Source organism: Papaver somniferum, unplaced genomic scaffold, assembly GCF_003573695.1.
Source record: "Papaver somniferum cultivar HN1 unplaced genomic scaffold, ASM357369v1 unplaced-scaffold_19, whole genome shotgun sequence".
In the NCBI taxonomy this organism is placed as follows: domain Eukaryota; kingdom Viridiplantae; phylum Streptophyta; class Magnoliopsida; order Ranunculales; family Papaveraceae; genus Papaver; species Papaver somniferum.
The window spans coordinates 4,773,087-4,845,175 of NW_020628818.1; the positions used below are offsets into that span (position 1 = coordinate 4,773,087).

Here is a 72,089-nt window from a genome sequence, read left to right on the forward strand (position 1 = left end):
GGCATGTCGTGCCAGCCACATCTCTGCGCCAAGGCATGCCAACAATGCCAGCCGCACCACCGTGCCAATGACAAACCATGCCATCCACGTCTCCGCGCCCAAGCATGCCAACCATGCCAATTGCGCCACCGTGCCAATGGAAAGTCGTGCCATCCACATCTTCGCGCCAAGGCATGTCAACCATGCCAGCCACGTCTCCGCGCCAAGGCATGCCAACCATGCCATCCACACCACCATGCCAATGGAAAACCATGCCAGCCACGTCTCCGTTCCAAAGCATGCCAACCATGGTAGCCACGCCACCGTGCCAATGGAAAACTATGCCAGCCACGTCTCCACGCCAAGGCATGCCAACCATGCCAACCACACCACATGTGCCAATGGCATGTCGTGCTAGCCACACCTCCGCGCCAAGGCATGCCAACCATGACAGCCGCGCCACCGTGTCAATGGAAAACTATGCCAGCCACGATTCCATGCCCAAGCGATGTCGGCCCCGCTACATGCCGCTGGCTGCCAAAACGAAGAGCTGCAACAATCAACAACCACCCTTCCATCTGAGATGCAAATCTTAGCCGTCCAAGGTTGCCATCCAACGCATGGTAACCTTTGGCCCAACGCCAAAACCCTAGTTTTGGTCACGCCCAAACCGCGCCAAGGAATGTCGTCCATGCCACATGTGTCAATGGCATGCCATCCACCTTGTCGCGCCATACCATGCCGGCCTTCCCTATGCGGTTACCAAAACAAAGGATTGCGACGATCAACGGCCATACTTCCATTTAAGATGCAAATCTTAGCCGTCCAAGGTCGCCAACCTACGCATGGTAACCTTTGGCCCAAAACCCTAGTTTTGGTCACGCCCAAACCGCTCCAAGGCATGTCGGCCATGCCACATGTGCCAATGGCATGCTAGCCACCTTGCCGCGCCATACCATGCCGGCCTTCCCTTTGCGGTTACCAAAACAAAGGATTGCGTCGATCAACGTCCATACTTTCATCTAAGATGCAAATCTTAGCCGTCCAAGGTCGCCAACCAACGCATGGTAACCTTTGGCCCAAAACCCTAGTTTTGGTCACGCCAAAACCGCTCCAAGGCATGCCGGCCATACCACATGTGCCAATGACATGCAAGCCACCTTGTCGCGCCATACCATGCCGACCTTCCCTATGCGGTTACCAAAACAAAGGCTGGCGACGATCAACGGCCATCCTTCCATATAAGATGCAAATCTTAGCCGTCCAAGGTCGCCAGCCAACGCATGGTAACCTTTGGCTTAATGCCAAAACCTTCGTTTTGGCCACACCCAAACCGTGCCAAGGCATGCCAGCCATGGCACATGTGCCAATGGCATGCCAACCACCTTGCCGCTCCATGCCGGCCTTCCCTGTGCGGATACCAAAACAAAGGCTTGCGAAGATCAACGACCACTTTTCCATCTAAGATGCAGATCTTGGCCGTCCAAGGTTACCAGCTAACGCATGGCAACCTTTGGCCCGACGCCAAGCCCTAGTTTGGTCACGCCTAAACTAGGCCATATTAAAGTAGTACCAGGCATGCTTTCATTCCACTGGCTACCAAACGAATGATTGCAATAAGTAACGGCTACCCTTCCTCTCAAGATGCAAAATCTCGACCGTCAAAGGTCACCACCGAGTCGGCAAGTCTCCCAAGCTCAACTTTCCAAACAACAACATGCTACATGTTTTCCACGAAAACACTCGAGACATCAACACATGTCACAAGCTGGGGGATGCTCATTGGGTATTGGTCTGGCGGTTTACAGCGTGCAGAGTACATTATGCCCGTTATAAGACAGTGTCATAAGGATGAGGCGGTTAGTAAATACAGAGAGTAATGGTGAAACGCTTTCTTTTATGGAACATCAATTCCAGGCGTTACCGGTTACCACCTCCTCCCATTTACTCATCCGTTTTCCATTTCTTACGAGACCAGAGTACGTTTCACTTCGACTTGTATAAATAGGTCTTACCTATTTCCACCAAACAACAAGTTCAGGTCAGGAGGATACAACACTCAGAAAATATTTGCTAGTTTTCCATCTATTAGCTTCCCACTTTCTGATACAAGTCGTGAAACAACTACTCTTCCAGAATCAACTATTCTGGTCTCAACACTCTCTTCGCTTCCCTCCCAAAACCAACCCTTCTCCTTCACTTTGTGACCGAAGCAAGTCTGGAATGGCCATTTCCTGGTTTAGGCCGGATTTGTACAGATTGATCTCTCGAATCTAAAGTACTCCCTTGCAGTACATTGTTTAGGATTTAAACTCGTTTCTCACCCACACACCCGAAATTACCAAAATCAGCAGAAATCGTTTTCACCATCAAACACCTATCTTTCATCAACGATTGACAATATAGGATTAACTTTTGTATTTGCCAAATGTCCATTCATTCTTTTATCCAACGAATTTACTTTTGACAAAGTATGGGATAAACATAGTTTATGGACGTAAACCCCAATATCCCTTAACAAATTGCAATTTAACGAATCATAAAGATTAAATACTGCAAAACATCATCCTCCAAATAGTTTTAGAATTTAAACCAATAAACCTAAAAAAGAAGATGAAATCGTTGGACATAGCTATGTGTAATCACAATAATTGCTATTCCAAACTCTAGTAATCCTTCTCAAAATTAAACAAGAATAAATTCTGATAAGAAGTTTCCTAGGCATCAAGACAAACTCGTAATGCACATATAATATGATTTTTCCTTAGAGAGTAGATCAATCTTTTTTGCCCGGATTTATACCAAGAATAGCTACCAAAGGCGTATAAAAATATTTTCAAAGAAGAACATACAAAGTCATTAACGACCATGCACCATAGTTCACATAAAATGATTGTAAACATTCAAGAATCCCACAGTAATGCGTACTACTGCCCATTATTGAACTTCCTTCTTTGTGATTCACCAACAACATTCTTGTACAAGCTAAAAATGATCTTACAAGAGTACTACTCGTTGAATCCAAGTTCCCAAGTCCAAGAGAAGTGGAACAAGTGCAACGAAACGGAGCAAAATACTCAAAAACAAGAGACGGGACAAATACCAATCTTAACTCATCCAAATTCAATAATTATCACCTCCATTTTGAGCAGAATTCAAAGAGGAAGAGAATGCAAAAAGAATGAGGTCATTCCGAGTTCGTACGAAGAAAAAGAGTTTACCGAATATCGGCGTCAAGCATGCATACGGGTTTGCAAACGAATTTTCATATCCTGGAGCAGTATGCAGACGGGGTTTGCGAACTTAAACACCTGGATTTTGGTTTTAAATGATGTTATGCATACTTGGTATGTGTACCATGAAGTCCAAAAATCCCGAACTAATGTTTTCAAACCTAAACATTTAAGAACCTTAAACACAGATCAAGTTAGGTAGAAATGAATGATAATCAAGGTACACGGATCACTATAAGTACTCAAACAAGTAATAAAAACATAAAACGGTGCTCAAGTTTATAGACATACCTTTTTAGAAAAGTCCAATTGAATTCTACAGACTTACCGAATATGATATGTGCGCCCCAGTTTTTTTGCTTCCCTCACCGTATACATAGAAGGGCATTTCTTGGTGAGGATGCACTTTCAACACAAACAAGTTGTGTTGAGTTGAACAAAGTCTTGCTCACCATGGAACCAAGAAAGAGTTTCTTTCCAACAACTCTTAAATCTTGTAGTGTTGAGAAACACCCAAGGAACTGATTTTATAAGTCTATCAAAGAACTTCAAGAGAACCCAAAAAGATTTGTGTTTTTGATTTCTTGTTTTCCAACTTATACAGAAAAGCTTTTGCAGATAGTTTTTAGTACTGCGAAGGGAAACTCATTTGATAAAAAGAGACGTCCTAGATTCTTCATAAAAGAAGACAATATTACTATCTTGATAGGAAGTATCAGGAATTTACCAACGAATCAATTCATGCTTTGAGGTGATACACTCAGATGACTGAGATTTAAACTCCTCTTGTAATTCGTTTAGTTTATCACAACTAATTGGACTACGCGGAGGATGAGCATTGCTCTCACTGATTAGTAAATCAATATCAACCTCAACATGAATATTATTCATCATAACTAGATTTAGCATGTCAAAAGATTCTAGTAGTAAAAGATTCGAACTCTAAGATTTGTGAAGACTAAATTTAAAGGTTCAACGAAAATAATAAAAAGAGCTATTGGGACTAGGATTCCACCGAATTCATATCACAAAGTTCAGTTATTCATTCTTCAGCAATTATCGCTCAACAAATAAAACAACATGGACTCTTATTTTTGCCAAGGTACATTCTCAAAATATTAGTTATAAATCGTAAGCATGGAACATCAAACATCTAAGCAAGCATGACCCATCAAATAAAATGATAACTAATTAATTCAAATCATAATTCTATTTTAATTAGTGCAAAAGTCATATAGAAAATAAAATAAAATTCACCCATGTACGAAGTTCGTCTTCCTCCATCGACCCAGTGTTGGGGTTTAGCTTCTCATAATGAAAACACACTCAAAAATATAACTCATAGCTTAAATGATGCTTTTATAGATGGAAAACTAATGAAAACAGAAGTTCGCAACGCTTTGTTGGCGTTACAGAAACTACTGTTACAATTACACTTCTGAACAATTGTTGCAAAGAAACAGTTACAATATGCGATAAAAGAATAGTGTTGTTGTTACTGTTTATATGTCGCTGCAAAGACTGTTGCAAAACCGTGAATAAACCACGGTTTATTAACGACAGGCTTTGACAGCTTATTGTTCTTCGTCTTCTTCTCTTCCTGCAGGTGCAGAAAGATCTGAAACTTCTTGTTCTTCACTCTGTTCTCGCCTCCAATCACTCCATGCCTTTATTTGACATCCCATCATCTTATTTATACTCGACAGCCTCCAAATCTCCTCGTTTAATGCAGAATATTCTCTCTTTAATTCGTTATTCTCCACTATCATCACACGAAGAAAACTTCCCTTTTTCTTCTCTATTTTTGATTCTCACGCATATTTTGCAGCTTAACACACTCCAGATTATTGAAAACATGTCTCAGAAGAGGTGGGACACGCTGTAAACACGCCAGATAGAGTTAACTCTCGAGTATTTTTCTCCGTGAACATTCTCTCCCTGTTTTGCATTAAACACCAATCATCTAGCCATGTCTGGTCGATTCTAAGGACCTTACCAGTCCTGTTTAACTCCATAAAGCCCAATCCAACTAAATCTAACGATTAAATCTCCCAAAATTTTCTCAAATTCCAAACTGAACTTTCCGGCAGGGAATAAACCCGAGAATGATATTTTCTCCAAATCTGTGATTCCAGCCAACTATGATCGAAATAAAGACCCAAACCAGACCTGTTAAGCTTAATCACGTCTTCCCAATCAATTCCAGCCATTTAGTCTCACTGAATCATGCCAAAAATCCAACCACAGTTCTGCCTGTTCAAACACATTTTTCCCGCCAATTTTTGTTATTCAAATGAAGAAGATGACCTCCCCTTATCCAATCCGGGAGTGCGAATGGCAATTAGGATGCCCCTTAGTAATTGGGTACCCCTTATCCAAAACTGAGAGTCTGAATAACATGTGTCCTCCGGGGTACAAAATCCACTTTTCGAGCAACTTTCTCCATAAGAGTTATTTTCATAAAAACACCGACAAACAAGTTTATTAGTGATAAAATGAGTCTCAGCTGATATATTTATGGGTGAAAATGCTTCGCACTTTCGTGCTCATCAAATTCCCCCACACTTACATTTTGCTAGTCCTCGAGCAAAACAGAAAACTGATGCGTTGCACAGCCGGTCATATAATAGGAGAGAGAGAGAGAGACCCGCTACACAGCTGGTCATAAAATATTTTTTTTTAGACCCGCTACACAGCTGGTCATAACATGCAACAAAAAAGAAAAGACCCGCTACACAGCTGGTCATAATCCTAACAATCATAAAAAAATTTCAGACCCGCTATACAGCTGGTCATAACATGCAAGAAAAAAGAAAAGACCCGCTACACAGCCGGTCACATTTTTTATTTTTTTTAGGACCCGCTCAACAGCTGGTCATAAACTACGTACAAACCTTCAATAGACCCGCTCAACAGCTGATCATGATTTTCAATAAAACTCCTGAAACACTAAAGTAAAAAGTTAACCACTCCCCAACACTTAAACATTACATTGTTCTCAATGTAGTTGAATCATCCAACGCAAAACTTAAGATGGAAAATTCATAATGCAAAAAGTAAATGAAAATATAAAAATAAATAAAATAAAAGTACACCTACTGGAATATACAAAAAGGATCCCCATAAACTAACAACCTGAAAATTTGGGGATCAACCCAAAATACAACATTTACAAATGACAGCTTCACACTTATGCTATGAAAACGTGGAAACGCTGAAACTATCAAAAACCAAGATTTACACCTAAACCAAGTTTTTACTGCACAATGAAGTGCGTAAAGAACAAAATATGGGGATTCTATTGAGACTGGGGAATTATCAATCGGCTCATGCACTGTATCAGGAATAGGCAAGTCCTTTGGGTATTTAGATGCAAAGTACTCCAATAAAATTTTAGAAGCACACAATTCTAACCCTAAATTAGGTAACTTTTGGAAGCCTAGGGGTCTAGAAACAACCTCTAAGTTCGGTGAATTATCTCGTGAGATAGATTCATCTATGGAATTAGGCAAATCATCTACACAGTCATCCACAGGGTCATCCACAAATTCTGTCTGGAACGGAGAGTTACTACAAGACTGATCATCATCATCATTAAATAATTTTTGGCATTCCAGAATTCTCAATCTTTGTTCCAAACTAGGTGGTGTGTATTTGTAATACTTCTCATATATCATTATAGGAGATTCTTCACTTACCTCATGTGGAGCAGAAACTCCATACCATTGCCTACGCTTATATTCAGCAAGCGTCATCTTTGATGAGGTTTCCTGATAGTTTGACTTTCTACGCTTATATTCCGCCAGCGTCATCGTAGGTGGCGTCTCCTCAAAAGAAGTCATCATCCTCATAAAGTCCCTGAAAAGAAATAAAAAAAGAAACTCATAAAAAGGAAAAAAAAAAAAAGAAAAACTAACTGTACAAAATAAAAATAAACCTAAAAATTAATCTAAAAATAAATCCGCGTCGGCGGCGCCAAAATGATGTGATTTTTAATTTGTTGTAGTAGTAAAAGATTCGAACTCTAAAATTTGTGAAGACTAAATTTAAAGGTTTAACGAAAATAATAAAAGAGAGCTACTGGGACTAGGATTCCACCGAATTCATATCACAAGGTTCAGTTATTCATTCTTCAGCAATTATCGCTCAACAAATAAAACAACATGGACTCTTATTTTTGCCAAGGTACATTCTCAAAATATTAGTTATAAATCGTAAGCATGGAACATCAAACATCTAAGCAAGCATGACCCATCAAATAAAATGATAACTAATTAATTCAAATCATAATTCTATTTTAATTAGTGCAAAAGTCATAGAGAAAATAAAATAAAATTCACCCATGTACGAAGTTCGTCTTCCTCCATCGACCCAGTGTTGGGCTTTAGCTTCTCATAATGAAAACACACTCAAAAATATAACTCATAGCTTAAATGATGCTTTTATAGATGGAAAACTAATGAAAACAGAAGTTCGCAACGCTTTGTTGACGTTACAGAAACTACTGTTACAATTGCACTTCTGAACAACTGTTGCAAGGAAACAGTTACAATATATACGATAAAAGAATAGTCTTGTTGTCACTGTTTATATGTCGCTGCAAAGACTGTAGCAAAACCGTGAATAAACCACGTTTATTAACGACATGCTTTGACAGCTTACTGTTCTTCGTCTTCTTCTCTTCCTGCTGGTGCAGAAAGCTCTGCAACTTCTTGTTCTTCACTCTGTTCTCTCCCCCAATCACTCCATGCCTTTCTTTGACATCCCATCATCTTATTTATACTCGACATCCTCCAAATATCCTCGTTTAATGCAGAATATTCTCTCTTTAATTCGTTATTCTCCACTGTCATCACACGAAGAAAACTTCCCTTTTTCTTCTCTGTTTTTGATTCTCACGCATATTTTGCATCTTAACACACTCCAGATTATTGAAAACATGTCTCAGAAGAGGTGGGACACGCTGTAAACACGCCAGATAGAGTTAACTCTCGAGTATTATTCTCTCCCTGTTTTGGATTAAACACCAATCATCTAGCCATGTCTGGTCGATTCTAAGGACCTTACCAGTCCTGTTTAACTCCATAAAGCCCAATCCAACTAAATCTAACGATTAAATCTCCCAAAATTCTCTTAAATTCCAAACTGAACTTTCCGGCAGGGAATAAACCCAAACCAGATCTGTTAAGCTTAATCACGTCTTCCCAATCAATTGCCATTTAGTCTCACTGAATCATGCCAAAAATCCAACCACAGTTCTGCCAGTTTCAAACACATTTTTCCCGCCAATTTCTGTTATTCAAATGAAGAAGATGACCTCCCCTTATCCAATCCGGAAGTGTGGATAGCAATTAGGATGCCCCTTAGTAATTGGGTACCCCTTATCCAAAACTGAGAGTCCGAATAACATGTGTCCTCCGGGGTACAAAAACCACTTTTCGAGCAACTTTCTCCATAAGAGCTTATTTCATAAAAACACCTACAAACAAGTTTATTAGTGATAAAATGAGTCCCAGCTAATGTATTTATGGGCGAAAATGCTTCGCACTTTCGTACTCATCAGGATCCTGGGAGAACCCTATATGTGATAACCATAATCGCACGGTGTCTACAATGTAGACAATGGCAAGTACGGGTCGTTCCCACGAGGAGCAGTGAAAATACTCTAATCAATATCTCTAATGAAGTAACAAGAAATGATTTTTTGGATTTTTTATAATAAGAAATGTAAAACAAAATAATAAAATTACTGAAATAAAATACAATCAATGGGAAACTCGGTAACCAGGGTTTATAGTATCCACCACTATATCTATTCAATTACTGAAATGAAACATAATCCATGAATTATTTATTGTTCGTTCTCTTGACATCGCCTATTATAAGTATTAGAGTCGTAAATATCACTGGGACGCCCTAAGCATGGCACATCAAAAGACTAAACTCAAGCATATACCATCAAATTGCATTAGCGAGAAAGTTATACAAAACTAATTATAGGTTCACAAATAATACCCGGCTATTCTAAGTATACCCCATCAAAAGATTTAACCCAGCGTGGAATATCAAATAAGTAGACGCATATATTTGCTATCTTATAAAATTATGCACAAAGGTTATAGAAAACCGACGAAGCAACAACTCATTTCATCATTAAAATCAATATATGAAATCATGGAATTAATTTATTCAATTCAAAATAGTCTTTGTCAAATAACTCAATTCAATAGACCTATACTTAGTGTGGTTTCAACATAAACGCTAGTTATGAAAATCTAGCAAGACATGATCATGGGTTTCTTCAAGCCCATCAAAAATAATAACAAAAAAGGAAAGATTAAACCAATTGCGTCGTCTTCTTCCCTTGTTCTTGAGCTCTCAAAAACGTCGTCGCCTCTTTTTCTCTTCTCCGGTTTCTGTTCGGCGTGTAGCTTCCCCAAAACTCCAGCCGCCTCCACAGCCGCCAGCCTCCCCTCTCTCTTTGTTCTCCGTCTCTGTATATATCAGTGATGTGAAAGAATTTTATTCTGACCCAGCGAAATTGCCAGGCCCAGTCCAAGTGCGCCAAACCAGTTTCTAAGTCCAGACCAGGTCCAAAATTCACTGTCCGTCTAAGCATCGGCCATAAAAATGTTTTTGACCATTTCCATTTCGTCTCCCACCTGCGTAACCACCACGTTCCTCTCCGAGTAACATCAGCAGCCATCACCAATGGTTCCCTGACCATCTAAGATTTCTCTTTGTCGTTTGCCAATTCCCCTCGAACTCATGGCCTTCACTTCCCTTTGTTGCCTGGAGTCTCAACTAAACATCTTTCTCCAACATCCATCTGCATCTCAGTCCTGGCCATTCCTTCCTAAATCAGACACGGGAAACTCCATCCTCTGACCCCTTAAGCTCATGTCTATTCTGTGCTTCTAAATCTCGATATCAAATTCCATTCTTGTAAAGTCTCATTAACTCCCAACAGCACCAACCAGCAACCATCGACTATTCACCGGCTACAGCATCACCAGCTCCTTGTCTTACTGCCAAATCTCGTCACAGTTCAGACCCAACACTACTAACACCATTTCAGTTCCATTGTCTCTTGCAGTCGCCTCTTCGTCGAAATCGAATCAATCAGCTTAACCAAATGAGTTTTCTATCGATTCCTGCCATTAACCAATAACCCAGCACTGCCATGCAGTTCCGAGCAACACCCAAACACCATCGTCGCCTGCAACACCATTTTTAGTCGAACCCATTCTCGGTTGACATCAACTTCATTCACCCCCATCTCTGCTGTGATCATCCATCTCCATTCATACCACGGTCTTAGTCCACGCTCTGCTGTGATCATCCATCTCCATTCATACCACGGTCTTAGTCCACGACCACCTGCTAACGATCGGCAACGAGCTCAACCAACAAATCAAGCTCAGTCCACAACAAACCCCATTTGGACCTCCAGGCCTCCAATCCAAAAATAACCCAAAATTCAGTACAAACAAGCGCCACTGCCTGCAAGTATTCATGTTTCTATTCCGGACAGAACTCAGACTCCATCTGCCTAGAGGCAACGACGACTACGGCAAGAATCATTCTGTTGTAGTTAAAGAACTTATTCTTTCTTCTTCTCTGTGTAGTCTTAATCTCTGAAAATGGAAGAGGCCACCAGCTTGCTCTTTTTTGTTTGGTAGAGAACATAAAATACTGATGGACACGTATCCAAGCCAACAGCATCCAAATAAGAACGCCACTTCACACACTATTGCACCAAACTTCACTTGGATCAGTACCCGACCCACTTTAGTCTATCCTCCTTACTGTTGTGCTTCCTAGCTGTGAGATGAGTGGTGTGGCAACAAGAAATGACAGCCAATTTAACTCCATTGGTGCCATGAGAAATAACTTCAGTTGCATTTTGTCGCAAACGTCATTTAGTTTCATAAATTTAGCCACTTATTTTCCTGTTGATCGAGTTTGCTTATACTTTCTACAAAAGCATTAAAATAATATTGTTAGCTTAAATATCGAACCCTAGCTAATATAAATATGGGTATAAAATGTAGCATTTACGTGCTTATCAGATTCTTTCTCTTTCTGGAGGTATAACTCAACATCAAGAGATAAACTCTCAAGCTTCTTTTCAAGTCCTGAAAACACTTCAAGGGATTTTTAACCTGGTGGAGGTTTAGATAGAATTTCTTCTACATATTTTATTAAATCAGTCATGGAAGAGAATTCTGAAATCCCTGGATCTGGTGGTGCATTTATTGAGATAGCACTACTGTCCATAGAGTCAGATCGCTACAAACACATACTTGTAAGGTCTTGAACGTGTTTGCCTGCTCTGATACCAATTGAAAAAGCGGGGGTCTAACAACACCACCCAATATTTCACTTAGCAATCTGTATGGACAAACTCGAACATACTTTTAAGAGAATCAACAAGACTCAATCAATTAAAAGTATATCAATGAGTTTATATCTCTCTCTTGATTTGATTTACTCAAGCAGGAACTGCGAGTTCTAATCAAATACAAGGAATAACTTGGATGGTACCAAAGACCAATATCCAAGGATCAATCAATGAATCAACAACCAAAGGTTGGATTATTCTAATTGATGATCTAAACGCGTGACCTGTATTATTTCAATTATAAAGATAAAGCAATATAATACGGAAATAGAATTAACACAGACACCAGAAATTTTTTTAACGAGGAAACCGCAAATGCAGAAAAACCCCGGGACCTAGTCCAGATTGAACACACATTGTATTAAGCCGCTACAGACACTAGCCTACTCCAATATAACTTCGGACTGGACTGTAGTTGAACCCCAATCAGTCTCCCACTGGTCCAAGGTACAGTTGTACTCCCTACGCCTCTGATCCGAGCAGGATACTACGCACTTGATTCCCTTATCCAATCTCACCCACAACTAAGAGTTGATACGACCTAAAGTCGAAGACTTGATAATAAACAAATCTGTCTCACACATACAAGCCTATCAAAGGATCAATCTGTCTCCCACAGATAAACCCTAAAAGATTTTGTTCCGTCTTTTGATAATAATCAAGGTGAACATGAACCAATTGATAATCCGGTCTTATATTCCCGAAGAACATCCTAGAGTTATCGATCACCTCACAACAATCTTAATCGTATGGTAAAGAAACAAGATGTTGCAGAATCGCAAACAATCAGACGAAGATGTTTGTGATTACTTTTTTTATCTTGCCTTTCGGAGATATCAATCTCAAGCCAATCAATATGATTGTACTCGTACGATAGAAGATGCAAGATCAGATCACACAACTCCGATAAAAGTACTATCGGTCTGGCTTCACAATCCCAATGAAGTCTTTAAGTCGGTAACCTGGTTTTAGAAGAAGAAAACCAAAGTTTAAAGGAGAACCGACTCTAGCACGCAAACTAGTATCACACTTAAGGTGTGGGTATTAGTTTTGCACAGATACTAGAGTTTTCCTTATATAGTCTTTCAAATCAGGGTTTGCAATTAAGTTACCTTGGTAACAAAGCAATTAATATTCACCGTTAGATGAAAACCTGATTTAGATTCAAGCTAATATTTCTCAGCCGTTAGATCGAAAACTTAGCTTGTTACACACAAATGAAATGCACGCTTCTAGGTTTGTGTAACCGTACCCAAACGTGTACATTGTTGGTTCAACAATAGTTGACCAAAAGGTTAGCCATATGAGAATTTCATATCAACCATGTTCTTCTTCACCATAACTAGTTCAAATGACTTCAAGATGAACTAGTTAGAGAGTTGTTTAATTGTAAGGAAATCTCATGTACTACACAAGACACAATTGAAGCAAATGATTTGATTCACTTGAATCGGTTCATGAACTTTTATAGCCACGGTTTGCAAACTGCATTCCTTAGTATTTTTAAGTTTAAGTTCAGAAATCATATTTAGATATATAACCTTCTCAAGTTCGCAGACTAGGTTTGCGGACTTAAGTTACCGGGCAGAGTTTACAAACTCTAGCAGAAATTCTCGGGTATGAGAACTTCGCCAATTCTTGGACTGGGTTCGCGGACTGAGTTCGCGGACTTAGATTCACGCAGATAGTTTTTCAATTCCAGCAGAAATTCTCGGGTTTGAGAACTTCGGCAGTTCGCGGACTGAGTTCACGGCTCACGCCATTCTTCCGGTTCTCTTGATCAGCAAAGTTCGCAAACTTTGGTTCAAGGAATATGAATTATACATAAATGTGTTTCCACAATAATACTTATGTCCACCGTTGGTTATGTAATCCAAACTCTCATTTCAATCATTGAAACATTCTTAGAGGACGTTATACAGTTGTTACACCATTTCTCGTCAAAGCGATTTTCAAAGTGATTGAAACATATCATGAATTTTGTCACTAGGTAAAGATAAACTTGATCGAAGCGAAAAGCTTAGGAACACATATTTCGAGATATAGATAGGTGAGGTATACTCGGCTCGAAATACCAAATGTGTATAATATATAGCATACGACTTTTTGTCTCAAAGAGTAGGAGATAGAGTAGATAGACTTTTGAGTGATAGATAAGTTTAAGTCTCCATATACCTTTTTGTCGAGAAGTTCCACAGGTTCCTTGAGTAGTTCTTCTTCTTGTATGATGAATCGCCATGAAGTCTTTGATCTCAACTACACTTTCTATCCTAGTCCGAGACTTATCTATACAAGACTAGAAATCAAGACTTATAGTTTTGATCACTAACATTGACAAACATGCTTGAGATAGCAACGCATGCGAGTTCGACCGAGCAATTCTCTAACGATATCGAAATATCATTATGTTGTCATCCTTATGAAAAATAAAAGAATAACAACAACCAACCTTTACCAGAGAAAGGTTCAAAACCGGTTTTTAACTATTGCAAGCAAAAGTTGAAAACCCCGAAACACATATGCTTTTATGTTAAACAAAACGATGCAACATATTGTGACTTTTTCACATATTGTTTCTATCAGAACCCCTCATGATCCTTTGATAAATCCTACCAACATGGGATAGAACTTAATCCTGCTAAACCAAAAAGTCACCCAAACCATAAAGGTTCACAACATTATGAGATCGAATATCAAGGTTAGGAAACCGAAATCAAACATCCCCTAAACATACATAGAAATAATATAAAGCATTCAAGCACAGGCTATGTAAATCAAAAACTATCACAAGAAAAATTATAAATCAAATAATTTTATTCATAATAATGGTTTTATTCATAATATACCTAATACAATCATTTAAAGAAATCAAAAATTGATGTCTATTTTTTCTGGGTTAAGAACCCTTCATAGTCTTGAGTTCTCTTGCACTTGATAGGGATGATTCTACGAATTCCCTGATCTTTGATTGAAGACTAATTCCTTAACCTTGTGGAAGTTAGCTTCCTCCTCGTTTACTCTTTTGGAGAGTAAATCTAGTTGCTTGAGAATTTGAGCTTGAACTAGTAAGGATTTTTCAAGGCTACGTTTTAGCATCAAAACTTCCAACTTGGTTTCGGCACAAGTTCGAGACATCTTGTAAAACTCTATTTCATAATCGATCATACACGAAGAATGATTCATATTCATATAGGAAGCGAATTCATTTCCATTGAAGTTGTGATGACCGAAAGAGTCACTAGTCGTTCTTTCAGCATACCTTTCTGAAATTTGCCTCACTTCCAAACAAGTTTAGAATTGGTTCATCTGACTTTCAAGAACTACGTGATTGATCAAGAATACTCAATCACCAAACATGGGTTTCACGGTTCTACCAAAACAAGTTTCGGTTCTACCTCCATTGAGTACTTGCATAGTCATGTTAGTTACCAAAATTCGGTTGATTAGGTACTAGGATCGGTTCCCCACATATATATGGTATCTAACTTGTACTTGATGCACATGTCCATAGGATCGGTTCCCCTTTGCCTAAAAACGTGTTGCACATGTTCGTAGGATCAGTTCCCCTTTCTACTAAAAACTTGCTGCACCTCATACAAGGATCGATTCCCCTTGGTGATAGGTTGCACCTCTTACTAGGACCGTTTCCCCTTTACCCAGAGTCGGTCATACCAATAACACTAAATTGATCATACCATCTCATGTGATTACTTAAGATCAGTTTCACTAATAAAAGTCATACCAATACAAAAGTCAGGCCTTTGTGAATAGTTTTACCAAGAACATAAACAAGTCATGAGCGGTTATACTAATCACACATATTGGTAGTTCAAAAGATATGCAATGAATAAAAATACCAATAATGCATGGCGATTTCTCTTTCGATTCACAAAACAAGTTCATGAATTTACTTCCTTAAAACAAATGTAAAACATTATTTCCTAGGATGAAATCTTCACCTTATACCCATACATAATCACAATAGCATTCAAACGATTATGTCTATGTCTTATCTACAAAGTTTAATGGTTAAACAATAAACCTCGTATTGTATTCCTTAATACTATGTCTAACTAGAGTATAATCATTCATGCTTCGCAGTTTTGTTTTCAATATGCACGACTTGAAAGATACGTAAGGGAATGAAACAGTTCAAGTCAAATATCACTAACCTCAAGTGGAAGCATGATGTTGTCGTTGTAGCTCCTTACTTCTTCACTTCTTCAAGTCTTCGCAATACTTGTTATGTCTCATATCCTAATACTTTCAAGCTAACCTATACGAAGTAGACTCTAGTACATAATCAAGTGACTCATAAATGAGTTTTGGCTCACTAAAATATGACAATCAAACTTGACATACCAAAGCTTGGTGGGTTCAACCGAGCTATGCTCTAACAATCTAGTTATCAGAGAAACACACATGAAGATAGTCCTGAACAAAATATCAATATTGCATCCTATAAAATTATATGTTATAGGTTGCCAGTTGGTGCCACCTATGAGTATAATATATGGGAAAAACAACATAATTACACAAAATTATGTTAGACTGTGGTTAATCATTATGGTGAAAACCAGTACTTAGGAGGATATTAACCATTACTCAAGAAACATAGGAGTAAAGGATATTCACAAATGTTTTGTAGTCTTGGTTGCGTCCATTAAGTGCAGATAAGATGCTATGTTGTTTGGCAAGGTCGATATAAGAGTCATTTTACAAACTGACTCATATTATATGCCTTAACTTTTATGTTGCCGGATATCACATTTTTTATAATGAACTCCCACATCACAAAAGGGTATAAATGTTTGCATAAATCATCACTGCTTAAAGATAAAAAATATAGGAATTCTCCTAATGTATGTTACATCATTAATGACAATAATAAGACACGATCGGGTATCATATGAAGGACAATGACCATGAGTAATAGGCAAATTCAGATTAAGCATACATCATGCCCAATAATATGCGTGATAGAGAGTAATATAACACGCGACAAACAAAAAAGAAAAAGGATGTTGAGAGATAATTTGGATTTTGAAGTTGAAGTTCGTCATCATTTATGGGTCGTATCTTCCTTTGTAGAAATGTGTCATTTTAATCGTTATTTCATTTTATCTATGTAATTTGAATTACGTACTAGAGAATCACTCGGTTGAACCCACAAGTAGTGGTATGTCAAGCTTCTTGTCAATGTTAGTTGGCCAAAACTATGTCTAGATTTATATTCTAGTAAGGTCAATCGCGGACTAGGATAAGACCATGGTAGTAGAGTATCAGAAATCACCGAATACCCTCCAAGACTAAAAAACAACGAACATATATGATAGAACTTCGTCAACAAAGGTATGTAAAGACCTATTTACTCATTATTTCTATCATTTGTATATTGAACCAATGTTGTATGTATTTATATTTTACGATGAATTACAAGGAAGGAGTTTAATTTCAATCCAATACTTGACTCTTGAAACATGAATCAAAGTATTGGATGTTCATAGGACTTGTCTCTTTTTAGGTTGATAATAAGTTATTTTATTCAAAAAATTATGTTTGCAAAAGAAATACCTAAATATAAATATCAAATTACACTTGTGTTCACGAAATGAAATTTTGGTTCACGAATTATGCATAAAATTGATGTTACTGAACTCCAAGGTGCACAATAGTTCAAGAATTGCTTTTTAGTTCGCCAACTATGCAATTTCATAGTGTTACAATATACGTTTGATATTTTATTTTGTGTTCACGAACTGAATTTAGTTTTGGGTTATTACTGAAATCTAATAGTGCTTGACGATTCACGGATGTTATTTGGTTATTTGTGATCTAACTTTTATGCATGGTTCTTTAAAATGCGGGTGCACATTCTTCTTTGTATTACAAGAAAAACTTCTCACATGCGTACATGGTTCCCATTCCTGGGAACCGATCTATATTGAGAAGTTAAATTTTGATTTGGATCAAAGTAATTTTTATACATGGAAACTAGTTCAAGAACTCTCTTTGGTCACAAGAAACAATTGTTTAAAATTTGAACAATCTAGCATGTTTCACCATTATAAACAAAGGACTCTCCAAAACATAGAAATTCAATAACAGCACGTTATGTCCTAGTTGAGGCTAGAGTCATCTAAAGACCTAGGTTTCCTCAAGAAACATAATTAAGTTATAACTTTGAATACTTTAATATATGAGGGATTCGTGAAGCCCGATCAACTATCTTTTACCTGCTAGATCCTTGATATCCGAAATCTTATCTAGATCATCATATTTATTATATATTATATATGATAATTCAATAGAACTATTCACTAAGGAGTATATATATTGATAGAAACTATAAAGAGTTCTTGGTTTCTGACTTTGTAGTTCCGCAATATTATCATCTAAACTTGGTTTAGATTGACCTTGTTAGGAAACTCTATCACTTTTAAGAATAACAATCTATCCTAATTGTTGAGGTTTGATTGAGTCTTTTTTACTTGGAATATCCCTCAAAGCAAAGATATTTATATTACCTTGATTGAAACATATATGAAGGTAGTCAAATTGGCTTCATGTTAAAGGTAGGGTAACCCAAGTCTTCACTGAGGCTGAAGCAACTCCTAGGACTTTAAAGGAGTCATCTAGGGGAATCAAATGTATAGGGTCCTGCGAAATCCAAGAGACGTAAGAAGCAAGTATGAAGGTGTATTACTCAGAGGATTAATTCGGTCTCAAATACAGTCCGACCGAAACTGGACAAGTTCCATGGGTTTTAAAAAAAAATTCTGGTGTCTTATGTTACTTTTTTTCTTCATTGTATTGTTTTATCTGTATAATTGAAAATCACGATAGTACGTTAATAAACCTAAGTGGTTTTAGCTCGATAATAAAGATCTAACAAGACTTTGTTAATCGAATTAGGATCATGAAGGTTCAAGTACATACTAGGTTGACCTTGTAAATTTGTATCTTAATTGATTATCTGAAGGATTCCTATTTTTATGATGCGAATTCGGTTTTCGAACGTGTAAACTGTACAAGAATTGCTCGTAGAGGTACACGAACGAAAAAGTTGGTGGTGATGCCCTCTTCTTTTTATTATGTAAAACCAAAATCTTTATACTCGATTTAAGCAAATAATTTAATCTAAATAATAAAAAAAATAAAATTTAATTGAAATTATCCATTACATTAAATCAGAGCTAACCATTACATTTAACTAAAACTACTTAAGTTTTAAAATCATGTTCTTCTTCGTCTTCATCATAATATTCAAGGATAGTGAAACCTTGGTTTTACTGTGTCATATCCCGTATTATCTTATCAATTTCCAGCTATCATAGTTTTAGTTATGATTCATTCGTTTTTGGAGTGTCAATACTGATAGAATTTGCATTATGCGCATTATTAGTTAGTTTTACGAAACTCTTTCCTGATTTTTTAAAATTGTTAAATTACATTGACATAATGTGATAATTTAACAAGTTCATTTCTTTTTTGGTACTTCATGTACTTCTTTACTTAAGTTCATTAAATGAAGTTGAATACCCAAAAAAGGTTTCAATCCTCATTGTTTTTGCTTTTCTTTGACCAGGATAAACGCATTTTCTACTGAGAAATTGGATATTGAGGAGTAAATTTGAACGCTGTGAGTAAATAATAGGTTCACTAGTCATGGTGGATCGGCCAAGATAAGGTTTCCCACTACAAAAACTGGGTCTTTCGTGCATAACATAGTAGAACAACCATGTTATAACCGCATCAAGCAAACCATCAAGTTTGATTGTTTAGACATCCTATAGCATGGTGATGATGGAAAAACTTGATGATCATTGGATTCACTTTGATATAACTAGTCATGCGCAGGTGATTAAAGTGATGTAATGCCATCTCAAATTCTAGTTTGTCACTTTTAAAATTGTTAGTGACCTAAGCAATAATCGGTGCCCGTCCTATAAATAGTTTAACCAATTGATTTCTTTGAATTTCTTAAATTATCACGTGTTGTACCTTTAGATAATTTATCATCCATGAAATGGGAAAATATAGGATACCGATAATAATTCTTTTTCAACAATTATTCGCTGCATACATAAAAACGAAAGGAATAAAAATAGATACAGAGAAAACTAGTAGCTAAGACTCCGCTAAGGTAATTGATTTCGGATATCAAACTTATATCGGTTGCGTCCCCAACACGCTAACATCAATATCATGGGGTGAAACTCAGTAGAATCTTAGAATAAGTATCTCATTAATTATTTTTGAAATTTATACATACAGCAATGTATATATCAAACATTTTACACATATAGTACACTATACACATCTGCATTAGATTTTATTTATGTTTTCCATATGACCAAGGTTTTTTAAATATTGAATCGTGACATAACTAGTTTCTTATGTTTATACATCAAATAATACGTTGGATTATTGACTAAAGTCAAAATAAATGTAGGATTTATTGTATCTTATTATTAAATTAATATACATATAGTATTTTTAATGATCTTTGTCCTACTTAAATATGAGAAACAGATGGATTATAGGCTTTATATAAAGTTGATACGTAATACACGCAATACATACTAACTAAGAATATGTGGTTTAGAGGTTTGACTCATGGTGTGTTATAGTTACGTGATACATTTATTTATGTAAACTTTTTAGTGAAAACATACAAGCAAGGGTGGAATTGACATAAAGGTACCCAACCTTAATTGCATTTATATTTCTACTTGATTAAAAAAAAAGGAAAAAAGGAAGAAGGATGTACCATTATTTGCGGTACTTGCTTCAATTTGAAAGCCATTTGAGCTCGATATTTCGAGCACTAACTGATCATTAAAGTTTCATCAAGCTCAGACGACTTCCAAATTGAATAACTTAAAATGGAAAAAAAAAGAGACTAGAAAGTGGAACTGGAAGTAATAAATAAAAATATGAAGAAAAAGAAACAAAAAACTACGTAGCTTTTAACTTCTTTTTTGTTTAATCTAAAATGTTTTTTAATTAGGATATATAATTTCGCAGAAAGTTTTTATTTTTCATCTCGTGATAGTGTCACTATTTTGAAAATACTTGATATAGTTCATCATACGTCTAAAATCCTTATTATCATCGTCAAATTTTCAGAATTTAAAATGACAAAGAAACAGATAACTATTGTGAGAAATAATTTAATACGGAAATCAGCATTGAAAGACAACTCATGGCATCATTCAAATGTACACTAGATAATGTATAAATAATTAATTTAAAATTTAATCATCTGAAGAGTGAGGAAAAAAATGTAAGGTATATCCATGGCTACATTGGCATGGACAACCACACCAACTTCAATTACATCGATGTTAACATGATTGTCTAATTTTATCAATTGAAACATTTCTTCAGATATTACCAAGAAGAAAACATGTTATGAATGTAACCCTTCGGCTGCTTTCATCAAACTTAGACACAGCTGAGACGTCTTCTGGTCTCTGCATTACCACTATGCTTTTTAATAAACTTGTATAATGCCACCATCGTTATATTAATCTCCACTGCAAGCTTCCCCGACCCCGAAAACAAAGAAGAAGAAATAAAATAACAAGATCAGAGTTTAACACTCGTAAGGATTTTCGGATGTTAGAACAATATATTATTATATTTATTTATCTGCTTGATTCTAAAAAACAAAAGAAAAACGGCGCAACTATTTGCAATACTTGCATGAATTTGGAAGCTATTTGAGCTCGACATTTCATGAACTAAATGATCATTACAATAGTCACCGATCTCAGATGAATTCCAAATTGAACATCTTTAAACGGCGAAGAAAAAAAAAGCCCAGGAAGTTGAATTAGGAGTAATCAAGAAAAATATGGATAAAAAGAAACAAAAAATTAGGTACTTTTTATTCTCTTTTTTATTTAATCTAAAATGTCTCTTAATGTTCTTTAATTATGATATTTAATTTTGCTGAAAGGTAATTTCTGCATCTAAAGAGAGTGTTATTATTTTGAAAATACTTGATATTATTCATCTAATGTCTAAAATCCTTTTCAGCATCACCTTTCAAAAAATCTTTGTTTTGTTTTACGTGATATTACGTAACATTGTACTTTAGAAGTAATATACTTCAAATAGATCCAGCTTTTGAAGTTGGTGATCTTTCCAATATGTTAACTGATTCTTTCATATAAATTCTTTTATTTATTTATTTTTATTTTGGTGACTTTAAGTTGAACCAACTTGTCAGGTGTTTTACTATGACACTACCCTTTTAATTTAATCAGGAGGCTATGCTACTAAAAATTCCAAGAAAAGAAAAGAAAATAAAGATCATGACAAAACTCAATAATGTAATATATCAGAATCAAGAAGATAAATAAATGTAACAATATATTTTGTTAATGCTAACTTAATTATGAACATGAATTATGGGTTTCTTCTCTGTTAATAAACATAATAAACCAAAAAATAAAAATTGTAAAACTTGTTACAGTTTCTTAAGGTAGAGAAACAAAAATTTGAAAGGTTCTTTCTGAATCTTGTATTGAAACCAAACGGTAATTTAGGGAAGCCTTGTCGATTTCGAAACTTTTGTCAAAAATCCCACGATCACGAACTGATCAAGATTTATGGATCCTTTAAACGTTGCAAAACTAAGAACAACAACAATTTTAGATATGTAATTTTCAAATAATATTCAAGGCATAATTAAGACAAATTATGAAACAACCCTTGAATATATATTTTGTGAAAGATGCGTCATTTCATTTTAAGAAGTCATCAAGAGTAAATCTGCCACTTACTAAGTTTAAATATCAATTAATTTATGATGAAGTGAGTTTATCTCAGCGCATAATTTTTTTTAGCTTGTTCCATAGAATTTCTCAGGAATCATACTCTCATCTCTCACTTTGGAGTCGGATAGGCAAAGAGAAGTTCTGTAAATAACATGAGAACAATTGATACACATTGAGTCATTCTATTTTGGATTCACAATTATTTGAAATGATGTAACACCAAGTTAAACAGTGACTCATAATTTTTAAAGATGCATGAAGAACAGTAATGATAATGGGGTCATTTTGATCAAATACAAACAACAAGTCATGTAATTAGTTGAAGGGGTGGATTCATCTCTTGAAGCAAGGCTCAACAATTTTAAGATGACTATTGTTTTCTTCTTTTATGAGTCATGGTGAAAACTTATACATACTTCTTGAATCAAGTAATTCATCAACCTTTCTAAAGACACAAATAATATCGAGTGCCTCATCTCATCATACATGGAAATAGATTTTAGGTCTTTCCTATTTTATTATGCAATCCACATGATTGTGTCAAGAAGAAGGACGCATAATATTGACAGAATAAAGTTGTGTTGTGGTAAGCATATTCCGGGTTACCATTAGTAATGAGATATTTTATTTTAGGTTTTTGTTTGATCTTTATAATGTTAACCCTAACCTTATTGAATTCGGAATAATCATTAAGAAAATTAGGACAATTACCTAAACTTGCCACCCTTTTCTCCTTTTTGATTCCACGTCTTAACTTGTTGATGAGAGTCTTGAAACTGGAATTTTTCTAATTCTTCTTTGGTTTCATCAGAATTTCCATTAAAGTGTGTGATAATGAAATTTTGATTGTGAGACGTAGAAGTAGATGACTTTCTTTGTTGTATCCTTCTTGGTCTTACAAGACTTGAGAACGACAATAATATTAATAATATTATATATAAGTTTATATAGATCATAATTTTTTTTGTTCTCAGGTTTTGGGGACGAATCTTTAAAAAGAATATCCTTTAATCTTATCGAAATGACGAGATTTTATACAATTGCTGGAGCCATGGACATAAATTTCTATGAATTGATACCCCTTCTGATATTGTTTATTGCACCATTTTGTATATGACCTTTCTTACCATATGAATAGCAGGTTCTCTGAGATCTAACGGGATCGGAGTTTACCTTCTTAAGTGTCACAAAAACTGTATTGGTGAAAGGTTCAAAGTCTTCCTTTTTTCTCAGAGTATGAGAAATTTGGAAAATTTTCCTCTTTTTAAAGACAAGATGAGGTATTAGAGAAAGAATCTTTAACACATCCACAAAGTGGTTTTAGTTCAGATACCTCATCTTGAACAAGGTCTTTTTTTGAGTCATTGATTTTCATTCTCAAAAGTTTTTTTTGTTCAAGAAGATTGATTCTTTCATGAAACATAGAGAATTTTCAAAGTTAAAATCATCAATTGATTTCTCAAATTTATCTTGTGAGTTGATAAACTTGTTATGTAATTGTGTAATGAGAGAACCTGTGGAGATAATCTGGTAAATTTATTTTAAGGATACATGCTAAATTTTCAGAAACAAAAATTAACTTCCTAGTAGTGCTCTTTATTCTGGTAGTACGTACGGCGAATCCTTTCTTGGCAGATGAAATACCATACTTTGACTCATTATTTGATAATTTAGATCCTTACAAACACAGACCGTTAGGTTTCCAGTGTTTGCCTGCTCTGATACCGATCAAAAAAGAGGGGGCACCAAATACACCACAAACTTTTTTATTCGGAAACCTGTATGGACATACTTGTCGCAATCAGTAACACAAATCAACATTAAAGATCTGATACCTGATATGAAGAAAAATCTTACCTCGACGATCTCAAAAATCAATATCCAAATAATAACCTAGTATGTACTGAATTCCAACAAGAAAGAGTCTTGTATTCTTTCTTTAAAGATATGAATTATCAAGAATAAATCTTGAAGGTTTTGTACAGTCTTTTACGCTCAAAAATTTCAAGGTTATTTGTAGTACTACTTGTGACATTTTTATTATAAAGACAAGCAAAATAATGCGGAAAAGAAATAACACAAGACGTCAGAAATTTTGTTAACGAGGAAAACACAATATGCATAAAAACCTTGGGACCTAGTTGAACACCAAAAAAGCTACATCAGTTATTTCTAAAAAATTAGCAGCACTAGAAGCCATGAAAGTTGAACCCAAAAGCTTCCTGCAAATACCATAACCTTCTGTTTCGACAACAAAAACTGAAATGAACATTCAATAACATAAACAAAAACACAAAGAGATTACCTAGGTTTTACTTATATTTATGTTGATTACTTCTTGTTCCAACTCTCTCTCTCTCTATTTTAAGATTTTGAAACTGTTTCACTCTAAAAGACGATTTAGATCGACGTGAACTGACATGAATCGAGAATTTCAAGGAGCTGAAGCTGGTATATTCCTTTCCAACAAGCTAACTTGAAGAAAATCGATTAATATATTGTGATGTCATACTTCAAGGGCTCGACCTTTTCTTAGCATGTTCTCCAAATTTGGTACAATATTAAGAGACTTTAGTTGTACGGAGGTTTGAAATTGAAGATACCACCTATAATCGTGGTGGTTACTGAGAGACCAATCGCGGAGCTAGTTGTTTCCCAACTTCTTACACTGAGGAGTGAGGGCTATCCTGACGCTTAAATCTATCATTTTTAAATCTCAAAAGATGTTTTATAGTCTTTTTTTTTCATAATAATAATAATAATAGAGTAGAAAAATATTGAGAAAATAAAAGAAAGAAAGATTACTGTCTTTTAAATTTGTATCCCATTTTGTATTAATGACCACTCATAAATGGACCAAACCATAATGTGTTTTAAAACAGAATGCTTGGTTATCATAATATCATGCCAGTACCATCTAGAGATAGGAAAGGAGTCTCCAAACACATGCCACGGGAAATAAAAAAATCATATTTTTACGAGTCTTAAAGGTAACCATTTTAAAAAAAAAATCGATGGTTCAAACCCCCTCATAGACATGAGAACCATTATAAAAAAAATATTTTTTGATGTAATATTTTGTATTTAGTTCATCTAGTATTTTATATTTATTCTATTAAAATTCATATGTTTGTATTAAAAAATAAAAATAGTCAATAGTCCCCGTTTTTGTAATGGACCTTTCTAATTTTCGGTTCCCGAAGAAAAACAATGTTGCATTTTATATATATAGGATAAACACTCATCTTATTTTCTGTATGTTATTATTTCCTAGTTTATAGGTCTTTCCTATATTGAGAATATTGAGATCTATATGTGTCATCAATTGTGTAACCAATTGAAAAACCTAAAAATAAGAGATTCTTTTATATCTTTATTATCTTTGAACTTGGTATCAGATAGTTAGGTTCTTGAATCATGGGAAGTGATTCAGAACTATATGAGAAATCTGGCAAACTAAAACATAAAGAAAGATGGAAACATCTAACAAATCTGCCCCCATTATTATTCAATCCGAAGGTGCAACTTTCAAGGCAGGAATTCTTCTTGATGAAACCAACTATGATTTGTGGTCACAAATCACGGAGATGCATATCGCTGAGAAAGAAAAAAGTTCTTTTATTTTAGGCAAGACGAAGAAACCTACTGAAGAAGACGAGGGATATGAAAAGTGGTACATAGATGATCAAAAAAGTCAAGAGATGGTTGTTGATGTCCATGTCACCAGAAATCATGAAGAGATATATTCGATTACCTAGTGCTCGAGATATTTGGGAATCACTATCTAAAGCCTTTTATGATGGAGATGATGAACTACATGTATTTACTCTCAATCAACGAGCGTTTTCTGCAAAAAAAAATGGCAGAACACTCTCTATTTATTACGGGGAGATAACTGAAATCTTTGGAGAGTTGAATCATCGTGATAAAGTGGTAATGGATAATATAAATGATATTGAAACCTATTGAAAATCAATTCAGCGGCTAAGGGTGTATATCTTCCTTGCTGGGTTAGATGAAAGTTTTGAGCAGATCTGTGGTGAAATCTTGAGAAAGGATCCTATTCCTGAATTGGAATTATGTTACGCACTTGTTCGTCGTGAATCTGTTTGGCGTAAAACGATGGTGAAAGAATCAGAAGAAATTGAACCTTCTGTTATGGTAACTCGGAACTGGTACGATCAAAAGGGATTCTTTCAAAGACATTCAGAGGAGGTGGACAAGTCTACACTCAAGTGCCACCCATTTGTTTTGAGATGGTTGGATATCCAGAATGGTGGGATCAACATCTCGGGAGGAAGAAGGAGTCAAAAAGGAATTCTGATACTGCTTCGAATTCAACAAAGAAACAAACGGATTCTATGGTAACATCTGTATCAGTTGCAAGAGCAGGTAATGATGGTAAGGTCTTAAATATCTATTCACTTGTTTCGAATAATTCATGGATAGTTGATTCTGGTGCTACATACCATAGGACATTTTATTATAGATAAATCTCATTAATTAAACCATCTATACAAAAAACAGTCTCCACTGCAAATGGCTCACACACTCCAATTACTGGTGAAGGATTAATATCCCTCACTGAAACTTTGAACTTAGATTCTGTTTTGGTAGTTCCCATCTTATATTGTAATGTGTTATCAGTTTCACAAATAACTAATACTTTACATTGTGCGGTAATTTTTTGGCCCGACTCTTGTGTATTTAAGGACATCAAAACGAGGGAAACGATTGGTTATGGTGTTAAGCGTGGGATGCTATATTACTTGGATCTGTTGTCGAATGGTTCTGATAATATGCGTAAAGCTATACTTGTTAATGGTTTTGAGGGGGAGAGACAAAAATATCAAATCTTTCTATGGCATCGACGATTAGGACGCACATCGTTTGGATATTTAAAAAAGTTATTTCCTAGTTTGTTTGCAAAACTTGATCTCCCTAGTTTTTATTGTGAATTATGTGAACTTGCAAAAAGCCATCGTTCTTCTTTTCCACTATCTTTTAATAGGGGTCCAATTCCTTTTATGGTTACTGTTAGAGCACTGCTCGGTCGAACTAGCAAGCGTTGCTATCTCAAGCTTGTTTGTCAGGTTTAGTTGATCAAAACTATATACTTGATTTCTAGTATGCTTATAAATATGTTTCGGATTAGGATAGAATGTATAGTTGAGATTTAGACTTCACGGCGTTTACCAATTGAAGAAGAAGATCTACTGAAGAGCTTGGAGTAACTTCATCAACAAAAGTTATGTGGAGACTAAAACTTATCTATCACCCAGAAATCTATTTTATTTTATCTTGTAATGAGACTAAGTCGTATAGCTATATAGACTTTTACATTATACACATTTGATATTTCGAGCCGAGTTTATCTCGCTTATCTATTTCTCGAAATACGTTTTGTAAGCTCTTTGCTTTAGCTATGTTCATCGTATTCTTACCTTGAACATATTATATGATTTGTGGGAGACAATTATTTGATGTTAGCTTGGGAAGTTTCGTATTTATCATTTGATCACTTGAAAATTACTTGAAGCTAATGATATGTGTGAGATTACTATTGTCGTCTTCTAAGGATGTTTCAATGATTTAAATAAGAGTTTAGAACAATTACCCATGTCTGGATACAACACGGTATGCATATCCAGTTTGCGAACTGTATTGTGATGATTCAGGTCCGGAGCTCTTGTTTGCATACCTAGTATGGGAACGGATTTACCTGAGAAGGTCTGGAACTCTTGTTTGCGTACTTAGTATGCGAACGGGTTTACATGAATTGTGTCCAGAACAGTTGTTCGCGAGCCGGGTTTGCTAACGGATTGGATAGGCCAAGGTCTGGAGCTGGTGTTCGTGTACCCAGTTTGCGAACACAGTGGTTAAGTTCTAAATTCGGTTATGTATGATTCTCATACTCATGAACTAAAAAATTTATGATTTAAGGAATGCAAATTAACTTTGCAAACCATGGCTTAATGTTCATGAATTGATTCTTGTATAAGTACTTTGTACAATCACGAATCAAACTGATTTCGTTTCAATTTGTTCATGGTTATTTTTATGAGATAGTGAACAATTGAACAACTCTATTTGAAAAAAATTAGATTCATTTGATTATCTATCATGATTGATTGATCATCATATTTGATCTAAAAGTGTTATATGAATATTGTTAAGTCAAAAGTGTTCATATGACTAACTTCGGTTAATTGCTAATGAGCCAACCCAATATACACGTTTAGTTATGGTTACCCATATCTAAATATAAGTATATTTCATTTGTGTGTAACAAGCTAAGACCATCTAACGGTGGGGGATTAATTGCTTAATTTCTAAGAAGACTTAGCTTGAATCTTAAATCAAGAGTTCATCAAACGGTGAATATTGAATGCTTTGTTACTAAGCTATCTTAGCTTTGATTCTAAGCAACCCTGATTGGAAAGGCTATATAAGTGAGAACTCTAGCAACCAGAAAACCTAATCCCGACACTTCCTTGTGTCCTAGTTGCAAACTATAGTCGATTCTCCTTTAACCTAGGTTTTTCCAAAACCATTATTAGGTTAACGACTTGAAGACTTCATTTGGGATTCGTGATGCCAGATCCAACTATTATTTTTGTAGTTGTGTATTCTGATCTTACTTCTTCTATCTTATTGAGTTTTATCTTATCTAATATTTACTCGAGCTCAATCTACGACAGGTAATATATAAAAAGTAATCACAATAGTTCTTCATCCCAGACTCTTGTGATTTCGCAATAACCTTTTATGTTAAGAAGTTGGGTTATTGTGAGGTGACTGATATTTCCAGGATGCTCTTCGGGAGTATAAGTCCGGGGTATTAGTTGGTTCTTGTTCACCTTGATTTTTGTATCAAAAGAAAGAACACAAGGAACAAATGATAGACATATCCGTGGGAGACTTTTTTTTTATAAGTCTTCGACTTTGGGTCGTCGCGACTCTTAGTTGTGGGTGAGATCAGCTAAACGAATCAAATGCGCAGAATCCGGCATTATTTTAGAGGCATAAGGAGCGTGATTGTACCTTAATCGGTGTGAGACTTGGTTAGATCTCAACTACATTCCAGTCTGAAGTTAACTTGTAGTAGGTTAGTGTCTGTAGCGGCCTAATACAGTGTGGTGTTCAAATCTGGACTAGGTCCCTTAGTTTTTCTGCATTTGCGGTTTCCTCGTTAACAAAAATTTTGGTGTCTGTATTATTTCTTTTCTGCATTATATTGTTTATACAATTGAAATATCACAGGTTGTGTATAGTTCAATCAGTTAATAAATCCAACCTTTTGTCGGATATAACTTGATTGCCACTTGGACATTAGTCTTTGGTACAGTCCAAGTTATTTCTCATATCAACCAGGCTCACGGATTTCTATCTGTTCGGTTTGCTGATTGTATTGAGAGCGAATATTTCTTGAGTGAGTCTCACTTTTAAGTTGGTTCTCTCGGGATTATATTGGAGTTTAGTCGATACATATTTCCGAACGAATTATTGGGTGTGGTTGTTATACTCCCGCTTTTTCAGTTGGTATCAGATTAGGAAAACATGCTAAGGCCTCATAAGTATGTGTTTGTAGCAATCTGACTCTATGGACAGAAGTGTTATCTCTATAAACGTACCGCCAGTCTTCAATGGCTCGAATTACTTATGGTGGAAAATTGTCATGCGTTCCTTTCTACAAGCGCGTGATTTTGAATATGGGTTCGTGTTGTTAATGGCTATGATCCTCCATTAGTTACAGTATACGGTGTAACTATTTCAAAGGATATTGGTGATTATGATGATGTTGAGATTCTTGCTGCAAAGCAAAATTCCGACGGATTAAATGTTATCATTTATGCCATTACCCCAAATCTTCAACGCCATGTGACTACGTGTCACACCTTCAAATGCCTCTTGCAAATTTTCTACGAAAGTGTAACCCGACAACACAATGGTTCCGTGAATCAAGCTTCACCCACTTGCACTTCAGACTTATAAGTTTGCACCTACGCAAACAGCGAACTCTTCAGGTTTACAACGGAAGTCGCTACAGCCTTCTTTCACTTCTCTAAACTCATCAAATACACCCCATAATGCATTCAATCATTGCCATACTTTACCAACAACAATCAGCCAACCAAAAACACTTAGAACATGACACAATCAACTCTTTTTATTGAATCAAAGGGAAGAAATACAAAACTTGACCGCCCGGGGACTTACACAGACTTGTTCACCTTGAACCAAGCCTTAGCCTTACAAAAACTCTCCTATTTTGAGTCTCTTACTCACATATGCAAGCCTCACCCATACATATGCTAACCTGCCGAATTTTCCATTCCTTGGGACTATTTATATAGCAGATTCACATGGCCAAACCGTGCACAACCATTGCACACGCATGGGACATCCATCTGTCCCATAAAGCAGTTCTGTAACCGCCAATAACTGTGCTAACTGGCCAGTTCTTCACTAACTCGCGCAAATCATCCAACATCTGTTCTATAGAAGTTAGAACTCTTCTCTCACGCTTATAAACTCCTTTATAACCGTTATACATCATCACGTGTCACTAGCATGCTTGTGAAGCTCGTAACCAACTCGTAATCGTCACTTGAGCCGTATTGCACACTTGTTGCGCCATACTGGATTCTGCCTTGCTCCAACGCTCATCCCTCTTGGACCTGCATGTTTATTACTCTAAACTCATGCACGGGAAATCCTTATGCTTCAAACATCAAGGCCATCTCCTTAAGCTCACTCTAGTTACTCATACGTTATTTATGCTTGCACTTCGCCAATTAGCTTGACAACAACAATGTAACTCTTGCATTACCAATTTGTTTGCACTTTACCAAGCCTTGGCCATCCTTGAACTAAGTCCATAGATCAACTCTTGATCTATTCTTCACTCTTGCATCATCCTTGAAATTGGGCCAACTCAATTCCATGGATATGCATTGATGCCAACATCGCATGTTGCATCTGTCACTTTGGCCTCATCTTGCCTTTTCCTCAATGAAGCTTCATTGTGTCAACAATCAGCTTCAGTACTTAGCCAATGTACTTTACAGTGTAGCGCAACCTTTGCGCTTCATTAGCACTGCAGGGTGCCACTATCTTAGTGCTTAACGGTCTAAACAGTATAACGCTATCATGGCTTTGCATTGAGCTTTTATGGCTTTGCATTGCGCCATTACGACGAGTTACTGACTTGTCCTGCAACTCTGTAATGCACAATCATTGTGCGACACTTGCAACCATGTCATAGACCTCTCCCACCTAATCCGTTCAATGCCCTCGTTGAACGCGACCCACTATGAACACCATACTTGTCTTAACATTGCTTCACTTGCTTTCAGAACCTTTTCTGAAAATCGGCAACTCCTTTTGGCTAAACCCTTGCCAATGGTACCCTCTGATTGCATCCACATCACTTATATTTACTGCTTTGCCATTGATCTCATATATTTGAGACACTTATTGGCGTCGTGCACTATGCTTACGGTGCTACTCGAATCATGCATCAATACCCAAACGCAAACCTGAAATTCTTCTTAGCCAACTCCATTTAGCTTGAATTTCTCCTTGAATCATTTACGCCTAAGTTTGTGTACATAATGATTCTTGTTAATCTGATCACCACGATCATTGCCATAGTCTTTCGCCTCCCGACTTTGCCTTTTGCATATAACTCAACATGACAAAGACTTATAAACGACTTGGCTTCATTTTCAATCAGTTTTTCTAGCACATGCCTTTGAACTGTTGTTCTCCGTGATCCTCGTTAAGCATGTCACAAAGTAAACAGGGGTTCTCTTTGTATAAGACACCCGAATTCAATACTTCATGACCCGCCAAACTCTGATTATGCAAACATCATTCAAGAACTCATTTATCTGAATGTGGCCAGTAAGTATAAACTCTTCATACTTATGCCATTTTGCATACTCAAACTGGAATGGTGAGTTTTCTTTGCTCAACTTCCATACAAAAAAACTATTGAGTTGCACATCCCATCTACGCAATTGTGACTAACTATCTTTTAGACATATCATTAGCTAACCCGTTAGTTATCCACATGCCATGCCTTCAAAGCCAATATGTCTCCAAATACTTCTTTGAACTGCATTGCTTGTTTCCTGGAAAGTGTGTGTATTTCGCCAAGGCCATGAGTTCTACCCAACTCATGCTTGCCGATGAAATGATTTCTAACTTGCTGTATTGCTTGAACTGTCGCCGCCCATCTGCTGTCATGCCATTTTGCAATCCCCAAACAGCAACATCACTTCTACATCAACTAGGACCCTTGTCCTATGCTTTGCTTATTAACTTTCTACTTGTATTGCTATTGCATACGTTAGGATAAGTATGCTACTTGCAGCATCTCCCCATGAACTAGCTTTACATCGTAAATAAAGAGGAAAGACTTTATAAACGAAAACACCTTCATCCATTACTGCTCTTACATAACAAGACCATGTATCATTACATGATTGATCCACTGATCACTTTCGGAAAGCTAAAACTTCATTAACAAAACAACTTGCTTACACCAAAGCAAAGTATATACAAACTTGAAGACTCAAATAAAAGTCTGTACAACCGAACTCTACACACAAAGTTTGCAACAACCAACAACTAAAGCTTACATAATACAAGGCCATAAACACTCTTGTTTTGGAATTAAAGTGTTGCCAATGGAGACAACAACACTTACTTGTTTTCAGCTTAGTTTATTTTGTCGAAGTGAGCGACCACTTCTCTACGAGGCCTCTTCATCGAAATTTCACTTCGGCCTTCACGAGTCTTTCTAGGATGATCCCCATAATCATCCCCAACTGATGCCTTAAGTTGCGCCTTGAGTGGACAGCTTCTAGCGAAGTGTAAACCTTTGCAAATGAAACATCCCCCATACTTCTGGGCTGAAGGGAATAGTTCATCTTCCTTTGGCTCATGCTTGCGCTTACTGCCTACAGATTTTTCCTTGCTTTTGGCTTCACCTTCACAGCTTTGCACATCTTCAGTTGTTGTACAACTGGTAAGCCCTCTTACCACTTGAATAGACATCTGGATACTCAGGATTTTGTGCTTCTTGAGTTCAGCAATCACACTCGAACCCGCGCCAGCCAGAAATTGGAACATCTGATCTTCTTCACTCATGCCACATACTTCTTTCACCAATGCAAGGAAGTTTTCAGCATAGGCCTGTGGTGTACTCATCATTTTTAGCATACGTAAACTTTCTCTTGCATACTAAGCACCATTGCTTGGCCATAACTGACATCTCAATCCATATTTCATGTCATTCCATGACATAAGATTGGCATAACCAGCAGCTTCATCTTCTTGCAGCATATTTCTCCACCAAACCTTTGCATCACCACCAAGGTAATTGCCTGCGAGAGTTACTTTTTGTCCTTCCCCAGTTCCATCCGCCTCAAAGTATGCTTCAACATCATACAATAAATATTCTAGCATTTCTGGAACCTGCGTAAATTCTTGGATCAGAGACTCTATTTGAGCTTTCTCCATGCACGTTTTCCCCTACAAACATGTTATTACTGATTAGCCCGTGAATTCTTGTCACTTATTTAGATATTTGCTTCGCATGGCTTGTTAGTATGGTCTTTATGTCACTGAATTGCACCTTCAATTCAGTTACTTCAGCATTGGTTTCACAATTCAAAAGGGTTGCATCAGACACCTTGTCTTCTACAACACTTACCCTTCCATCGAATTCTTTAAACCAATCTGATGTTCTTCCTTCAAGTAAATCTAGCCTTCCCTTATCTTCAGAAACAAGAGGATTTTCTAGGCCATCACAGCCCATGTGTATGGTCAAATCACCAATATCACCATATTTCTCAAGCTGATCAAAAGTACCTGGTAGTTCTCCGTCGATCATCATGCCATTAGAACTCATTTCTAATGCAAAAACTCAGAAAATAATGCGCCGCTTACTTGTTCACTGGAAAATAGCTTTAGAGAGAAAGAAGCACCAGCGTATTATCCAACTAATACACTCGAATTGTGTACCAAACACAGCTCTGATACCCGAATTTTTACACCTTCAAATGCATCTTGCAAATTTTTGCGAAAGTGTAACCCGACAACACAATGGTTCCGTAAATCAAGCTTCACCCACTTGTACTTCAGACTTATAAGTTTGCACCTATGCAAATAGCCAACTCTTCAGGTTTACAACGGAAGTTTTTACAACCTTCTTTCACTTCTATAAACTCATCAAATACGCCCCATAATGCATTAAATCATTGCCATACTTTACCAACAACAATCATCCAACCAAGAACACCTAGAACATGACACAATCAACTCTTTTTATTGCATCAAAGGGAATAGAAACAAAACTTTCCCGCCTGGGGACTTACACAGACTTATTCACCTTGAACCAAGCCTTAGCCTTACAAAAACTCTCATATTTTGAGTCTCTTACTCACATATGCAAGCCTCACCCCTACATATGATAACCTGCCAAATTTTCCATGCCTTAGGACTATTTATACAACAGATTCACTTGGCCAAACTGTGCACAATTGTTGCACATGCATGGGACAACCATCTGTCCGATAAAGCAGTTATGTAACCGCCAATTCGTTTGCACTTGTCCAAGCTTTGTCCAGCCTTGAACTAATGCCATAGATCAACTCTTGATCTATTCTTCACTCTTGCATCATCCTTGAGCTTAGGCCAATTAAATTCCATGGATATGCATTGATGCCAACATCGCATGTTGCATCTGTCACTTTGGCCTCATCTTGCCTTTCCCTCAATGAAGCTTCATTGTGTCGGACAATCAGCTTCATTACTTAGCCAATGTACTTTACAATGTAGTGCAACCTTTACGCTTCACTGGCCCTACAGGGTGCCACTATCTTAGTGCTTAACGGTCTAAACAGTATACCGCTATTATGGATTTGGATTGCACTATTATGGCTTTGCATTGCGCCATTACGGCGAGTTACTGACTTGTCCTGCAACTCTGTGACGCACAATCATTGTGCGACACTTGCAACCATGTCATACTACGTGCACTCGGTCTAAAGATGCTTGGGATATCATAGAAACCGTATTTGAAGGGAATACCTCTGAGAATTAAGCTAGGCTTCAAAACCTAAATTCTGATTGGAAAAACCTTCGTATGGCTGATGAAGAGTCATTCGATGAGTTTAATCACAAAGTGTCTGAAATTGTTAATGCATCTTTTGCATTGGGTAAGACTATTCTTGAAAATGACATTGTGATGAAAATTCCCAGATCGCTACCAGCTAGATATAATTCTAAGAAACATGTCATCGTATAAGGAAATAACCTTGAAACACTTTCCAGAAACTAACTTGTTGGAAAGTAAAAGATACTTGATCATGATCAAAACATAGTCAGAACATATGCGTTCAATATTATGACCAATACAAGTGATTCTTTTAACTTGTCTTGGGATGATGAATGTTGTTCAAATCATGTTGATTTTAACAGATCATTGATTACACAAAAGCTCAAGGATATTGTAAAGATACACAAAATATATGAGAAACTATACTCTCTCTTTGATGTTTCAGATGATTCAATACAAGTAAAATCATGTCAGTTTGTCATGTATACTTCTGAAGTTTGGACATAAAACTCTGCTCTCTCAGCATAAACTTCTGTTAACTCAAATTCTGATTTAAAATATGAATCTGACACTTAGATTTTGGAATTCTTGGATAAATATGAAGAAATTCACCAAGAAAATCTTCAACTAAAATATTTGTTGGAGAAACTTGAATCATCGCTTCAGGTGAAAAATCTTGAGATTGATAACCTTGATGATGAATTCACCAGAACCCTATCTCTAAAGGAAAGAGAGATTGATACTCTTAAGTGTGACTTGCAAAAGTTGTCTGGAAGTTGACAAGATCTCAGCAATGTTATTTGGTCAGAAGTCCTTTGGAAACACAAATGGTACATAGGGTTCAAAAGCAAGACTTTGAGCATAAACAATTCCTTTGTTCTAGCCGGTTCTGGAAAAATGGATGTAGAATGTTGTGATAAACGCGAAGCCAATCGCCGGAACAAAATTCCTCTCTGTATTGCTTGTTTTGTGGAAACGCGAATCATGTTCAAAGTAAGTGTTGAAAATTCAAGAAGAACAACAAAAGAATTGCCAAGCTTCAGAAGGATATGCAAAGGATGTATCTGTCATTGAGTAACCAACATGATCTTCATAAGCCAAGAAGAAGTCTCGAAGATCAGAGTCAGACGAGGTAAGAAATCTGTTTATACAATAAACCTTGGGATGTCACCCTGTGACACAAGAAGTGAGCATTCTGCTCATTCTGTTGCTACCTAATTGTATTAATATTTGCATCCTCATTATTCACTTGAGAATATGTGGACGGCATCAAGGTTGATCAAGTCTTGTATAATTATTATTTTTTTACATGAGGACATGTTAGATTAGTTTTGAGAATAATTTCTTATCAAAAATAGATAATGTATCATGAACCGTGAAACGTGAGGACTTTTTCAAAGTGCCTTTAGGGTTTGGTGTTTCCGGTGGTCTATTTATATTCCTTTGAAATCAAAAATTCCCTTCACCTCTCTTATCTTTGAAAGATACAGAATCATGGCTCCTATAACCAGAGGTACCACAAAAAGGATGCAGTGGAAGCAGTTAATGTGTATCTATGTGAAGGAATCCATTCCTCAAGAAAGAAAAATGAGAACTCTACAAATGATGAAAAAGGTTCTTCCTCTAACTGTTTTTTGTCTATTTATCAGCATGTAATAACTTTAGGGCTATGGCAAAAGATTTCATCAGCAAAATAAATGATTCGAAATCTCGAATCATTTTATCTGTGGAAAAGATAGCTCACTACAAACAGATGGCTCTGACAAAGAACACCTTGTGTGAACTGAAAACAGAGCTTAGTGAGTTAACTGATATTTCTGAAGATTTGGAGAAATTCAATGATCCTAAAATCAATGGATTCTTCAATAATGAAAAGGAATTCTCAATACATGCCTTTATAAAGCTCTACAATATCTAGGAAACTTCTTTTTAAGAATTTATTCTTATGTTTAATAAGGATAACTAGGATTTGGAATAGCAATTATTGTGATTACACATAGCTATTTCCAAAGATTTTCATCTTGCAATGGTTTTAGATTTATTTATTTAAATACTAAGTTATTTAGAAGATGATATTGCAGTATTTAATCTTATTGTTTTATATATTGCAAATATCTTATGAGATATATATGTGTTTACATTCGTGAACTGTGCTAGTATCTCATAAATGCTCAAAAGTTAAGTCTATTATGTCTTTATGCAAATATTGATAAAACATAGAATGAACTTTTGAAAAATTCCGCAGTATTGATCTTTCCCTGATCCACTTTTATGTGAAAGTACTGTGGCTCCATAAGTTTTCTTATGTTGAGTGTTTCCATTAAATTAATCAATAAGGTCGTCTTGTGGTTAATTTATTCGAGTTTACTGGATACAAATCCATGTGATTTGTTAATGTCCAAAGAAATCCTTCTTTTCTCGTAAAAGTAAAGTCGATCATGTTGCTCTCTTGGGAATAACATCAAATGAGGGAGAGTTCTTAAATGAACTTGTGCTTAATTGCCATATCTTTGTGGGGAGTGCGGCTGTGGAATGTAGGAGTTATCTAGTATCTTTATAAACTCCTTGATGAATACAATAAGTTTTGACTATGTGAAATCGTCGAAACAAAGTTGATATGTTCTCTTTTAATCATGAATTATCTTTTTGGAAATTTCATTATGATCCCATAGTTTCGTACCTTTGCCAATTTATATTGACAAAAAGGGGGAGAATTATTTGGTAGTTCACACTACATACACTAGCAAGACCACATGTGCGATGCACATGCTTGAATTTGATTCTTTAAACAAGACCAAATTCGATGATGATTAAGAGAAAATTATTAAAAAAAATATTAAATATTCTTGTTTGTACTCATTACGTAAGTAATTCAAAGAGCTTTCCAAACATCATAATTTTGTAAAAATCCGATGTGTATTTTGGAAGATATCTAAATTTTAAATTTTTTGACCTATTTTTAAAACAATGGCATTCCTGTGAATATACAAATATTGATTCAATATACATTTTCACCCTTGAATACATATGCATAGTAGTGGTTGATATTTAAGGTCATATTAGTAATATTAGGGTGACACCAAGCTATTTTGTTTTTTTGTAACCAAAGGCTTCACCAAAAAGGGGTATTTTCTTTATTAAAGTAAGATATGGTTTACAGATCATTATGTAAGGGGGAGGAGTGGTTTTCAGTGTAAGATGAAAGTATTGATTAAGGGGGAGTGATACATATCATCATAGTATTATTTCAAAGTTGTGATGCAATTGGACTTTGATTTTATATAATAATACTATGATATTGTATAATAATGATTGAGAACATCTGTTTTCTTATTGTTAAGGCTACGGATCTTCAACAACAATGATGCTGAGTTGAACACATTCAGAATCGCCGGAGTACTTGGAATTACGAAGAATTCAAGGAAAGTTGAAGAGCCAAGGAAATCAAGCATGATGGATGAGAAGCTACAAAGTTTACTTATTTTGTAATGCATATATATTGATAGTTTTGTCACTAAATTGACAAAGGAGGAGATTGTTAGAGCACTGCTCGGTCGAACTCGCAGCGTTGCTATCTCAAGCTTGTTTGTCAAGTTTAGTTGATCAAACTATATACTTGATTTCTAGTCTACTTATAGCTATGTCTCGGATTAGGATAAAATGTATAGTTGAGATTTAGACTTCACGGCGTTCATCGATTGAAGACGAAAATCTACTGAGGAGAGCTCGGGGGAACTTCACCAACAAAAGGTATGTGGAGACTAAAACTTATCTATCACTCAGAAGTCTATTCTATTCAACAAAAGGTATGTGGGGACTAAAACTTATCTATCATTCAGAAGTCTATTCTATTCTATCTTCTAATCAGACTAAGTCGTATATCTATATATAATTTTACATTATACACATTTGATATTTCGAGACGAGTTTATCTCACTTATCTATTTCTCGAAATATGTGTTGGAAGCCTTTTACTTTAGGTATGTTCATCTTATTCTTGACGATTTAGTTGGAAACAATTTATTTGTTTGGATGTTTCATATATACCCAGCTAATTTTTGAATTTTTTACTTATAAAAATCAAAAACAATTCCCAACTGGCATCTAATAAGATAATTATAACGCGTTTGGATACTGGAAACATAAGTCGAAAGAGCTATTTTACTTCCCAAAAAATCGATGTTTTTCCTTTTAGAAGCCGTTCTCGGATTTTACACGCAAAATTAACTTCTCGTCTTTTTTGAAAAGTCAAATTTTTTGACTCCAAAAGTCGAAAGAAAGTTGCTTCTGGATGGTGAACCGGCATCAAGAGTTCACCTTGGTCCCAAACCAACACTTACAATTCTAAAACCTTCTTCTTCTCTAGAGTAGGACTCCAGAGTCTCTCCCTGCTTCAGTCTCTCAAACAACTTGAAAATTTTCTGAGGCTGCATCACCACCATCTCCACTGAACAACACCCATTGGGTAAGCATAACAACAAGCTCTCTATATCAATTACAAAGCCCCAATTTAATTATATAGGGTTTTAGATATGTAAAAACATATTCCACTGTTGCGTGATATCGTACTTTTTTGCTCCAAACACTCCCGGATTAGGGTTTAGCTTATTATCTTATTAGAGTTTGTTTTGTTTCGTTTTGAAAATCCATATGAATCAAAGCTGGTTTCTCTTATCGGGGGTTTTCCAAGTTTTTTGTGAATCAGATACCCATTGAAGCAAAATCTGATATTTGGGTTTTGTAGCTGTGTTCTACTTCAATATTATTTTCTGCTATCGAAGATCATTTCTTTTATTTTAGCATTTCTGTCTTGGTCAGATTGCCTCATTTTGTTTAATTTGCTTAATTTTGGTTAGTTTGTCATAAATTATGTTGTTACTGATTTGGGTTTGTTTGTGTGCAGAGATGAATCTTATACGGGTTGGAGCAAGATCCGTTAATGGTGGCTTATCTGGGCAATGTCGTCAACGGTGGATGATCAGAAATTTCTCTTCTGCTGGACATTCAGGTTTGTGCTTTCGTATCTGTATACTGTACAGTGGGTTATTTGTTTTCCTTAGTTCAATATTATCTGTTAGCCCCCATTTGTTTTTTGTTTGATATAAAAGTGTAAATGAAAAACTGTGTTAAAGCTGCTGATATGATCTCAAGGTAAAATAGACACCTAATAATTTGTTTTGTTTATGTAAACATCAATCATAGTTACGGAACTTGTGTAGGTGGATATAAGATTAGAGCTCAGTTGTAACCCTAAAACGTATAAATATGAAAGTCCACGAATCCGAGAGAGCGCATAACTCTTAATTTCACTGAAGATTTAAAGGAAGAAGGCGAATATACATTTGGCCGATTTATGATTGCGGGTCACATACGTTTAGAAATATGAAATGACCTGTAACTTTGATTGATTCTCGAGCAGAAGCAATAATTATATATTTTTTTGGTTACAAGGCTCGAAAAGCCCTCTGATGGTGCTGCTTTTATGTGCATTCATTCTTCACTGCTCAAAATAAATTATCTTAGAATAAATAGTATGACTATTATCTTGCGGCTCTTGCCTGTAAACATATTAACTGCTTTATGTACACGACTATTATCGGATGATATCAGTTGCCAGTGAGGCATCTTAGGCTCATTCACTTGCCTGATAAATAACTTCCTGCTTGTTTTCATTAGTGCTAATAGGGTTACCACATTACTCCTTGGGATTTTAATTTTAATCCTGCCATTTTTATATATAAACAGGTAGTGTCAATGATGGCAACAAAAGTAGTAATTCCTTCGAATCGTCTGGTGATTTTGAGCGGAGGATTTTTAGTGGGATTTCTGACAGTACTCAAAACACAGATTCCTTTTACCAGAAACTTGATAAACTTGGGCCTCGTGGCAGATCTGGGTTTGGTGTGCGTAGTGATTACCACTCTATGGATAATCTGGATGAGAATTTCAATTCATTGTCAGATGGGATGGATGGAAAATTGAAGAAAGCTGCCAACTATTTTGGGTTTAATTATGATGAGCTAGAGAAAGAAGACTATGCATATAGACCAGACGTGAACTTCAGACCTGGGACAACGTATGAAACAAAGGTACTTAAGGCCTTTTCTTTAGTCTTTTATAGTATGGAATTGTAGAATTGGGAAAACTTGATATGTGGCGGTTGGATCCCCCCTTCATATGTTTAGTGCTAGAGAAAGAATCTTGCAAATGTCATTAATGATTGTTTTGCAGTCGTTAAAGTTGTGACTGCTCTATACATGCAAAGATAAGTTGTGTGTGTGAAAATAGTACGTTTTCCAATGATAATAAGATGAGAAGCAACATGATAAGGAAAAGAAAGACTAGATATATCTTTAGTTTCAGTACTTGAGCTTGCAAATCTCTTCTTCCTGCCATGATCCTTTGTTTGACCTTGTGTTTGCTCTTGTCCTGTCATGCAATATATAGCTTGCTTATTGTGTCTTGTATGCAGGATCTTGATATTAGAAGAGCAGGAGTGTGGAAACCCTTCCAAAGAGAGGAATTCACTACTACAACGGAGGATGTGCTAAAATATGCTGATTTTCGGGTGCGCATTTACCACTTCGTATTAATATTTGTATGTTTAATAAAGGAATGAAAGGGTTTTAGCAATCATTTTTGTTATTGCTTGTTAATCATATGTGCTTTTGCATTATGGTATCTGCCAAGCTGAATATGCAATGTCTCCAAAGAAGCCTTCCTCTTATACTTAAGTAATGTCGAATTATCTGGCGTACAAATATGTTAGACATTTCAAACTAGGTGTGAAATCAGACTGTCAGGTTGTCTCACATTTGTGATTTTCTATAGTTACGGTTACAGATGGTATAGGATTGTAGTTGTTACTCATTTGCAGAAATTGCTAAATTAGATTTCCTAGTAAATTCATAAATCTGGACCAGTCAGTCAATTGGTCAATCCCTGCTTTTGGTGTCTAGCCATGAAAGCAAACATAATGAACAGACTCTCGAAGGTGCAGGACCTTTTTCCTCTTATCTTCTGTCTTACTTTTTTGTGCCCTAGAGACTAGCGAGTCCTTGGTTAAGAAATTACGATTAGCATTTTTTTTGCCCTGACCTTTACCCAACAGGTAGTTCACTACATGAAGTATCTGGAATCAAGAGAACGCTAAGGAAAACGAAATGACATTAGTCTACAATTCTAGTCTCATGTTGTCTTCTCTACCTCCGGCGTGGCACTTGTGCCAAATATTATCATAAATAAATAGGACGGAGCTGCTGTTTTGAATTGCAATGTTTTAGTTGGTATTGACAAAATTTATACTACTCTTCTCATGTTTGAGGCTTCTGACATCTTGCAGAATGTGAGATTCCTTGCCAACTTTATTACTGAAGCTGGTATCATTGAGAAAAGAAGCAAGGTAAGTAACAGAGTTCGGTTTCAGAATTTATGTTCAATACGGGTCAAAATTGGTTTGATTAGTGTCAATTTATTCTTTCAGATGCTTCATCTGTTTGCTCTCTTTTATATTTTATTTTGCAGTTCAAGATCAGTGCCAAAGCCCAGAGAAAAATTGCTAGGGAGATCAAGATATCAAGAGCTCTTGGCCTAATGCCATTCACTACCATGGGGCAAGATCCGTTTGTTCCTGGCAAATCGAGGTTAGAGAACGAAGATGAGGAATACGATTATTATTCTCGTCCATCTGGTAGAGGTTTTCCCTAAGCCTATGGTCAGGCTGAATTTGTTGCAATCTTTCCTAAGCCCATGAGATTTTATTTTTCAATACATTTTTGTTATCTCATTTATTCTGTTGTGTAGAAATTCTTTGTAAGATAAAAGGCAGCAAACTCCATGACTATGCAGAGTTTATAAAGTTTGGTGGTACTGGTACCTAACAAGTCTACCAATTCTGAACTTAGCTTGAAAAGCAAATATCTTGTAGTTCAATATACACACTATTTGGTTGACCTAAGTGGTTCCAAAGGTGCAATAATATCCTTGCTGAATTTCTAGGACTGGAAATGTGCAGCCAAATGATTATCTTCGGTAAAGCAGTGAAAATCATAATAGAGTTACTGCTGCAGTTTACAGTTCCTTCTAAAACCGTACGGTTCCTTGCCTTATTTTACAAACTTTGCATCCTGGTATAACCATTCAGATATTCCCATTGTGGATGTTTGAAACTTAGCGAAGATGGTCACATTTAAGAATAAACTGAAGCAGAATCGTAAAATAAAACAATTACTGAGGCAGAATATAACCATAATCATGAGACACATAATACAATTTTATTCTCTACTTTCAAATAGAATTCATGTGCTTCCATGGCAAGTAGATTTTCATCTTGGCGAGAACACCATAAACTGAATAATAAAAAGTGGGAAAAGCAAGATATACATATATTCTTTTATATATATGTACTTTCAAATTCTTCAAATGAATATCCTCATGAAATCCGAACTTAAAAGCGTGGTGTCTAAATTTGCATACCTATTGAAGCTGAAAACAAAAGAAAATCAATTAACAAATTAACTTACACGAAAGGCTGCAGCATAAAGTTAAACCTAGCATTGATTCAATTCACATCAACAATCGTTTGATGCCCATTTTCTGCTCCGCTGTAAGTACTGCCGGAAACCTAATGTTGAATTTGACCTTTAGGTCACCTCTCTTGCTCGGATCCTTTGGAATGGGCATCCCTTCCCCTTTAATAATTTCTTCAGAGCCAGGAGACACTACAGAGTTGATAGAGATGGGCAAAGTCCGGCCATCCAAGGTTGTCAACTGTGAAGTGTAACCAGTTAAAGCTTCCACAAGTGATATCTTCCGGGTGACAATGAGGTCGTTGCCTTCCCTCTTGAAGACACTGTGAGGTTTCTCATCGATGATGAAGACAAGGTCTGCTGGTATTAAACCGCGTTGTTCATTTCCTTTCTCTGGAAATGTGATCTTAGTTCCCTTCTTCCACCCTGGTTTGATCTCTATTGTCAGGATTTCTTCAACTGTTGCGGGCCTTCTGTTAAAAGAAACATAAACAAACATAACTCCAAGTAAGTGATCTGTAATCTATATCCAACAGTTCAACACACTAATTACAAAGGATAAGATTTTGTTCTCCACAAACTGGAATCAAGAAAAAAACACGAGTTATCCACATAGGAAAGATCCACAGAACTATAGAATATGGATTTCTATATCTCTCTTAAATAAAGTAGTGTACCACTTGTAACTGAGTTGTGTTTTGCTGTCTAGTATATATCTTAAGCAGATTATGTTCTACAATTGCTCATCACTAAATGATATTTTGTTTTCAGCCCCAATATCAAATGATATTAGCAAACAAAAATACATTTTTTATCAGATACATGATCAGATCAGCATACAATTATGTAAGATAGATATTGGTGACTCCCGTAAAAGTTTATGCAAAAAGGAATAAATCTTCTGCAGGGTGAAGTAGTGGCTACCACAATGGCACATAGCTGCAAAAGAAAACCTCTAGAGCAGAAACTTCACCTTCTACAATAGTAAATTGCAGCTTAAAAGTTAAAGAGGCTGAGTTTTGGTAATTATACGAATATCATGTCAGGAGGACCTTTAGTCATGAGAATGTTGAGAATCATCCACAATCCAAACATATATTGATCAATAATATTGCAAAAGAGGATAGTTAGAAAAAATATATAAGCAATTTAAATATAAGTAGCAAATCCCACTAGGTCAGACTTCCTCCTCATCCTTCGGCGAAACTTGATCAATAACAAGCTACTGCGGAGACTAAGATTTCCAGGAATCCTTAACCACAGGAATCCAACATTACACTACAAAACCCTTAACCACAGGAATCCTTCTACAACCTCTTAAGTGTATTCTCCCCCAAGAATCCCATGCCTATAAAGTATAGCAAACACCATCCTCGTAACAGTCTCAAATATTTGAAATCACCATTTGCTTCCCCTCCTTTACTAACGTTATCTCCATTCATAATAAGTATAACTGAATAACTATATGGACATCTAGTATATTCAATAGAATGCTATTCATGAAACTGATATAAACTGATATCATGAAACTCACAAAAGGGCTTATAGTCGCCTGCAGTCAGTTTTGCCCTCTCAGATATTCAATGCCTTGGACAGTCGCTAGATTCAATATTCTCATCGTTCTTGATCACCCTAAGCTGACACCCCTTAACAGAAATATGAAATCTCAAGCTACTAATAGCCTAGAGCCCTAGACATGTTTTAGCCTCTCACGTGATAAAACCCTCGGACATTAAAAATTTCACCAAATTTGGTGCATAAAATACGTAACATCTGTTCGATCATCCTAATTATATTCTCAACACAACAAGGGAAGACATTTTAGCATACCGTTAACACAACAAACAAGAAGTGAGCGTAGTAGTTACAAGCACAGTATTGGGATAGACAGAACATGCAAAACCAACTTCCTGCAAGGTAAACAATTCTGCAAACTGAACACTGCAGAATCATAATATGCAACAGTATAGCACCAACTTCACAAAACTACCAAACTTACGCTTCAACATTCAGCTTACCATAACCACATGCCTAACGATCAAGACCGAAAGCACTACACGAATCCCAACTAATAGATAGAGTGCATTCCAAATGTACGTTAAACAAAATCCAATCAGCAGACATATGCCTAATGATTAAGTACTAGAGTGCAATCTAAAGTAACCAAATTTCACTATTGTCTATATGAAAACCAAAATTGCAGATCATACGATGATAACAGTAATAAACTAAAATTGAAAGGCAAGAACTTACCCACTATAATCAGCAACTTCCCTTGAAATTTTCATCTTTTTAGTTGTTCCTTTATACAAATCTTCCAGACTACATGGTAGTGGTCGTTCAATCGCTGACGCTTTCCTAGGTACACCAGCAGAACTTTCTCCAGCTTGACTTCTAAATTGAGCAAAAATATCGTCGAATTGTCCACCAGAACGTGGGCCACCACCCATACCTCCCATACCACCACCACCACCACCAAAAGGACTTGAAAATCCAAAGAACTCAGAGAATACGTCATCAGCACTCCTAGGGTTAAACCTAAAAGTATGTGCTCCACCACCACCACCAAAACCTCCTCCACCTTGTTGTGGAATCCCTCCTTGTAATCCTTCTTCTCCGTACTGATCATAGATCGCTCTCTTCTGTGGATCACTCAACACCTGTAGAATAAAAAAATAAAGTTCATATTTGTAAGAAACCCTAATTCAATAAATCCCACAAAACATAGTAAAATCAAGTAAAAAAAACCTAAATTGGATTGAAATCTTACATCATAAGCTTCGGAGATTTGTTTGAATTTAGCTTCAGCATCTTTCTTGTTATTAGGGTTTTTATCAGGATGCCACTTCATAGCAAGTTTGCGATAAGCTTTCTTCAAATCATCCTCTTTAGCACTTCTATCTACCTGTAGAACCTTGTAGTAGTCCACCATTTTCACTTCCTTGTTTGCTCTGCAAATACTTGATCTTTTTTTTCTCTTCTCTGTTCTCTCTTTTTTCTCCGTCAGAAATTGTGATGTACTACCAAAATTTTGATCTGACAGAGAGATTGGGCTTTCAATGTTAATTTATAGCCTTAAGCCCATATTTCTATTCCTGTTATGACTCTTATTTATTGGGCACCACCCTTGCAAAGGCATAAAACTGACCAAGTTATCTGACTTCTATTTTCGCTTACCTCGGATTGCTTGTTTTCATGGTGCACTAGATTTCCTTTTCTTAGTGCTGGTAGATTTCCATGATATCTTTTTCCTAGTCGAAATTATATTTAGAAATTGTAGAATCAAAACTACTATATAAGAATAACGCCAAAGACATGTAGTTTCTAGCATTGTTATTTGTTTTATGATTTTATCAATCAACAAGGTTACAAGTTATTATTTCCCAGTTTTAAACATCGATTTCATCATACATATTATCATCGTTTATCAGAGATCTTTTGTCGAACAGCTTATATTCATCCCATCCATTACTGGTAGACTTAAGATTGTTAATGAGAAGGGAGGGTAATTTAGAGACCTAAAGGCAGCAGCGGCAGCCGACGAAGTGTATCTGTTAACATCCATCCTATTAGAAAATTCATGGGGAAAACCTTACTTCCGTCAGCGGAGCTTCACAAACCATTCGCAAAGTTCCAACGGGTATTGTCATCACACCTACTTCTTTTCAATTCTTTTTTCATTTTCTTTTTTAATAATTAGTCAGAATTTTATTTATGTTTTAAAATCCTGCCAGACTTGCTTGTATGTAAAATATGCTGAAGGTTAGATTTTCAAACTGATTGATTTCTGGCTTGAATCATGATTATTTATTGGTGTTAACTCGTGGAGCATCATGATTATTCAAAGCTTAAATCTCTATGTATTCAAAGGTATTGAATTTGGGCTTGTCAAATATGCTGGATGACAAAACAAAATGCAATACTGTTATACTTGGAGGTGATCGAGTCCATTCGGGGTTTTGCTGGCATACTATCTCTATGTACCAAATGTAACTGTGTCTCCTGAAAGAAATATTTTTCGCAAGATTTCTGTTTCTATAAGATTGTTGTAGTCTAAGGGTAGGCATTTAATAAAATCAAAATTCATTGTGCAGTTCAACTCGGGCCTAGAGAGCCTTCTTGATATGCCAAAGGAATCAGTATCGGTGATCCAAAGAAAACTCTGCATCCAACCATCAAGCATCAAAGAATCAGTACAGAAACATTCCAGTAGTTGTAGTTGCACTCGTCGTCATTCACCAAATCTAATACCTAGGCTACCCGATGACTTAGTAATGGCATGCCTAATCTGTGTTCCGCGCATGGAGCATAGAAAGCTGAGGTTAGTCTGTAAAGCATGGAATAAATTATTAGAAGATGACTTTTTTTACACTCTCCGCGAGAAGCTTGGGTTTGCGGAAGAATGGATTTACGTGATTAAGAGGAAAAGAAAAGACAGTAGCATGACTTTCCATGCTTTTGACCCAATTAACAGACTTTGGCTACCACTCCCTCCGCTACGAAAGGAATGCAAGGAATATACTCACCAAAATATTAATTGTCAGGTTCTAATGGTGGTGATCTGTATTTGTGTGGGTTCCAGTACGAATGTAGTCGGGGACACGTAATATTTTACAGTGTTCGGACAAATAAGTGGCATCGAGCCCCAGATATGCTCCAACCACGTATTAGGTTTCACTCCTGTGTTATAAACAATCGCTTGTATGTCGCTGGTGGTGGGCTGGTTGAGCGACGCAAGTTAGTTCATCTTAAATCAGCAGAGGTTTATGATCCTATCAAAAACAAGTAAGTCATAATTTTATCTGTTTTATCTGCTGTTTCATGCATTGAGTGTAAGTTTCAGTTAATTTTAGTTAACTTGTTGACCTTGTTGTGGTCAAACTTGGTATCCAAGTCCTTGCAAAGAGTTCTTTTGCTTTCAGTATCTTTTGGTATCTTAGTTAATCTTTGCTGCTGTAAGTCAAGTTGCATACTATTAGTTTGGCACCTTTTATCATAATTGACAAACCTGGTACATAAAACCAGAATGGCTTCGACCTTATTATTTCCATTAAAAAAACAAAAATCAGCTGAAATTCTTCTACCTTGATAGAGCAATTAACTTTTAAACTATCTATGCAGGTGGTCTTTTGTTGCAGATATGACAAGGTGTTTGGAACTCGTAGATGGTTATGTATACAATGTAATGTGGTTTGTTAAAGGATTGTTCAGGAAAAGTATTGTGCATCAAGTTTACGACCCTGTAACAGATGAATGGTTTAAAATCGACGATGATATCGTAGCACCAAGGAGAATATACCCAAAAATTACCATTGACGGGAATCTCTACACAAGCGGTTGCGAGGATGGATGCAAGTTGGACCTGTATGATGCAGCCACTGATACTTGGGTACCTAGTAACATTGACTGCTCAAAAAAGTTGCATTTGGGCCCGAAACGCTATAGATACTTGCAAGTGAGAAAAATATTGCCACTAAACAAGGGGAAGCTCATATGTATAATTCGTGATGATATGAGCATTTCGGTGGTAGATATCTCAAAAGATCAGTATGATGATTCCTGGAGAAGGCAGCATCTTTGGGAAGTAAAGAAGACATTTGAGCTTGTATGGGAGCAATTCTGCCTTTGCTGTTATAATTATTTGACAGAAACTGAAAATTATTTTATCCCTCATTCGCAGATTCTTCGAGCATAATTGAAAAAGCGCAATAACCTGTGGAACCAAGAGGACAGGCAAGGGATTGACGAATCATGGATGGAGGTCACATACATACTGGCCTAGGAGGCAGTACATATGACCTCCTGCCTGCAATGTTTTTTCCCCCAAGTCGTTCAGTATTTTTTCCCAGCAATGTATTCTACTAGAAGTAAAGAGGCAGCGGCACCATCCTTACAATATTATGACCTATTTATACTTTCCAAATTTTATTGATATAAATGATCCTGAAAATGAAGGGTATTTTGCAATTCCCTAAACTCTTTATTTATAGACTAAATGAGTTCAGTATTTTTCTATTATTGGGATGGCTGAATATCTACATCAGTGGTTAATAGATGTAAATAATGCAAGTGAAACTTATTTAGTACTACTATAGTGGTTAATAGATCCAACTGTTTTTGCATTTCCATATAACCCAAGAAAGTGCAAATGGAGTATACCTCCTCTCTAAGTTCAATTGCCCTAAGACCATGCTCCCAGAGTAGCTTGTAATCTACGTTCCTGGTTGAACCCATTTCAATTTCAATTTGTAACTTTCAGTGAATAATTTCAGGTCTCAAAAGCTCTCTTACAATGCAGGATAACATGTGATCTGCCTCTATTTTGTACCATAAGTCCCTCCGTATCATATGAGGAACTGCATTTGGCTAGACATGAGGACTAGGATCACCTGATAATTTAGCTCACTTAAGAGCATCTCCAATAGTAGGTCAAAAAGATCCTTTTTGGAGTTCATTTTTAGACCTCCATTGGTTGGATTTTTCAAATATAAGCCTAAATAAGACCCTTTTTATGAACCTCATCTCCAACGGTAAGGTCGTGCTACGAATTTTCGATTTGGATAAGCATAAAAATATTTTTTAGCGTGATTTTGTATTAAATATTAATTTTTGTAAATAAAAATGATGACATTGAATTACTTAGGGTCATCCGGAAGCAGGGATGGCCAATTGGGCAGGTATGTGGCGGTGCGCCAATCCCAGTCGCTGCCCCGTTCTTAAAAAGAATACTCATATCCATCCCATTATCCACATGAATTGGGACGGGGCGAGTATGAGGAATACCCATATGGGGCGGGTATCCCAAGATTACCCGTAACACTGAGTTAATACATAAATTTGTTTATGATCAAAACTTAAATACGATTCAAACAAAAATAATAATATAAGAATAATGCATTATAAAATTTTAAATTCGGAATTTCATTTTAAAGCGAACAAAAGAATGTTTAAATGATTTATTAGTTTTTCTATTTTTTCTTTTCTCATTTTATCTTCGGTCACGATAACCATTTCATTATCTGCATCATTTTCTCTATTTGAACTTTTAGAGAACATGTGTGGTCACAACAAAGAAGCGAAAGTGATGAATATACAAGAATGATCAAAATAAATAGCTATTTTGCATTATCCCCTTTAGAAATAGGTAATTGGCAAAATCCCCTTTCTGTTATAACTGCTGTTACAATCACTTGCATAAAAGAAAAGGGGTTTTGCCAATTAAGTGGTAGAAGTAAAAAAAATTCGATACAATTTCTTGCATAAAAGTCTAAACCCTTATAATATGAAAGCTATGGGGCGGGGATCTTGAATCCCGTCCCCGTCCGATTCCAATTTTTCGGGTAAAACCCTACCCAAACAGGGTGGGTACCCACGGGGATGGGTTTGGTTGGATCAAATGGCCATCCCTATTTCGAAGGTGTAGTTAAAGACTTTCTTTAATACCTTCGTATCTAGTATTTTGTCCCTCCTAACTTGTAGGACCTAATTATTGGAGTTACATTTATACTAAATATGGGTCTAATATCCTACGCATCATTCAAGAAAAATATTTCCACCCTTATTGGAGGTGCTCTTAGGTTCCAATAGGAGCTTCACTTTTTACCCTTATGTCTGACTTGATTCAACAATCTCCACAGAAATACGATTATATTGACCTTAATAATATCTGATTCTTTGGATTCTACTAAGACATTTTTCTGGAAAATTGTATCCAACCTAAGGTGTTGTTTGGTATAGTTTTCAAAAACAGTTTTTTGTTTTTAAAAACAGAGAAAACGTGTTTGGTAGGGACATTTTTAGAAAATATTTTATATATGTTTTCTGTTTTTGAAAACAAAAAAAAATGAAAACAACAAATTATTGTTTTCTGTATTTTTTTTCTTTTCTTTTCTTTGTTCTTTTTTTTCTTTTCAGAACAAAGTAAGAGACCGGGGGAATGACTGCAAGTGAGTCATGGTTAATATCACTATCTCTTAGACGAATCATTACATTTGATCCGATTTAGTTGATTTTCCTTGTTTTCAAAAACAGTTTATCAAACAATTTTTAGAAAATGAAAACAAAGAAAAAATGGTATGTTTTTAAAACAGTGGAAAACTATTTTTGAATTCTGCTTTTGAAAACTGTACCAAACGGGATCTAAACGTTGCTCAGAGAATCTAACTCTTTATCTGGAACTGTCCATGTTTGTAAACACGGGTAGATTAAATGCGTCTTATGCCGCAGCAACGGGGAAAGTGAAATTGTTGTTAATCCTTTATTTGAATGTGAGTTTACTAAGTCCGTCTGGATGTTTTTCCCTCTTATGCATCCAGAAATTATAAATACGAATTCTAAGCCTCCTCTATCCTAGACCACTACAAATTTTAAATCTTTGGAGATAAAGATTCATTACCAATTGATTTAGCCGTTAATAAAGAAAAAAAATATGTTCTAAGATCTTCCAAGATAAACAAACATCAATTAGCAGCTTGTTAACCATTTAGCTTGGCTTATGTGTTCTAATTATTCTTAGTCTTTCCTTAGCTAGTGAATGCCCCTGTTTTCCCGTTTGCTTAACTATATGAACTTGTTTTGATAGATGAAAGTTGAAAGGAAATTTTCTTCCATCAGGCTAGTTTAAGTTCGCAGCCTCGGTTTTGTTTTGGTTTCTTGTCCTTGCCTTGTCTCCTTGTTTTGTGTTGTTAAGTTCAGTATGTGTCTGCCACTGTCTGGGTTTCAGAGTGTTTGCTATGGTTTGATTGTTTTTTTTTTTCTTTTTTTTTTCTTATGTTGGTTAGATTTTCTTCTAGGAAACTAGAACTTTCCTTGTAGTTGCTTGTATAATCAGGATTTAGTCCTTTTTGAAGGTTTTTCATAATTTGGGTTTATCATTTTAGTCTCCGGGATAACCGTGTTGAGCTTAACCTCTGTATTTAAGGAATTAGCATCATCATTTCAAGCCTCGACATATTTGCTCAGCATCAATAATCAAATACTCGGTCAAAGGATTCAAACCCCATCTCAGCTAGATGTGCAACACTCGTCTACAGCTTCACAATTATCCTTACAAATCCTGGTTGAATATGTGCCAGTCTGATGCATTATTGGTGAAAGTTATACTCGGTGACTCCTCACCTTGGTCATCTGTATGATTTTTAGATCAGTTATGAATCTTGACCAGGGTGACATATTATCTCAGCATCCAGATTCCAGCATAATCATCAAGCTCCACATGCTAGAAAAAACGCTAGAAAAACATGTGTCAAAATCACAGGATTGCATCACAGCTTTAGCTATAATTTGTATCACAGCAGCAAGCATAAAACCTATTTGGTGTATGAATTTGCTAGTGAACTCCACACCTTGGCAATCTTTATTTAAGCTTCGTTGTATTTTCTTTTCTGCAAATTGTTATCTTTTTCCTAGTTTTATTTAGCTTAGTTAATCTAGTTAAGACTGTAATCCCTATTGTAATTTTTTTCTTCAGGTCTTTGGTATCCTTTGTAATAGCACTTTTAGCACTAATCCTCAAGGGCAGAGATTGGATTCTATGCAATCACTAAAGGCTCGATTGAAATTATGGTTCAAGCTAAAAAACAAGGAAGTAGACTGATACCGCACGGACAATACACCACAGGGTCAACATACAAAAGCATGACTAGCATCTTGGATAATTTGAAGTGGAACCCGTCACCAACAACCAAGTTCTTATGGACACATCTTATTGAAAAGTTTGGATTCTTACGCAGTTCTCTATATGCCTTTTTTCATCCCCGTCGTTCAAATTACTATGTAGGCTTTGTTAATTACTAATTGATCTTCGTAAATCAGAAAATGAGGAGTTCTTATAGTGATGTTTTGTAAATTGCTAACTTTCATGTAGGCTATTTAGCTTAACATGAGTTACTTGCTGGCCCTTATGGTCTCTCCTTGTGCATATTTGAGTTGTCTTTATGTTCTTTTTAGTCTTTTTTTTTTCTTTGCTTTGAGTAATTTCATTAAATTTTGAATGTTTTAGGGGTTGTTGAAGTATCTATTAAAGTTACCAAGGTATTATAATTTGTTCCTTATTACGCCATTTTTATAATTTTGCATAATTCTCTTATCATTCTCGTGTAAAGGTTTTCTATTTGGAATATTTGTACCCTTTGGAGGTTTCTTTTTCTCATTTGTTTTTTTGGGTGAATTTCAGATTCAATTAAGATGGAAGCATTCAGTTCTTGGCAGGACAGTTGTTGTGCATGTTGATATCGATGATCTCGGCAGAGGTATGCATTATATCTCTCTCACAGAACTCTTTAAATAGATGAGAATTTTAACGTTGAACCAGCGAATCTATTGATTGACAGAAGAAAAGAAAAATCATTAAATTGATGGAGTTTGTTAAATACAACACAGTTTGTTGGTAAACAGAGTTATCTGCCATCTTGACTCTGCTTTAAGTACTTCAAATCCACAGATCTCTTTACATCCTCTCATAACACTGCTGAATCATTAAGGAGGGAGAGAGGAACCGAAGAAGGGTTGAACAACTTTAGTATAAATTTGAAAACTTTTAGAAAAGTTAATGACAACAATTTCTCGAAATATGTTTCTCTCACATCCTCTTTTTTGTTAGAACTTTAGCCAAGCTGGAAAGGATATCAAATGTTGTTGGTTGATCAATCAACATCCATGCAAAACCATCAAGGCATGAGAATTAAAAAGCACCTCATTTCTTGTAAATTGTTTTGGTTTGGTCTAAATCAACATGAAAAACAAAAGAAAAGATTAAATTAGAAACTGCGTAGTATAATTACCATCCAATAAATTAATATTGCATAAAAATTTGCACAATATTTTCCAACACCACTGCATGAGACCCTTGTTGCTTTCTTATACGTTTGACAAACACACACAAAAAATAATAGAGATTGGACATAACTGGACTCAAATAAAATGTACTCCATGTTTAAAGAGTTCAGTTGGTTTGTATTAATTCCGATGAACACCAAGCTAAAATAGTCTAAATCTTAATCCCACTTTTAATTTGTACCCACTATGGTCACTGTAAAAGTTGTTGTTTCGTCATTTTAATCTTGATTTGCAATAAGCGAGTTTTGTAACTTATATTATAAATGATGCAGCTAACCCAAAAACCGGCAATCGTTAGACTAATCAGAAAGAAATTATTTTAAAGTTCCCATGTAACATTTACCTCAAAAATATGTAGTAGACAACATAACACCCTAGGGCAAATAAAATTATTGGTGGTTATTGACCTAATTAAGGATCCATTCAATCTCTAGATATTTCGACGCTGTAATACCCCGATATTCGGCAGTGGTTGGATGAATGGAATATAAGTAATGGTTTGTCATTTTCTAACACCGAGGCCTTTTCAGCACAATTGGCTCCGGAGAGAAAACTCTGGATTTAAGCCTGCTCGGGCGGGAGCAATCCAAGGATGGGTGACCATCCGGGAAGTTGCTGCTGGATTACTACAGCGATACCCGTTGAAAACCCCACACTGTCGGATGACCGCAGTGGCTAAGTGGGGACAGTATCGGTGGAGGGACGGGTCATTACAAATGGTATCAGAACCGACGACGGTTCACTTGCCGAGTGTGGGAAGGTACACTGGACGGGGTTGGTCCAGGTGCTTCTCATGAGGGGCAGGGAACGTCGGAGATCTGGGCTTGTGTATATATTCCGGAGCCGAGGACAGATCCAATTTAAGGTGGTGGTATTGTAATACCCCGATATTCGGCAGTGGTTGGCCGAATGGAATATAAGTAATGGTTTGTCATTTCCTAACACCGAGGCTTTTTCAGCACAATTGGCTCCAGAGTTGACAGAAAACCTTGCAGTTAAGCGTTCTCGGTCGAGAGCAATCCAAGGATGGGTGACCATCCGGGAAGTTGTTTCTGGATTACCGCAGCGATGCCCGTTGAAAACCCCACACTGCCGGATGACCGCAGTGGCTAAGTGGGGACAATATCGGTGGAGGGACGGGTCATTACAGATGCTCATTATAACAGTATCATCAGGTTCAAATGAAACCTGAAAGTAGAATAATCATATTCAACTTGATAGATAGCTATCATGTGACATCAACACTATAATCACCGTTACCACCACAGCTAACCACCAACCGTCACCAAAATAAATCTATTTGAGACAACCATAACATAATCACAAAATTGCATAGGAGAAAAAATTATCTTATTGTTCGAAGTGAATGGACAATCACATCCAGTATCTAATATAGGAATTTGCGATAATCAAAGGGTTGAGGCATCTACAATCACAGTATGAACATGATAACCCTTTTTAAACGATCAATTAATGACTCATTACCTTCCCAACACATATTTACATTTACATACTAATAATCATCGCAAACAACCTGTAACTCTTAAACATAATCGTAGTTATTATATAAGGAGAAACCACCAGTCATCCACTGCAAAAAATGATAAAATATTCAACAAAAAGAATAGAATTACAATTTTTAAAATTTATACAATTGAAACACAACAAAAAGAATAAAAATGAGATGATGTCAAAAATTTAAATGAGATGAAGTTTAACAACAATTTGATAAGAATGATAACAAAAATGTAAGTGTGTAACGACTTAAAATGCCTTCGATGACATCACGGGAACAAGGTTCAAAATAGAAGCAAAATCTTATATTTCGAATATGAGTCGAATAGACTTGTTAGAAATGCCTTCAAAATATCATCGGTGACCGGTGCTGATTAAAATATGTAACCACTTCAAGAAATAAAATATGAATGCTATATATCAAAGTATATCCCACGCTGCATCAAATAAAAAAGCCTAGACTATGCATCAGAATAACATGAATATATCCGTGGGCACCTCAATGCAAGTAGTTACTTTAACGGCAGGTACTTCAGATCTAACAGAAAATAACTAAGCGGAAATTATCGATTGATATTTATTTTCATAATATATTAGATTGGGTGAAACACCATATTCGATCAACTGCATTCATATTTTTCGTTTGGGAGTTTTATTTTCAATTTTAAATTAAGAAATACCACTCCTTGACATTAATAACTTTTGGCCTCATCCATCCACATCTATTTTCCATACCATACCCGTTAACGGAACCCATAAGTAAATATAGTATTTGTAGAAGTAACTCAACATAAGTTATTTTTTATGTCAGTCTAAGAACCAAGAATAACATTAACTGTAAACCTCAACTTATCTACAAATATATAAGATTGATTACAAACCCTACATGCATCGGCAATTATCAATGCTTACTCCAGCACCGAACTTAAACAACATGCTTCAGCTCCAGCACTAAATTGGTTACAAAAGACGACTATTCTTTATTCTTTCTATCGTGAGATAGGAAACGCTTCCCCCTTACCTATCTCAAGCTGCACAGTCTCATGGCTTGTCAAAATGCGAGGTGTGATACTCGCTCTCAAAAGTGCGGGGTGTTAGTATCGCACATCGAATATAAAATAGAATCTAAATATCAAAATGTGATACATAAAATAGATAGAATGCTCTTAAACTACTTATTGCAGGGATATGTAATTTACAGGTGCTGAAATCTAATAAGGATCAAGTCAACAATATTATTATGCCTTCTGATTAAATATTACAGTGCCATCTGGTTGGAGTCGAACATTGTGCTTGTGGGAGTCGAACTCATATCTACATGGTAGAAAACCATGTGCTCTACCAGTTGAGCTAAGACAACAATTTTATTCCCTACTCATCAAAGAATTACTAATAAAAATAATAATTTAAACCAAAGTATGAAAAATCCTACTTTTGCATCATTAAAACCCGAAGTATGAAGCGGGTGAGGGTTTTTACCAATTCGTCCATCTTCAAAGAACTTCTAACCGTCTTCATTCTGATATACCATCTGCATAACCAAATAAAAATGGTTTAAAAATATGTAAAGGTAGAAGCACCTGCACTCTGCGGACTCCACTCTTAAATTTTAGGTGTACCATAAACCTAAAATTCCAACCCAAGCAATGAATTCCACTTGCTTCCTAAAATGTAGTACATCCTGCGGTAAGATACATACATACCCATAGCACCAAAGAAAAATATCATTAACTAAACAACATGATGTAAAAAGCAAACATTTTGGTAACAGAGTTCCCTTGCATCATCGATAGAAAACAAAAATACATGTTCACGTCCAGTCCTTGCATCATATCATAATTGGTGATTCTCAAAAAAATATGAATGATAAAGCATTAAATTGCATCCTTGAACTTAGCGAAATTCCCACATTTTTCAGATACCGGCTCTGACTTACAAACTACAATCCGCATCATTCTTAAGCAACATTGACTAAAGAAAAAGTTGGAAACTTCTTATGTTGCGTATGGATGATTTAGTAAACGCAAATTAAAGCTTATTTTTCTCGATTCCGCAGAGGGTTTCCTGGCGGAATCATGTGTTGATGGTAACCACCACCACCCTGATCTTTCCCAAATGTTTGAACTTCTTTTCCTCACGTGAGTCTTCAATAGATGATCCATTACGTGCTCCGTACCTTATATTCCTTGGGATACACGTACACCTGTAATTCAATGGAGATTTAATAATAAGCAAGATTAATAAAAGATGAATAAAGAATAAGATAAAGTATGAGCCGTTAATTTTTATCAAAGCCGAATTGTTCCCGCTGGCAGATGTAGGAGCATTTGTCTTGAGTCCCTCAAAGACTCATACTACATATGAAGGCTCAATTTCGTGTTCAGTAAAAAGAATAATTTTCTAGTGTTCTTTATGTGAGTTCTCGTTTATACTCTTCTTTTACTCTTGTTATAACATAGAATTTATCTTTCTATTATTTACATTAGTATGAAAATGAAAGGAAACACAAAAAATGAAATATGAACTTCGTTAAATTTTATGTTATCATCGCCTCTTCCTTTTGATACAAAGGTTAGTAACCCACTGGATGTACTTGAGATTTGAGTTATGCAACCTTCCCTTGATAGATATGTAAGGGTCAAAGATGAGATAATACGCGAAATTAGTCATATTCTAAACGACCATCCTAAAGAAACAAATTTTGTAATAAGGTAATTTCCAACCAATTAATTCTAACAGGGAAACTTACTTTAAATGTAAACACTGTCATTCCTACTTATCTGGTAATACTGCAACTTCACCTCACCAAACTTTTCTTCCTTGTTCTTCAATATTAATCCATCCTAGCAGAAGTTTAAACTCCAATGATCTCTCTGGTAGCATCACCTAAAAAAGATGGTCAAGCCATCAAAGTAACATAAAATATCATTTCAGTTACATCTTGGTCTCTGATTCCCAGTAAATAAGTAACACTTAAGTGGCGTGATTATGAAAGAAAAATGTTTTTAGCGCATAACTAGGCATACATAACCGTTACTCAATGAATAAATTCAGCATAAAAATCTAGGAAGTTCCTACCTCGATATCTTAATATAGTCAACAATTAATCAGTATTTTCACTTAATGTGAAGCTACTGGAAGGTATTTACTAAATATCATTACATTCCCCGAGACCAGACAGGCTAGGTGTAAACAATAGAAGAGAATAAGTATTAAGAAAGCTACCAACGTAAGTTGTATCCATCAAAGTTGGGAAACATGATCATGAGGGATGGCTCTCGCTGTCATATTGTATCTCCATTTCAAAAATCAATAAATCAAAATAATCATGTAACTTGCTATTCTAACTTATTAGTTTCTCTCATTTTGTACAATGCTAATTGGTTTTATATGTACTAAAAAATCTATCTCAAATTTGGTAATCAAACTATATTCAGGAAAGTTCAACTTTACATCATCAGGTCAGGATCATTCATTTTATTAGCGCCCTGATTTCTAGACCTGTAATTTCGAAAAATAACCTGGATTAATAATCTAATTTTCTGGAAACAAAAGTTTTCTACAAAATAAAAAGAAAATTCCATTACAAATTTTGTAAAACATTCTCAATGCATTCTCCAAAAGAAAATAAAGGCACCATAATTCATAAATTCCGTAAACATTAATTTTCTCAGAAGTGTAAATCGCACATAGTGCTAACAACATACAATGAACATTCACACCTTCGATCCTGAACCTGTTAGTTCGAATTAAGTTCACTAATTTTCATAGGAGGGAATGGAGTTATGTTTGGAAAAACAGTTATTATTAACAACAAATAAATAACACGTATGGGAAGAGAAAGCAGCACCTGCGATAGACAATCAAATCAGGTGATACTTTCACTTTTAAACTTTTAAAAGTTGCATTATCCAGGTGTTTGAGGGTGAAAACAATTTCTGCTGATTTCGATAATTTTGAGTGTGTGTGTGAGAAACGAGTCTAAACCCTAAACAATGTACTGCAAGGGAGTACTTTGATTCAAGAGATCAATCTGTACAAATCCGGCCTAAACCAAGAAATGGTCGCTCCAGACTTGCTTTGGTCACAAAGTGGAGGAGAAGGGTTGGTATAGGGAGGCAATCAAAGAGAGTGTTGAGACCAAAATAGTTGATTCGGGAAGAGTAGTTATTTGACGACTTGTATCAGAAAGTGGAAAGCTAACAGATGAGAAAGATAACAAGTGATTTCTGAGTGTTGTATTCTCCTGACCAAAAACTTGTTTTTTGGTGGAAATAGGTGAGACCTATTTATACAAGTCGCAACAAAATTGTACCTTGGTCTCGTAAGAGGTGGAAACGGTTGAGTAAATGGAAGAAAACAGTAACGGGTAACGCCTGGAATTGATGTTTTCATAATGAAGAAAACGTTTCTCCATTACTTCCTGTATTTACTAACCGCCTCACTCTTATGACAATTTCTTGTAACGGGCGTAGTGTACGCCGCACGCTGTAAACCGCCAGACCAATACCATGATGAGCATCCACCAGTTTTGTGACATGTTTTGATGTCTCGAGTGTTTTCGTGGAAAACGTGTAGTATGTTGCTATTGTTTGGCAAGTTAAGATTGAGAGGCTTGCCGGTTCGGTGGTGATTTTCGACGACCGATATTTCACATCTTGAGGGGAATGTTAGCCGTTGATTGTGGTTACCTTCTGTTGGTAGCCAGTGGCGTGGCCACGGTGCTGGCATGGCTTGCGCATGCTCTTGGCGTGGCTAATTAGGGTTTTGTGCCGTTACCAAAGAATTGGAATAGCTAAGTATGTGTCGTGGCCAAAGAGTTGGCAACGTATCCAAAGTTTTCTACAAGTCGTTTGGTGGAAAGTTTGTACGGCTAAAATCTGCATCTCAAGAGGAAGGATAGCCGTTGATCGTTGCAACCTTCCGTTTGGAATCCAGCGGCATGGAGGCATGGCCGACATGGCTTTGGCGTGGCCAAATTAGGGCTTTGGCACTGTGGCCAAGAGTTGGCACTGTATCCAAGAGATTTCCGCAAGGCGTTTGGTGGCAAGTTTGTACGGCTGAGATCTGCATCTCAGGAGGAAGGACAACCGTTGATTGTTGCAACCTTCCGTTTGGCAGCCAGCGGCAGGGAGGCATGGCCGGCATGGCTTTGGCGTGGCCAAATTAGGGCTTTGGCACCGTGGCCAAAATTTGGCACCATATCCAAGAGATTTCCACAAGTCGTTTGGTGGAAAGTTTGTACGGCTGAGATCTGCATCTCAGGATGAAGGACAGCCGTTGATTGTTGCAACCTTCCGTTTGGAAGCCAGCGACATGGAGGCATGGCCGGATTGGCTTTGGCATGGCCAAATTAGGGCTTTGGAACCGTGGCCAAGAGTTGGCATCGTAGCCAAGAGGTTGCCACAAGTCGTTTGGTGGCAAGTTTGTACGACTATCTCAGGAGGAAGGACAACCGTTGATTGTTGCAACCTTCCGCTCGGAGGCCAGCGGCATGGAGGCATGGCCGACATGGCTTTGGCGTGGCCAAATTAGGCGCGGGCAAGCTAGGATAGTTTTAGGCGCGGTCAAAATTAGGGTTTGGTATTGGGCCAAAAGTTTCCACGCGTTTGGTGGTGAACTTGGACAGCTGAGATTTGCATCTCAGATGGAAGGGTGGCCGTTGATTGTTGCAACCCTTCGTTTTGGAAGCCAACGGCATGGAGGCATGGCCGGTATGGCTTTGGCATGGTTTAGGCACGGCCAAGCTAGGATAGTTTTAGGCGCGACCAAATTTAGGGTTTTGGCATAGTTCAGGTGCGGCCAAAATTAGGGCTTGGCATTGGGCCAAAAGTTGACATGCGTTTGGTAGCGAACTTGGAAGGCTGAGATTTGCATCTCGGAGGGAAGGGTGGTCATTGATTGTTGTAACCCTTCGCTTTGGCAGCCAACGACATGGTTGGCATGGATTTGATGCGGAGATGTGGCTGGCATGGCATGCCATTGGCACGGTGGTGCGGCTGGCATGGTCGGCATGCCTTTGGCGCGGAGATGTGGCAGGCACGGCATGCCATTGGCACGGTGGTGCGGCTGGCATGCCTTTGGCGCGGAGATTTGTCTGGCATGGCATGCCATCGACACGGTGGTGCGGCTGGCATGGTCGGCATTCCCTCAATGCTGCGTGGATCAAGCGTGGGCCAAAAAACCTCAGTCTTCTTGATATTGAGATGTAAGCCCTACTTGGTCCTTCAGATTCTATAATACTCAAAGCTCTGGAAACCTCCATCGTGTCACCAATGATAGTGCCATCATCCAGGTACCAAGCGTGCAAATCCAGCTGACAGCGAGAAGCAATAGATTTTACAAGGGGGTGAAGTGTCAGAGCAAACAAAAGGGGACCAAGCGGATCACCTTGTTGAACACCGAGTGCAAAGGACAAGATGTGTTGGTCATAATAAAGTTTAGCAGGCCTTGCATAACAAAATTCTACCCAGCGAGAAATACCTGGGCAGTGAAGCCGGACCTCCCGAATAAGACAAGACCTGCTTACCATGTTGAACGCATTCGAAAAGTCAATAAGAAACATTGATATCTTGTTCGATTGCCCTTTCAATTCCAACAAACCATTGACAGCATGAAGTATACTTTCACCTCCTACCGGCACACCCACACCAAATTGAAAATCCCCCAAGTAAGATAACATGTCCTTGCCAACTGAAAAGGCAACCACCTTGGATACCAAGCGTCGCCAAATAGTACCTACCGCGATAGGCCTAATACCACCTCCAGGTTTGAGAAGAGGAGTAAGGGGTACACTAGCAATTAGCTCACCCAAAGCCTTGGGACACTTACCTGCCAACAAAAGGTTGACCACCCCTGTAATCGAATCCACCAACTCATCCGCAACTGCCGCCACTGCACCACTCAGCGCATCGACTATATGTTGTGCACGTAGCCCATCACGACCACAAGACGTACCTTTAGGAAAACCCTTGATGGCCCCCACAACAACCCTTGGCTCAACCGTCACAGGATCACCATCAACAACATCGTCTGGAATGAAAGGTGAAGGAGCTTCAGGGTGCTTAGAATGTAGTTCAGCCAAGGTTTGCACGCTGCAAGGAGCAACCTCACTCGAGGAAAAAACTCGAATAGCTGCAGCAAAATGTCCCTGCTCTATATTTCTCCGTCAAGCACTTAAATTTGACGCTTAAGGTCTCTTATTTTTACTGTCCGGATTGGCTGAGTGTTGTTGGCATGGCTGACGCAATAACTTGGAAATCAGAGTGTAGCATCCCGATGGTTCCTTCCAAGTCAGGAGTGCCTGTTGGATGGCAGCTACTTGCAAGCGCTTCCTGTTGGAAGATTTCTCTTCAACTGATCGCTTGGGCCTATACAACAATAACGTGCATATGGGAAACAACAGCAAGCGTATCCAGCCAGTTATGTCAGCAGGTTTGCAAAGCACACTGTCAATGCAAGCCTCCAAGGTGCGAGAAAAGCTTAGTCTACACTGATGGGGTATGCTAGAAACCGTGGTAAATTGACGTTGGAAAACAACATTAAGTAAATCAGTCGAAAGAAAGAACGACTCATCTGGTTCAGCATCAACAGGCATACTCTCTGTAGAGTCCACAAAGGCAGGAAAAATAGCAACAGCAGACCTGTCCATGTCTTCTGCGAAAGGAAAAGCTTCATTGGTGACAGCAGCATGCCTATCAATCCCATAGATAAGAAAATCAGTTGTTCCCCCATTGAAAGGACCAACAACAACATTGTGAAGGACTCCGTCTTTGCCTTTGCAGGGAGTTTTCCAGCCGTGTATGATCATGCAATGACTGCAAAGCCACATACGCGACTGTTGGAAAAAAAATTCACAGGCACAGTATATCTGCAACTCACTGGAGATAATCGCTCTGCAACTGGACCTACTCTCCTCAGTTAGTAAATTCTTGTATTGTAGATGATGTACAACGGAGCACCTAGCATAGCCTCTGCCATTCACACCATTACGACAACCGTCGAAATCTTTGAATGGACAATGGTTGTAGCCCCTCTGTGAAGCAGCATCTTCTATTGGAGTTTGGCTCAGTTGACATGATGAAGAAAGTAGCTGAGATGTACGCATATGGGTTTGAGAGCGGCGCGAACCAGAATGTAAAGAAGATGCAGACATGATAGAAAATAAAACTCAAACCCTAAGAACAACAGGAAAAACCCTAAACCATGAAAGAAAGAAAAACACGAACAAAAATCGTGGAAGGCAAACACAAAAAGGAAATCAAGGGAAAAGGTTGTAAAAATCAAAAAGAAAAAACCATTGGCATGAGACCAATCCATTGGAAAATCCAGGCTTTCAGTCGCCGGAGTTTTCCCCTAGATCTCATCGCTGGAGTTTTGATTCTTACGCAGTTCTCTATATGCCTTTTTTCATCCCTGCTGTTCAAATCGCTATGTAGGCTTTGTTAATTACTAATTATCTTCGTAAATCAGAAAATGAGGAGTTCTTATAGTGATGTTTTGTAAATTGCTAACTTTCATGTAGGCTATTTAGCTTAACATGAGTTACTTGCTGGACCTTATGGTCTCTCCTTGTGCATATTTGAATTGTCTTTCTGTTCTTTTTAGTTTTTTTTTTCTTTTCTTTGAGTAATTTCATTAAATTTTGAATGTTTTAGGGGTTGTTGAAGTATCTATTAAAGTTACCAAGGTATTATGATTTGTTCCTTATTACACCATTTTATAATTTTGCATAATTCTCTTATCATTCCCGTGTAAAGTTTTTCTATTTCGAATATTTGTACCCTTTGGAGGTTTATTTTTCTCATTTGTTTTCTTGAGTGAATTTCAGATTCAATTAAGCTGGAAGCATTCAATTCTTGGTAGGACAGTTGTTGTGCATGTTGATATCGATGATCTCGGCAGAGGTATGCATTATATATCTCTCACAAAACTCTTTGAATAAATGAATAGATGAGAATTTTAACGTTGAACCAGCGAATCTCTTGATTGAAAGAAGAAAAGAAAAATCATTAAATTGATAGAGTTTGTTAAATACAACACAGTTTTTGGTAAACAGAGTTATCTGCCATCTTGACTCTGCTTTAAGTACTTCAAATCCACAAATCTCTTTACGTCCTCTCATATCACGGATGATTCATTAAGGAGGGAGAGAGGAACCGAGGAAGCATTGAACAACTTTACTATAAATTTGAAAACTTTTAGAAAAGTTAGTGACAACAATTTCTCGAAATATTTTTCTCTCACATCCTCTTTTTTGTTAGAACTTTAGCCAAGCTGGAAAGGATATCAAATGTTGTTGGTTAATCAATCAACATCCATGCAGAACCATCAAGGCATGAGAATTACAAAGCACCTCATTTCTTGTAAATTGTTTGGGTTTGGTCTAAATCAACATGAGAAACAAAGAAAAGCTTAAATTAGAAACTACATAGTATAATTACCATCAAATAAATTAATATTGCATAAAATATTTGCACAATATCTTTCCAACACCACTGCATGAGACCCTTGTTGCTTTCTTATACGTTTGACAAACACACAAAAAAAATAATAGAGATTGGACATAACTGGACTCAAATAAAATGTACTCCATGTTTAAAGAGTGTCAGTTGGTTTTTAATTCCGATGAACACCAAGCTAAAATAGTCTAAATCTTAATCCCACTTTTAAGTTGTACCCATTATGGTCACTGTAAAAGTTGTTGTTTCATTGCTTTAATCCTGATTTGCAATAAGAGAGTTTTGTAACTTATATTATAAATGATGCAGCTAACCCAAAAACCGGCAATCGTTAGCCTAATCAGAAAGAAACCATTTTAAAGTTCCCATGTAACATTTACCTCAAAAATATATAGTAGACAACATAACACCCTAGGGAAAATAAAATTATTGGTGGTTATTGACCTAATTAAGGATCCATTCAGTCCCTAGAGATTCGATGTTGTAATGCCCCGATATTCGGCAGTGGTTGGCCGAATGGAATATAAGTAATGGTTTTCATTTGCAAACACCGAGGCATTTTCAGCACAATTGGCTCCAGATTTGACAGAAAACTCTGCAGTTAAGCGTACTCGGGCGGGAGCAATCCAAGGATGGGTGACCATCCGGGAAGTTGCTGCTGGATTACCGCAGCGATGCCCGTTGAAAACCCCACATTGCCGGATGACCGCAGTGGTTAAGTGGGGACAATATCATTGGGGGGACGGGTCATTAAAAATGTTATCAGAGCCGACGACGGTTCACCTGCCGGGAGTGGGAAGGTACGCTGGACGGGGTTGGTCCAGGTGCTTCTCATGAGGGGCAGGGAACGCCGGAGATCTGGGCTTGTGTATATATTCAGGAGCCGAGGACGGCTCCAATTTAAGGTGGTGGTATTGTAATACCCCGATATTCGGCAGTGGTTGGCCGAATGGAATATAAGTAATGGTTTGTCATTTCCTAACACCGAGGCCTTTTCAGCACAATTAGCTCCAGAGTTGACAGAAAACTCTGCAGTTAAGCGTTCTCGGGCGAGAGCAATCCAAAGATGGGTGACCATCCGGGAAATTGCTGTTGGATTACTGCAGCGATGCCCGTTGAAAACTCCACACTGCCGGATGACCGCAGTGACTAAGTGGGGACAGTATCGGCGGAGGGACGGGTCATTACAGATGCTCAGTTATAACAGTACCACCAGGTTCAATTGAAGCCTGAAAGTAGAATGATCATATTCAACTTGATAGATATATATCATGTGATATCAACACTATAATCACCGTTACCACCACAACTAACCACCAACAGTCACAAAAATAAATTTATCTGAGACAACCATAACATAATCACAAAATTGCATAGAAGCAAAAAAATTCTACTTTATTTGGAAAAACACTAAAATATGAAAAATAAGTAAGCGTGAATGAATGAGTAATATTATCTTATTATTCGAAGTGAATGGACAATCACATCCAGTATCTAATATAGGAATTTGGGATAATCAAAGGGTTGAGGCATGTGGTGAGTACAATCACAGTATGAACATGATAACCCTTTTTAACCGATCAATTAATGACTCATTACCTTCCCAACACATATTTACATTTACATACTAATAATCATCGCAAACAACCTGTAACTCTTAAACATAATCGTACTTACTATATAAGGAGAAACCACCAGTCATCCACTGCAAAAAATGATAAAATATTCAACAAAAAGAATAGAATTACAATTTTTAAAATTTATACAATTGAAACACAACAAAAAGAATAAAAATGAGATGATGTCAAAAATTTAAATGAGATGATCTCAAAAGTGCGGGGTGTTAGTATCGCACATCGAATATAAAATAGAATCTAAATATCAAAATGTGATACATAAAATAGATAGAATGCTCTTAAACTACTTATTGCAGGGATATGTAATTTACCGGTGTTGAAATATAATAAGGATCAAGTCAACAATATTATTGTGCCTTCTGATTAAATATTACAGTGCCATCTGATTGGAGTCGAACATTGTGCCCGTGGGAGTCGAACTCATATCTACATGGTTATAAACCATGTGCTCTACCAGTTGAGCTAAGACAACAATTTTATTCCCTACTCATAAAAAAATTACTAATAAAAATAATAAGTTAAACCAAAGTATGAAAAATCCTACTTTTGCATCATTAAAACCCGAAGTATGAAGCGGGTGAGGATTTTTACCAATTCGTCCATCTTCGAAGAACTTCTAACCGTCTTCATTCGTATATACCATCTGCATAACCAAATAAAAATGGTTTAAAAATATGTAAAGGTAGAAGATCCTGCACTCTGCGGACTCCGCTCTTAAATTTTAGGTGTACCATACACTCCAACCCAAGCAATCAATTCCACTTGCTTCCTAAAATGTAGTATATCCTGCGGTAAGATACGTACATACCCATAACACCAAAGAAAAATATCATTAACTAAACAACATGATGTAAAAAGCAAACATTTTGGTAACAGAGTTACCTTGCATCATCGATAGAAAAAAATACATGTTCACGTCCAGTCCTTGCATCATATCATAATTAGTGATTCTCAAAAAATATGAATGATAAAGCATTAAATTGCAGCCTTGAACTTAGTGAAATTTCCATGTTTTTCAGATACCTGCTCTGACTTACAAACTACAATCCGCATCATTCTTAGGAACCATTGACTAAAGAAAAAGTTGAAAACTTCTTATGTTGCGTAAGGATGATTTAGTAAACGCAAATTAAAGATTATTTTTCTCCATTGCGCGGAGGGTTTCCTGTCGTAATCATGTGTTGATGGTAACCACCACCACCCTGATCTTTCCCAAATGTTTGAACTTGTTTTCCTCACGTGAGTCTTCAATAGATGCTCTATTATGTGCTCCGTATATTATATTCCTTGAGATACACGTACACCTTTAATTCAATGGAGATTTAATAATAAGCAAGATTAATAAAAGATGAATAAATAATAAGATAAAGTAGGAGCCGTTAATTTTATATCAAAGCCGAACTGTTCCCGTTGGCAGATGTAGGAGCATTTATCTTGAGTCCCTCAAAAACTCATACTACATATGAAGGCTCAATTTCGTGTTCAGTAAAAAGAATAATTTTCTAGCGTTCTTTATGTTAGTTCCCGTTTATACTCTTGTTTTACTCTTGTTATAACATAGAATTTCTCTTTCTATTATTTGCATTAGTATGAAAATGAAAGGAAACACAAAAAATGAAATATGAACTTCGTTAAATTCTATGTTATCATCGCCTCTTCCCTTTCATACAAAGGTTAGCAACCCGCTGGATGTACTTCAGACTTGAGTTATGCAACCTTCCCTTGATAGATATGTAAGGGTCAAATATGAGATAATACGCGAAATTAGTCATATTCTAAACGACCATCCTAAAGAAACAAATTTCGTAATAAGGTAATTTCCAACCAATAATTCTAACTGGGAAACTTACTTTAAATGTAAACACTTGCATTCCTGCTTATCTGGTAATACTGCAACTTCACCTCACCAAACTTTTCTTCCTTGTTCTTCAATATTAATCCATCTTAGCAGAAGTTTAAACTCCAATAACTTCTCTGGTAGCATCACCTAACAAAGATGGTCAAGCCATCAAAGTAACATAAAATATAATTTCAGTTACAGCTTGGTCTCTGATTCCCAGTAAATAAGTAACACTTAAGTGGCGTGATTATGAAAGAAAATTGTTTTTAGCGCATAACTAGGTATACATAACCGTTATTCAATGAATAAATTCAGCATAAAAATCTAGGAAGTTCCTACCTCGATAATTTAATATAGTCAACAATTAATCAGTATTTTCACTTAATGTGAAGCTACTGGAAGGTATTAACTAAATATCATTACATTCCCCGAGACCAGACAGGCTAGGTGTAAACAATAGAAGAGAATAAGTATTAAGAAAGCTACCAATGTAAGTTGTATCCATCAAAGTTGGGAAGCATGATCATGAGGGATAGCTCTCGCTGCACTCGCTGTCATATTGCATCTCCATTTCAAAAATCAGTAAATCAAAATAATCATGTAACTTGCTACTCTAACTTATTAGTTTCTGTCATTTTGTACAATGCTAATTGGTTTTATATGTACTAAAAAATATATCTTAAATTTGGTAATCAAATTATATTCAGGAAAGTTCAACTTTACATCTTCAGGTCAGGATCATTCATTTTATTAGCACCCTGATTTCTAGACCTGTAATTTCGAAAAATAACCTGGATTAATTATCTAATTTTCTGGAAACAAAAGTTGTCTACAAAACAAAATGAAAATTCCATTACAAATTTTGTAAAATATTCTCAATGCATCATCCAAAAGAAAATAGAGGCGCCATAATTCATAAATTCCATAAACATTAATTCTTCTCAGAAGTGTAAATCGCACATAGTGCTAACAGCATACAATGAACATTCACACCTTCGATCCTGAACCTGTTAGTTCGAATTAAGTTCACTAATTTTCATAGGAGGGAATGGAGCTATGTTTGGGAAAAACAGTTATTATTAACAACAAACAAATAACACGTATGGGCAGAGAAAGCCTCACCTGCGATAGACAACAAAATCAGGTGATACTTTCACTTTTAAACTTTTAAAAATTGCATTATCCAGGTTTTTGAGGGTGAAAACAGTTTCTGCTGATTTCGGAAATTTCGAGTGTGTGAGTGAGAAACATGTCTAAACCCTATACAATGTACTGCAAGGGAGTACTTTGATTCGAGAGATCAATCTCTACAAATCCGGCCTAAACCAAGAAATGGCATTTCCAGACTTTCTTCGGTCACAAAGTGGAGGAGAAGGGTTGGTCTAGGGAGGGAATCAAAGAGAGTGTTGAGACCATAATAGTTGATTCGGGAAGAGTAGTTGTTTGACGACTTGTATCAGAAAGTGGAAAGCTAACAGATGGGAAAGCTAACAAGTGATTTCTGAGTGTTGTATTCTCCTGACCAAAAACTTATTTTTTGGTGGAAATACGTGATACCTATTTATACAAGTCGCAACAAAATTGTACCCTGGTCTCGTAAGAGGTGGAAACGGTTGAGTAAATGGAAGAAAGCGGTAACGGGTAACGCCTGGAATTGATGTTTCCATAATGAAGAAAAATTTTCACCATTACTTCCTTTATTTACCAACTGCCTCACTCTTATGACACTTTCTTGTAACGGGCGTAGTGTACGCCGCACGCTGTAAACCGCCAGACCAATACCCTGATGAGCATCCCAGTTTTGTGACATGTTTTGGTGTCTCGAGTGTTTTCGTGGAAAACGTGTAGTATGTTGCTATTGTTTGTCAAGTTAATATTGAGAGGCTTGCCGGTTCTGTGGTGATTTTCGACGAACGAGATTTCGCATCTTGAGGGAATGTTAGACGTTGATTATGGTTACCTTCCGTTGGTAGCCAGTGGCGTGGCCACGGTGCTGGTATGGCTTGCACATGTTCTTGGCGTGGATAATTATGGTTTGGTGCCGTGACCAAAGAATTGGCATAGCTAAGTATGTGTCGTGTCCAAAAAGTTGGCAGCGTAGCCAAAGGTTGCCACAAGTCATTTGGTGGCAAGTTTGTACGGCTAAGATCTGCATCTCAGGAGGAAGGATAGCCATTGATCGTTGCAACCTTCTGTTTGGCAGCCAGCGACATGGTGGCATGGACGGCATGGCTTTGGCGTGGCCAAATTAAGGCTTTGGCACCGTGGCCAAGAGTTGGCACTGTAGCCAAGATATTGCCACAAGGCGTTTGGTGGCAAGTTTGTACAGCTGAGATCTGCATCTCAGGAGGAAGGATAGCCGTTGATTGTTGCAACCTTCCTTTTGGCAGCCAGCGGCAGGGAGGCATGGCTTTGGCGTGGCAAAATTAGGGCTTTGGCACCGTAGCCAAGAGATTGCCACAAGTCGTTTGATGTCAAGTTTGTACAGCTGAGATCTGCATCTCAGGAGGAAGGACAACCGTTGATTTTTGCAACCTTCCATTTGGCATCTAGCGGCATTCAGGCATGGCCGACATGGCTTTGGCGTGGCCAAATTAGGGCTTTGGCACCGTGGCCAAGAGTTGGCATCATAGCCAAGAGGTTTCCACAAGTCGTTTGGTGGCAAGTTTGTACGGCTGATATCTGCATCTCAGGAGGAAGGACAGTCGTTGATTGTTGCAACCGTCCGTTTGGC

At 36.8% G+C, this 72,089-nt stretch overlaps 2 protein-coding genes and 1 pseudogene across 2 annotated transcripts; 2 read left to right on the plus strand and 1 right to left on the minus strand.

The window, feature by feature from the left end:
* The first annotated feature begins 39,833 nt into the window (after positions 1–39,833).
* On the plus strand, positions 39,834–43,490 carry LOC113338387. Its single transcript, XM_026583818.1, has 6 exons — positions 39,834–40,003; positions 40,442–40,546; positions 41,284–41,627; positions 42,011–42,106; positions 42,881–42,940; positions 43,063–43,490. Exons 2-6 carry the CDS (start codon positions 40,444–40,446, stop codon positions 43,243–43,245), a joined length of 786 nt encoding a protein of 261 aa, XP_026439603.1. The 5' UTR covers positions 39,834–40,003; positions 40,442–40,443; the 3' UTR covers positions 43,246–43,490.
* A 304-nt stretch (positions 43,491–43,794) lies between these two features.
* On the minus strand, positions 43,795–47,130 carry LOC113338434 (annotated as a pseudogene).
* A 1,369-nt stretch (positions 47,131–48,499) lies between these two features.
* On the plus strand, positions 48,500–49,961 carry LOC113338337 (F-box/kelch-repeat protein At1g55270-like). The gene is made up of 2 exons (XM_026583784.1): positions 48,500–48,851; positions 49,188–49,961. Exons 1-2 carry the CDS (start codon positions 48,718–48,720, stop codon positions 49,759–49,761), a joined length of 708 nt encoding a protein of 235 aa, XP_026439569.1. The 5' UTR covers positions 48,500–48,717; the 3' UTR covers positions 49,762–49,961.
* Positions 49,962–72,089: the final 22,128 nt, after the last annotated feature.

What these genes read in the sequence shown, in the direction of transcription:
- LOC113338387 (XM_026583818.1), top strand. Translation starts at nt 40,444, where the DNA reads ATGAATCTTATACGGGTTGGAGCAAGATCCGTTAATGGTGGCTTATCT. An exon ending in CTCTTCTGCTGGACATTCAG is followed by an intron (nt 40,547 to 41,283) that starts GTTTGTGCTTTC and finishes ATATATAAACAG; the next exon opens with GTAGTGTCAATGATGGCAAC. An exon ending in TCATTGAGAAAAGAAGCAAG is followed by an intron (nt 42,941 to 43,062) that starts GTAAGTAACAGA and finishes TTTATTTTGCAG; the next exon opens with TTCAAGATCAGTGCCAAAGC.
- LOC113338337 (XM_026583784.1), top strand. Translation starts at nt 48,718, where the DNA reads ATGCTCCAACCACGTATTAGGTTTCACTCCTGTGTTATAAACAATCGC. An exon ending in TATGATCCTATCAAAAACAA is followed by an intron (nt 48,852 to 49,187) that starts GTAAGTCATAAT and finishes CTATCTATGCAG; the next exon opens with GTGGTCTTTTGTTGCAGATA.